We start from the raw sequence: 68,071 nt of genomic DNA, 5'->3' as shown, positions 1-68,071 counted from the left end.
TGGTTCCAGATACAATAGTAATCATTTGTATTTATTATACTATTTAATTATCACTATAACTTTGCAAAGGAAAACTTTACTCTGTCTAATTAAAGTTGTGAAAACTGGGCTTTATCTAGTAAACAATTGATAAAATGTCAACTAATAAATGATAAGACCAGAATTCAAATAAACAAAGAATGTTTGTACCTTGCTCGGGTGTGTGTTTAGGCTCAAAACAACACAAAACACAACTCCCTGTCATCCAGTCTGCTCTGACTCATGCCGATCCTCCAGGGCAGGGTAACGCTGCCTCTGTGGGTTTCTAACTCTGAAACTCCTTACGGGAGTAGAAAGTGTCCCCTGTCTCCTGCGGAGTGAGTGGTTTCGAACTGCTGACTTGGAAGTAAGCAAGGCAGCATGGAACCCACTACTCCGCCCGAGTGGACACCCCATGTTCATTTCTGGGAAGATAGCCCTGCTCACATCTCCCACAGAACACACCAGACCAGAAGGGAGGGGTGTCTACAGTGGGGTTTGCTGCTCAGTTTTCCCAAGGTGTGACCCTGCTCCAGGTTAGCTCAGGTGGACAGTCCCACCCACTGCTTCTCCTCAGCACCTGTCCAAAGAGCCTGGTCCAGAGAAACAATGCTGTTGTTGTTTTTTTTAGAGGATTATCTGAAAGGTGTCTCTTTTTCCCCCTTGGTCAGTGATAACCAACTTCTTTGATGAGAAGGACAATTCCGGAGGGGGGGATGGGAAATAACCTTTTACCACAATTTTCAAAAGAAATCACCCTTTTTTAAAAAAAATCGGGAACTGTAGCATCAACAACTTCACTTCAGCCTGCTCTTATTGTTTCTCCCGCCCATCAAGGGCTTCGTAGGTGGGGCTAACCTTTCAGAAATTACATAATGTGCATGCCCTGGTCTATCTGATGTAACACTGTACCTCTCACCAAGCTTGCGGTCAGGAAAAAAAAAACATTCTCTGAAGAGTTGCACTTTCTTCTTTCCTCACCTGACCCTGAAATCGACTGAACTGCAAAATGTGTTTTGCTCTCTTTCCATTCAGGTGTAGCAGCCGCGCCGTGGATGTGCTCAGCGTGTGCTAACCTTAAGGATGCAGCCTCAGGAAAATGTGCATTTGTATCCGCCTGTGTAGCCCACACCACGGCATTGAGCTTCCCCGCCCACCGGCCGTTCTTTTGTCTCTCATGCCATTTCCGCCCGTGGCAGCCACTGCTGACTCCCGTCACTGTGGATCCATTTTCTTGTTCCTGGGCTGCCTGTGCCTGGAAAGAATCGCTGCATTTGAACCACGGTGCTGGAGAAGAATATTCACAACCCCACAGACTGCGGATCCGTCTGGGAGAAAGCCTGGCCCGAATGCTCCTTAGAAGCCAGGATGGAGAAGCTTCATCTCACATCCTTTGGGCCTGTGGGTGGGAGAGACCAGTCCCTGGAGACGAGCACACTGCCAGCTCAAGTAGAAGGGCAGTGAGGAAGTCCCTTGGCGAGATGGATGGGCAGTGGCTGCAATGCTGGCTCAAGCCCAGCGGTCCTTGTGAGGCTGGCGTCTCCTTCCGCTGTACGGAGCCTCAGGGGTCGCTGTGAGCCGGCGTCCACCTGACAGCACTTCACAACAGGTTGCACAGAAATGGGAATCATATACTGTACACACCCGAGTATAAGTCGAGTTTTTCCAGCACATTTTCAATGCCGTTTTGGAGTAAAATGCGGTGCCGTGGTGGATATTCGGGTCGGCTTGTCCTCGAGTAAATATGGTAATATGACACATTCACTGAGGAAAATCTGCGTGAGGTTTATTCATTCCATGTTAGTTCACAGCGCGTGTCATCTTATGCACTTGATTATTAAAGTCCTCCTCTTCAGAGGTAATCCTTTGGTGAGCGTTCACGTGAGATACAATTACCTTTACTTTCTTGGCCCATTCAGAGAGGTCTATCCACATACCTCTTCCCCACACCTCCTTGTCACCAATTTTCCACATGGTCCTTCCAATTCCCTGACCATCCAGCCAAGCCATTACCCACAGCCCATGAATCAGATACAGTCTCACATCTGGCCATTTTTCCTCATATGCAAACGGAACGGCCTGGTGCACTGCTTGAAGTTCTGCCCATTGGGAAGATTTCCCTTCACCACTGTCCTTTAGGGAGATCCCAGAAAGGGGCTGTAGTGCTGCTGCTGTCCACTTATGAGTGGCACCTGCATATCGTGCAGAGCCATCTGTAAACCAAGCATGACTTTTTTGGACTTCACTTAAAGTATGGTAAGGAACTCCCCAGGAGGCCATAGGTGCCGACTGAGAGAAAGGAGGCAATGTGACAGGAGTGGAGACTGTGGGCATTTGGGCCACTTCTTCATGCAGCTTACTTGTTCCTTCAGGTCCTGCTTTGGCCTGATCTCATATATACCACTTCCATTTAACAATGAAGTGCCCAAGCAGAAAGCGAGAGTTTTGAGAGTGATGAGGGCAACAAATGCATAAGTGTGCTTCACACAGTTGATGTGTGTGTGCATTGTGATAAGAGATGTATAAGCCCCAATAAAATGATTTTTTAAAAAGAAGAAGAAATTAATGCCAACAACTGTACATGTCCACTTGATATAATGGATGTATGGATTATTATCATATATGTAAGAGACCCCAATAAAGTGATTTATTAGAAACAAAAAAATGGAGTGTTGCTATGCACGTCCAACTTTATGACTCTGTGGGTCAGACAATACCCACTCCATGATGGGTAGTTCAGGCCTCATGGTGATTTGGTGGCCCATGGTGAGGCGTTCAGTCTCCACTAAGGCCTAGTAACAAGCCAACAGCTATTTTTCAAAAGGGGGAGTAGTTGTATGCAGAGGATGGCAGGACTTTACTCCAAAATCCCAACGGTCTATGCTGTGATTCACCAATAGAGGTCTGCCAAAGACTCCACACTGCATCTCTATGTACAACTGACACCTCCAATACCATCGGGTCAGCTGGGTCATATGGTCCCAGTGGCAAAGCAGCTTGCACGGCAGCCTGAACCTGTTGAAGAGCCTTTTCTTGTTCTGGGGCCCACTCAAAAATGGAGGCTTTTCATGTCACTCATAAATAGGTCGAAGTAGAACAGCAAAGTGAGAGACATGTTGCCTCCAAAATCCAATGAGGCCCACTAGGTGCGGTGCTTCCTGTTTAGTTGTTGGGGGGCAGATGCAATAGCTTATCCTTCACTTTAGTAGGAACATCTCGACATGCCCCACACCACTGGACCCCTAGACATTTTACTGAGATGGGGGTGCCTGAATCAACATTGGGTTAATTTCCCAACCTCTTGTACACAGATATTGTAGCAATGAATCTAGAGTCTTTGATACATCCTCCTTAGTGGGTCCAATCAGCATAATGTCATCAATATAATGGACCAGTGTGACATTTTGTGGAATACACAGGTGGTCAAGGTCCCTTCGGACTAAATTATGGCACTGGGCAGAAGAGTTGATGTACCCCTGGGGGAGAGTTGTGAAAGTGTATTGTTGTCCCTGCCAGGTGAAGGCAAACTGCTTCTGGTGGACCTTCGAGACTGCTATTGAGAAGAAGGCATTAGCCAGATCAATAGCTGCATACCAAGAACCAGGAGAAGTATTAATTTGCTCAAGCAATGAAATCACATCTGGAACGGCAGCTGCAATTGGAGTCACCACCTAGTTAAGTTTACAATAATCCACTGTCATTCTCCAGGATCCATCCGTCTTCTTTACAGGCCAAATTGGTGAATTAAAATGGGGATATAGTAGGAATCACCACCCCTGCATCTTTCAAGTCTTTGATGGTGGCACTGATCTCTGCAATCCCTCCAGGAATGCGGTACTGCTTTTGGTTTACTATTTTCCTAGGTAATGGCAATTCTAATGGTGTCCACTTGGCCTTTCCTACCATGATAGCCCTTACTCCACATTTTAGGGATCCGATATGGGGGTTCTGCCAGTTAGTAAGTATGTCTATTCCAATGATGCACTCTGGAACTGGGGAAATAACCACAGGATGGGTCTGGGGGCCCACCGGACCCACAGTGAGGCATACTTGAGCTAACACTCCACTGATAACTTGACCTCCGTAAGCCACCACTCTGACTGGTGGGCCTTCGAAACACCTTGGGTCTCCTGGAATTAGTGTCTGTTCCATGTCAATGTCCAGTAATCCCTGAAAAGCTTGATTATTTCCTTTCCCCCAGTGAACAGTCACTCTTGTGAAAGGCCGCAGGTCCCTTTGGGGAAGGCTAGAAGAAAGACTAACAGTGTAGACCTTCGCTGATGTAGCAGGGTCCTCCTTCAAAGGGACCCGGCCTTCTCCTCATTCAAGGGGTTGTGGGTCTGTAAATTGGCTCAGGTCTGGGAATTGATTGAACGACCGTGACTGTCTATTCTGTTGTTCACCTGATCTACCATTCTTCTGCCTGTATAGCTCACGTAAATATTTAGTAGGGGGAGGGGGGAGAGGGAGGGGGAAAAGGAGGAGCTGATGCCAGGGTCTTAAGTGGAGAGCAAATGTTTTGAGAATGATGAGGGCAATGAATATACAAATGTGTTGTATACAATTGATGTATGTATGGATTGTGATAAGAGTTGTATGAGCCCCTAATAAAATGATTTAAATTTTTAAAAATAAAAACGATGGAAAACATATACAGAGTCACTGTACCAAAAACACACACACATATATATTTAGTAGGTTTCCCATGTATTTCACATGTAGGGACACCGTGGCTAAGTAGCCAATGCCATAATTCCATATGAGACAGGTTGCTTTGATTACTACGAAAACCTTGCTGCCTATTATAACCACGCCCACTCTGTCTCTGTTGATTCAGTGCTGACACCTGACCTCTACCATCACGGAGATCAATGAGCCCCATTGTGGGCAAATGTCGGAGTTTTCTTAGGGCAGTGCCCACTGTTAATCCTGGTGCACATAAAACAGAAATTACAGGAGTCTTCAAAGATGCTGGGGCCCACTTCACAAACTTGTTCCTTATGGTTGTGGGAAAGCTTATGTCCTCAGGACACCCCCTTTTTTGGGTCTATGGGAATATCCTGATAGAACCATTCAAGCATGCCAATTTCTCTAAAGTTTTGGATGCCTTCCTCTACAGTGTACCAAGGTAGGTCAGGTACTTCAAGTTGGTCTAATCTAGGCCATCTGGCAGTCCATGCTTCATTGAACCAACCAAATAAGGAATTAGATCCTCTCTTACCCTCTCTTGCTGAGACACTGAAAGAAGAGTCTGTGCTTAGGGGCCCCATATCCAGAAAATCAGACCGGTCTAATATTACATTTCATGCACCAGTATCCCACACCCTTAGTAACCATTCCCAAGGATCCGCAGGCTTCTGCTTGCATGTATTAGAAACTCCTGCAGATTTTTGTGGAGTATAACGCGCTTCTTCCTGGGTATTCATCTCAACCTCACCTTTAGGGCGTTCTGAGCCTTCCTTTCAGTGACAGGTCTAGAGGAAACAATGGGCAGTGATGGTGTTTCTGGATGCTCTCAGTAATATCTTGTAAGGCATCTCCCTCAGGCAATGCTACAGATGCAGCCCCACCTGGCATTTATTGAATAGTTTGGTTAATCTGCTCAGGTGTGGGTTGTTTTATTGATAGTGGGTTAATACCTTCAGCTGGGAGGGGTGGATCTATTGATGGGGGTGGGTCAATTGTTTCTAGGGGTTCAATATCCTCCTCTTCGGGATCGTCAGCCCATATGTTCCTGCTCCCATGGTTCAGGGTCCCAACTTTTACCAATCAATGCCCTCACTTTGGTATCAGACACTGCTCTGGATCTGCAATTCAGCATAAGGAGACTCTGGACCTGGTTCTCAGCAATGTCAGCTCTATTGCTCTCCTTTGCAACACAGAAGGGAGCTTTTAAAGCCCATAAGTCGGCACCTGAGGCGCGCTTCTGAGGCTCTGAGACCCTCTCCTTAATCAGTTTCCATTGTAAGGAGGGCCAGCCAACAAGCTTCCCTACACTTGTCATCCTGACAAAACTGCTGGAAAATATCAAATATACGATCACCCAGAGCCTCTCCTCCAACCAGCACCTCATCTCTCGGTGGTGATGCTGTAGATATTAGCCTTGCTATCTCACACAGTCCCCAGCTCAAGAGATGTAAATTCCAATGGTGTGGTGAAGCAGGTCTTGAAGGAACCTCAAGTTACAGTGACACAGTCCATGGGTTATGTGTCCCACAGGTAGTGTACCTTGCAAACTGAGGCACAGAACAAACTAAAGCAGTCGCCTAGTGGTCTGATGATCAAAGAGCAAGAGACAAGAAAGGCAAGGCTCGCCAAGCCATTTATCTCTCCGCCCTTCAATTAATCCCACATGTGTTGATCAGCCAGGTTGCAACAATAAACCTACCTATCACACATGAGATCATCAGCTTTCCTGTGTCTGAACATTCGTTTTTACTGGCTGCCGGTGCTTGTGAAGAAGATGCAATGCAGTTCGTGACTTGATAGGGCTCTTCTAGCCATAGTCCTCAGAGCGCCACCAAACGGCTGAGCAGGCTTGTGCGAGGTGAGGTGTCTGTGGCCCACCAAGGGCATTGGGCAGCTTGCTAATAATCTAAACAAGGTGCATGACACCCTAACCAAAACCAAACCAAGCTCACTGTCATCAGATTGATTCCGATTCCTCACAACGATTCCTCACAACTGCGGTACAGAGTACAACTGCCCCTGTGGGTTTCTGAGACTAAATCATTACAGAAAAAAGTTTCCTCATTCTCCTTCGGGGCAACTGGTGGTTTTGAACTGCTGTCCTCACAGATCCACACAGAGCCCAGATCCAGGGCTCTCACATCACCTGTGTAGGACAAGGTAGGACTGCCCCCTGTGACTTCCCGGGACTGGGACTCTGTGAGAGTAGAAAGTCTTGTCTTTCTACTACGGAGCAGCTGGTTGTTTCAAACTGCTGACCCTGCAGTTAGCAGCCCAACAGGTAGCCACTACATCAAGCAAGCCAGGCCCGGAGCCCAGGGCTAGAGAGAGGTGTGCTTGTGGGCATAGCAGAGAAGAAGCTGCCTTGGTCAAAGAACTGTATCCTGAAGATTTCCGATCCTGAATTATAACCCATTTCTTCTTATTTTTTTAAATCGCTTTATTAGGGGCTCATACAACTCATCACAATCCATACATGCATCAATTGTGTAAAGCACATCTGTACATTCATTCCCCTCATCATTCTCAAAACATTTCCTTTCTACTTAAGTCCCTGGCATCAGCTCCTCATTTTTTTTCCCTTCCCTCCCCCTTCCCCCCTCCCTCATGAACCCTTGATAATTTATAAATTATTATTTTGTCATTTCTTGCACTGTCCAACGTCTCCCTTCACCCACTTTTCTGTTGTCCGTCCCCCAGGGAGGAGGTCACATGTAGATCCTTGTAATCGGTTCCGCCTTTCCACCCACCCCCCTCCACCCTTTGGTATCACCACTCTCATCACTGGTCCTGAAGGGATCATCCGCCCTGGATTCCCTGTGTTTCCAATTCCTATCTGTACCAGTGTACATCCTCTGGTCTAGCCAGATTTGTAAGGTAGAATTGGGATCAAGATAGTGGAGTGGGGGTGGGGTGGGGGAGGAAGCAATTAGGAAATAGAGGAAAGTTGTATGTTTCATCATTGCTGCACTGCACCCTGACAGGCTCGTCTCTTCACTGTGACCCTTCCATAAGGGGATGTTCAGTTGCCTACAGATGGGTTTTGGGTCTTCATTCTGCACTCCCCCTCATTCACAGTGATATAATTTTTTGTTTTGATGATGCCTGATACCTGATCCTTTCGACACCTTGTGATCGCACAGGCTGGTGTGCTTCTCCCATGTGGACTTTGTTGCTTCTGAGCTAGATAGCCGCTTGTTTACCTTCAAGCCTTTAAGACCCCAGATGCTATATCTTTTGATAGCCGGGCACCATCAGCTTTCTTCATCACATTTGCTTCTGCACCCACTTTGTCTTCAGCGATTGTGTTGGGAAGGTGAGCATCATGGAATGCCAGTTTAATAGAACAAAGTGTTCTTGCATTGAGGGAGTACTTGAGTGGAGGCCCAATGTACATCTGCTACCTTAATACTAAGCCTATAAATATATGCACATAGTTTATTTCCACATCCTCATATATAAATATATTTACATATATACATGCCTTTATTTAGACCTCTATAAATGCCCTTTGCCTGCTAGCTCTTTCCTCTATTTCCTCTGACTTTCCTCTTGTCCCATTATCATGTTCAACCTTCCTTTGGGTTTCAGTAACTCCTCTTGGTTACATTACCCTTGATCAGGCCTTACCAGTCCTCCTACACCCTCCTCACCACCGATTTGGATCAAGAGAAGAACAATTTATTCTAATAACCTGGCATTCCATGATGCTCACCTTCCCGACATGATCACTGAAGACAAATGGGTGCATAGAAAATGTGGTGAAGAAAGCTGACAGTGGCTGGCTATCAAAAGATATAGCATCTGGGGTCTTGAAGACAAGTCCACATGGAAGAAGCACACCAGCCTGTGTGATCACGAGGTGTGGATGGGATCAGGTATCAGGCAGCAATGACCCAGAACAAAAAATACTATCAATGTGAATGAGTGGGGGTGTGGGGTGGAGACCAAAAGCCCATCTGTAGACAATTGGACATCCCTGCACAGAAGGGTCACCAGAAAGAGAGGAGTCAGTCAGGGTGCAGTATAGCACCGATGAAACATACAACTTTCCTCTAGTTCTCTAATGCTTCCCACCCCCATTATCATGACCCCAATTCTACCTTACAAATCCAGCTAGACCAGAGGATGTACACTGGTACAGATAGGAACTGGAAACACAGGGAATCCAGGAAGGATGACCCCTTCAGGATCAGTGGTGAGAGTGGCGATACCAGGAGGGTGGAGGAGGGTGGGGTAGAAAGGGGGAACAGATTACAAGGATCTACGTGTGACTTCCTCCCTGGGGGATGGACAACAGAAAATGGGTGAAGGGAGGCATCCATCAGTAAAAGACATGAAAAAAATAACAATAATTCAAAAGTTATCCAGGGTTCATCAGGGAGAGTGGGGGAGTGGGGGGTAAAAATGAGGAGCTGGCTTCTGGCGCTGACGACCGCTCGGCGATCATGCCTCTTGCAAAGGATCTCCTTCACCCCTCTCCCGAAGAGGAGAAGAGAAAACACAAGAAGAAGCGCCTGGTGCAGAGCCCCAATTCCTACTTCATGGATGTCAAATACCCAGGCTGCTATAAAATCACCACGGTCTTCAGCCATGCACAAACAGTAGTTTTGTGTGTTGGCTGCTCTACTGTCATCTGTCAGCCTACAGGAGGAAAAGCAAGGCTCACAGAAGGATGCTCCTTCAGACAGAAGCAGCACTAAAAGGCCCGGAGTCGAGATGAGTGGGAAGCCATTCTAATAAACCCATTTTGGATACAAAAAAAAAAAATGAGGAGCTGATACCAAGGGCTCAAGTAGAAAGAAAATATTTTGAAAGGGATGATGGCAACAAATGTGCTCGACAAAATGGATGGATGGATGGATGGATGGATGGATGGATGGATGGATGGAGATAAGAGCTGTACGAGCCCCAAATAAAGAAAAACCTTAAAAACCGCACTGGTGATAAAAAGGCCCAGAAAGTTTCAGCGAGGAGCAGGATTCCTTCACAACACGCAGGATCGTCTTTCCAGGGTATCGAGAGCTGCCCTACACGAGCTTCCCTGGGAAACCTTACCCCTGTCACCCGACAGCCCTGGCCTTTCCCTTCACACTTCCCTTTGTTCCCCAAACACGAAGAACATCTACAAAGACCATGAGCACCCCTGGAGGGGTGCCGAAACGGACCTTTGGACACAGCGCAGAGCAGAGCGGGCGGGGCTCTGGGAGGGGAAAGGGTTCGAGAGCTAGAAGCAACAGGCCTGCAGAAGGGCATGGGCTTAGATGGAGGATATGTCACGGGGAAAATAGCTATTGGTGTTGTTTCAATAAAGGGTTCTATGGTTTTTTAATAGGGAGAAAGTTAGGGCTTTCTACTCCCGTTAAGAGCTAACTGTCTGATGGGGGATGGGGAGCTGATAGCACTGATGACTCCACAACCCCACCCGCTGGGATTAAAACAACAGACTTGCATGTGAATGGATCTATGGGATCCTGTAAACTATGTCAGTAAGACTTTTTCTTTAAGGGTTAATAATCTTGGAAACCCACAGGGGCAGTTCTGTCCTGTCCTATAAGGTCGCTCTGAAGCAGAATCAACTTCACAGCAGTGAGCCTGGTTGCCGTTTCTTTTTAAATTATTTATAGCAATATACATATATTATTTTACTTACCCTCATAGAAAAAGTAATAGTCTACCAAATCTGTCACTTCCCCTTCCACTAATCAGAGCAGCAGGGAACTCCGTGTCTCATCACGGTGTCTTGCCCAGTGACCTTCCCCCATGTAATTATTTTATCGACTGTGGTTTTATTGGCTGAAATTAAGCAGCACTGTAAAAATCGACCTTGTAAACCTCGATTCTTTCTGCCATCATGATGCTGTGGAGGAAGATTTCATGACCCTGAAAGTATTCGCTCCAAGAACTTCTACAAGAGAAACTTACCTTTGGGAACCCACGTGGGCAGCTCTACCCCGCCCTATAGTGGCCCCATGAGTTGTAGTTGACTCGATGGCACGTGTGTGTGTATGTGTGTGTGTTAACCCGGAAGACAGAGACTCCTGCCTGAGGTCTCCTTTTGTTCCTGGCAGCTGGGAAGATCGAGCAGTCTTTCTCAAGCAAGAGTGTCTTGTGGTCGAAGCTATTTGAATGACCTGGGCAGATTCCACCAACTGCACCTATGTCCCACAGACATCCCAACCTGCCTCCCGAGTAGAACGTGTTTCCCTCTCCTCTCCTCCGAGGTCCATCACTCCGGCGGTGTGGAAAGCACATGGTAGAGGCATCTGACCTCCGCTAACTTCATGAGGGGGGCGACGTATCCCCACCAGCATCAGCACAAGGCTGCTTCCTTTGAAGAGGAAGCCAGACATCCCTCCCTCTCCAGCCTCCCAACCAATTCCGACACCGGCAATCCATCCCACGACACTCTGCGCCTCTGCTGGCTCTGTCGTTCCTCGCAAGGCCACACAGAACTCACAGGCAATGCTCACAATTATGGAGTTGACTAGGGGAGTTGTAATTCATGTTCAGGAAAGACTTGGGATACAGTTCTTTGGTTAGGACAGCTTCTCAGCCATGCCTACAGATAGGTCTCTCCCCGACCCTCAGCCTCTTGGGCTTCCCAGGCCTCAGCCCTCCTCTTATTAGAACTAGACATTGGATAAAGATATAGAAATCGCATGTTCTGGGGGGACACGGGAGGTGGGGAGATGGGGGAAAGGAGGGAAGTTCCAACAAACCAAGGGACAGGGGAAGAATAAGTAATCTAAAATCGATGGCGAGGAGGGCATAGGGTGCTTGGTGGGACTCCATCAAGGGCAATGCAGCCGAGAGGAATTACCAAAACCCGAATGGAGGTCGAACATGATAGTGGGACGGGAGGAAAGTAAAAGGAAATAGAAGAAAGAACTGAGAGGCAAAGGACGTTTATAAAGGGCTAAATGCAGGCATGTATTTATGTAAATACACTTACATACAACGACAGAGGAATAGAGCTATGTACTGATATTTAGTTATAAAGTATTACAGTAGCAGATGGACATTGTTCCTCTGCTCAAGTGCACCCTCAGAGCAAGAACACTTTGTTCTACTAGCTCAGCACTCTGCGACGCTCACCTTCCCCGGCAAGATCACTGAAGACAAATGGGTGCATAAGCAAATGTGGTGAAGAAAGCTGATGGTGCCCGACTATCAAAAGATATAGAATCTGGGGTCTTAAAGGCTTGAAGATAAACAAGCGGCCATCTAGCTGAGAAGCAACAAAGCCCACATGGAAGAAGCACACCAGCCTGTGTGATCACGAGGCGTCGATGGGATCAGATATCAGGCATCAAAGACAAAAACAAACAAAAAGCATATTATCAATGGGAATGAGGAAGAGGGCAGAGTGGAGACCCAAAGTCCATCACTAGTCAATTGGACACTCCAGTCAGAAGAGCCACAAGGAAAAGAAGAGCCCGTCAGGGTGCGGTATCACAACGATGAAACATACAACCTTCCTCTAGTTCTTTAATGCTCCCCCCCAACTATCATGACCCCAGTTCTGTCTTACAAATCTGGCTAGAAAAGAGGGTGAAATGAGACAGCAGTCAGTGTAAGACATGGGGAAAAAAAGAATAATTTATAAATTATCAAGGGGACATGGGGGAGGGAGGGAAATGAGGAGCTGATGCCAAGGGTCCAGTAGAAAGAAAATGTTTTGGAAAAGATGATGACAAGATATGTACACGTGTGTTTGACACAATGGATCTATGTATGGATTGTGATAAGAGCTATAAGAACCCCCAATAAAATAAATTTTTTAAAAAGATACAGAAATCTCTTTTTGTAGAAATCTGTACTTCTTTCTTTCTTTCTTTCTTTTTTTTTTTTTTTTTTGGCTTTACAAAGAGAACTTTATTCTGTCTTCCTTGAGGTACAGGACAAAGAAACGTAGACGTGGCTGTTTAAAAAAATAAGGTTCTCAACAGGTTGGCTGTAGAAAGTACTGATCTCTTTTCAACATCTGAGGTGCCTGCATTCCTCGGAGATCTCCGTGTCTAGGCATTCATGTTTTACTGAGTCAAGAATGTTTCCAGGGCAGGAATCTTGGCTTCAAAGGAAATGATTGTCTCCTAGGAGCCTGGTGGCGTAGTGGTTATGCCTTGGGTGAAATCTTCATGGCAGGCAGTTTGAAACCATCAGCAGCTCCACACGAGAAAGACTGGGCTTTCTACTCCCTTAAACAGTCTCAGAAACCCACGGGGGGTGGGGGGGTGGGCAGGGGGTTGCTAAGAGCAATGGCAGTGAATTTGGGTTCCTTGTTTGCTGATGGGAGTCAGCATCCTCTCTGCCTGCTGGCTTCGCTCTCCTTTGCTGTCTTGTAGAGGAGAGACGGGAAGCAGCAGGGGTGAAATCTGTACTTTTGAAACCTTCTTCTGAAGGCAATTCCCTTGAAAGAAGATTCTATGGTTGGATAACAATCAGATAAGGGAGAAAGTGGCCTTGACAATCAGGGCTTCCCATAAAGGGTGAAAAAGGTTTGCACATGAACTTACACAAAATCCAATAAGAGTAGCTGGAATTCTCTAGAGTCGGTCATCTATGTTGCCTGGTGCTGCTTTATCCCAAAATTTCCAAATTCACTCTCAGCCAGGTGACTCTGACTCATAGCGACCCTGCAGCACAGGGTCGAACTGCCTCTGGGTTTCTGAGACTTTAACTCTTTACAGGAATAGAAAGCCTCATCTTTCTCCAGTGGGGCAGCTGGTGGTTTCAAACTGCTGACCCTGCTGCTTAGCAGCCCAACTTGTAACCCATTATGCCTCCAGGGCTCCTTTAATCATGCCATTTAAGAACTTGGTGCTAACGAATAACCCAAGAATACTCCCAAGAACGATAAATCACGACCACTGTGTTAGGCAGGGTTGACTAGAGAAATAGATCCAGAGACACTCACGAATGTGTAAGAGAAAGTTTTCTATCAAGCAGTAATCATGCATCAAGAAAACATCCCAGCCCGGTTCAGATCAAGTTTATAAGTTCAATATTAGCCCATATGTCCGAACTAGTCCATAAATTCTTCTTCAGATCCACACAGCACACGCAATGATGCCGATTGCAGGAAGATCACAGGCGGTGGATGGCAAGTCCCAAGGTGGATCCCATGGCGGTGAAGCATCTCCAGGACTCTGGCTGCCATCAGCGTGGCTCCAGGTGGCTCGTTCACAGGAAGGTGAAGCAGAGAGCCAGTGTGTCCCTCCTCCAGGGAGGAGGGACCGTGACCTGATTGACAGGCTACACTCCACCCCTTCATTCCATGTATCAAGTTGACATGAAATTCCGTAACTACCACACCCACTGGAAGAAGATTTTAATTGTGAAGTTCCTAGCAACCCTGGGCTCCGGTCCAAGCCCAGCTCCAGGTGCCAGGACAATAGTAACAAAAGCCATAGGATGTTTTATTTTAAATGGAAACTTTTTTATTGTGATTCCAGGTGAAAGTTGACAGAGCAAATTGACTTTCCATTCTGCAATGTGTACCCATCTGGAGTCCTGGCGCTGATTGCAGTGACCACAATGTGGATGCTCTCTTTTCATCGGCTCTCTTTGTTTACGTGCCGGTCGTCCCCCCCCCCCACCCCTCCCTTCAGGCCTGCCCAGCCTCCTCCCTGCGGAAAGGCTGCCCTTTGATCTTAGAGGGCTCCTCTCAAGCTTGCACATCTTCCTGGTGTTACTGTTGGTCTTCTGAACTGGCCCATCCTTGAGGTGAAAGGTAAGTCACGACTGTGGCTTCAAGACTTTATTTTTAAAAAATTTTTAGCTTCAAGACTTTAATAACCACAAGGAGTTACAGTCTTGGGGGCTCCCCAGCCACTATCAGACCAGCAAGCCTGGGCTTTTACAAGGCTCTTCAGCTCTGCCAATAAGTACTCAGAGGCTCCCCCAGAAAGTCTTTTTGTTTTTATAGATCATTTTATTGGGGCTCTTATCACAATCCATACATCAATTGTATCGAGCATATTTGTACACATGTTGCCATCATTATTTTCTAAACATTGACTTTCTAGTTGAGCCCTTCGTATCAGCTCCCCTTTTCCCCCTTCCCTTCCCCCACCCTTGTGACCCCTTGGTAAATGACAAATTTATTATTTTCATATCTTACACCAATCGCTGTCTCCCTTCCCCCATAGCTTCTGTTGTTCTTCCCCCTGTGTGTGGGGGGGGGAGGTGTTATGTGTCAATCATTTTGATCAGTGCCATCTTCCACCTCTCCTTTCCCCACCTTCCCCCTACCCTCCTGGTATCACTACTCCTGTTTCTGGTCCTGAGGGTTTATCTGACCTGGATTTCGGGAGCTCTTATTGCAGTGAGTCTTGACCCAGAGGCAGCAGCGCTCTGGCTTTGGGGGTTAGCAAGCCTCGCTCCACTAACAGGGACCCAAAGGCATCACAGTCTGGCAGCAGGTCTCCTGCCAGAAGGTAGTGGTTTCTCACGCCACGGGCCAAGAAGTCCAGCACATCACCCCCTGAAGATCTCTTGGTTCTGCTGCCTCTGCTACCCCCGCCCCCCCCTTCTTCTGGTTCTCTTTCACAGGCCCTCCTGGTATAACTCTCTCTCTCTCTCTCTCTCTCTCTCTCTCTCTCTCTCTCTCTCTCTCTCTCTCTGTCTCCTAGGTCTAGGAGGCTGTGTTAGTCCGGGGTGACTAGAGAAACAAATTCATAGACACTCATATGTGTATAAGAAAGAGCTTTGTATACAAGGGCAAAGAAATATTGAGAAAACATCCCAGCCCAGTCCAGATCAAATCCATAAGTCTGATATGAGCCCATATGTCTGTAAATTCCTATTCAGACTCTCTCAACACAGGTAATAACACTGAATGCAGGAAGATCACAGGCCAGTGGGTGGAACGTCTGGTGGATCCAGTGGTGGTGGAAGCATCTCAGCGCTGGTGTGGGTCTCCACGTGGTTTTTCCAGCTTGAGGGCTCTGGCTCCATCAGCAAAGCTCCATGTGGCTGGTCAACAGGAATGTCTCACAGGGAGAGTGGGTCTGGCATCCAGTGAGCTGTTTATCTCCATCACACCTCCAAATGAGGTCATCAATCTGCGACTTGATTGACAGGCTAAACTCCACCCCTTCACTCCTAATAGTCTCAAGGTGACACCAGATGATGTCACTACCACAGAGGCGCTTGGCACATTGATCCCAGGTCCAAAAGACACTCTCTTGATACTCACCCATGACCACCTCTGGTACCACCTGTGGTACTTATATAATCTGTTGTCAATTTGAGAGGGCTTTGAGTGAAGGGGTGGAGTCTAGCCTGTCAATCATTGTACAGCCAATCAGGCCTATGTGTGGGCATGGGCTCCCCCTGAGGATCCTTGGAATTGCTGTATTTCCTCCTTGGAAGTGGGAGAGAATCTCTCTCTACTCGCTCCCTAAGAGGATGCTCTGCTGACAAGACACATGGTGCTACACCCTGGGAGCTGGAGAAGCTACATGGACCTACCCTGATGCAACCAGACCTCTGGAGCCAGAGAAGCCACATAGAGACCCCTGCCAGCGCTGAGATGCTTACAACACCACTGGATCCAGAAGTCTTCCCACCCACTGGCCTGTGATCCTCCTGCATTCAGCATCATTGCATGCGTTTGGTGAGTCTGAAGAGGACCATGCCCCTTATTTGCATAATTCTCCATCTATTCTAACCCCTTGGTGGACAAAGCAACACCTCATTTGCATAGCCCCATGCCGTCGTGCCGTGGGAGTTATCAAACCATATGAAAGTGCCGACCACACTCCAGGTGGAGGGCTGTGCTGCCCACGGGGGCAAATTCTCCTCCTCGGGTCTGGGGGCATCGGGAAAGAAACGCTTCTGAATCATAGCCTTAGAATAGCCGTTCTCAAGAAACAGCCTTATAATTCCTGGGATCCCTAGGCCATGTTCAGAATTCTACGAGGTCAAAGCTCGGCTCATAATGATAAGCCATCATCTGCTTCCAGAACTAGTGGAATACGAAGGGAGATCTTACAAGAGAGAGGGTGCCACCAGGCTGTGTGATCATGAGGTGTCGATGGGATCAGGCATCTAAGACCCAGAACAAACTCATACCCATGTCAATGTGGGGGGAGGGCATGGAGTGGAGAGCCAAAGCCCATCTGTAGACAATTGGACATCCCCTCGCAGAGGGGTCACAGGGAAGAGATGAGCCAGTAAGGGTGCAGTATAGCACCCATGAAACACACAACTTTCCTCTAGCTCTTCAGTGCTCCCTTCACCCCACTATCATGACCTCAATTTTACCTTACAAATGGGATTAGACCAGAGCATGCACACTGCTACAGATAAGAGCCCGAGACACAGGGAATCCAGGATAGATAAACCCCTCAGGGCCAATAATGAGAGTAGAGACACCAGGAGGATTAGTGGGGGGGAGGGAGAAAGGGGGAAGCGATCACAAGGATCAATCTATAACCCCCTCCCAGGGGACAAATACCAGAAAAGTGGGTAAGGGGCGATGGAGGACAATGTAAGATATGGAAATAATAATCTATAACTTATCAAGGGTTCGTGAGGGAGGGCGGGAGGGGAATGGAGGGGGAAGAAATGGGGAGCTGATATCAGGGGCTCAAGTGGGAAGAGAAAGCTTTGAAAATGATGATGGCGGCATATGTGCAAATGTGCTGACACACTGGAGGAATGAATGGATTGTGATAAGAGATGTAAGAGCCCCCGATAAAGGTATATGTAAAAAAGAAAGAAAAAGTTGGACAATCATTTAAACACCTAAATAAAATTTACGTAATATTAAAAAAGGAGAAGAAAGGGGTGCGGCCATGGAAACACCCACCTGTACCATGAAATTCAGAAGGCCGGGCCTGGAAGAGCCTCGGATCCATGCCCATTCTAAAGAAAGGTGACCTAACAGAAAGGGGTCTACCAAACCACATCACTGACACCACACACAAAGTGAATTTTTGCTGAAGATCATTTTTAAACGGTTGTTTTCATATATTGACAGGGACCACCGCTAAGTTCAAGCCACAGTCAGAAGAGTATGTGGAAGAAGGAAGATCATTGCTGAAGTCAGATGGATCTCAGCCAAAGGCAGAGAATTCCGGAAAGATGCCTCCCTGTGTTTTATGGACGATGCAAAACCAGCTGACTGTGGATCGTGGCAAACTGTGGGTGGTGTTGTGAACGATGAGAATCCTAGAATCCTTCACTGTGCTCACGTGGAGCCTGTCCGTGGAACGAGAGGCGGTTATTCAAAGGGAACAGGGGTACACTGCGTGGTTTAAGATCAGCCAGGGGGTGTGAGTCAGGACTGTATCCTTTCACCACACTGATGACATCTGCATGCTGAGTCAATAATCCGAGAAACCGGATCATGTGAAGATATCAACGTCAAGACCGGAGGAAGGCTCAGGAGCAAAACCTCACCGTGGAAAGCAAACAGGACTTGAAGCATTTACTGATGAAGCCGAAAGACTGGTCTTCAGGATCGATCCCACCTCAACAGAAAGACAAGTCCTCACCGTTGGATCAGCAAGCAACATGGTGACACACAGAGAAAAGATTGACGTTGCCATGGAATTAATCTTGCTTGGATCCACAGCCAATACCTCTGGAAGGGGCAATCAAGAAATCAAAGAGCGGGCAGGGCATGACACCACATCAGACTCATGAAGGTCGACAGACAGACAGACAGACCTGGGACTTTTTATAGGCTTTTCTTTTTGTTGTTGTTGCTGTTGTTGTTGTTGTTTCGTGTCTATCTAGATAAGATAGGCAGGATAAACAATCCCGAGGAGAAAACATGGTAGAAGTGGGAGTGGGGAAAGGGAAGGAGGGAGCCAACAATCCCAGGCACAAGGGAACAGCAGGTGACCTAACGGCGATGGCAAGGAGGGTGTAGGATGCTTCGTGGGGCTTGACCAAGTGCAATGCAGCCGAGAGGAATTACTGGAGCTGGATGAAGGTCAACATGAGAGTGGGGCAGGAGGACAGAAAAAGGAAAGAGAAGAAAGAACTAGGCAGCAAAGGATATTGATAGAGGTAAAAATCCAGGCACAGACATATGCAAACCAGGGCATTTTCAATTGTCTCACAGGCAGGCAAAATGTCGGCCATGAAAAAGGGAGGCTAAAGACGAACTGGTGCCTTTAAACGATGCTGTTGGCAAAGAGTATGGAAGAATGAGCACCCCTGTCCTGGAAGAAGGGGTCGGAATACTTCTGGGAAGTGAGCAAGGTGAGACTCGCGTATCTTGAATATGCTATCAGAAGAGACCAGTCTATGGAGAAGGAGCTCGCCTTTGGGAAAACCAAAAGTCAGTGAAATAGAGAAAAAACCTGGACACACACACACTGGCTAGAACAATGAGCTCAAACAGGACTGGGCAGTACATGGTTCCAGGAGACGCTGGGTCTCTGAGTCAGAACCAATCCAACACCACCTAGCAGCCTTTGCTCTTTCCACTCCTGTTTGTTTGGGGGAGTGGGGGGTGCAGTGTCGGTCTCCAAAGGCGATCCCCATGCGCTACTGCAACAGACCGAAGGCAGAAGCAGACACGGGAACCTGGCTGCTGCCTGTGAAGCGAGATGCCAAAGGTTTTGCAAGAATATAAAACTCTTCCCGCGATTTGTTTAAAAGAGATATTTTTCATAAAATACCTTACTTATCCTTTTGTCCCTGCTTGATCCTCTAAGAAGTTTATGCTTCAGTTCCCACACTTATTCATCTATGTTTGGATTTATTTTCAATGTATGGTGTGAGGCAGGGATTCTGTTTCATTCTGCTACATGTGCAAATCCAACGTTCCCAGTACCGTTTATTAAAGAGATTATTCTTTCCCCCACCAAATGGACTTAGCACTCTTGTCAAAAATCAGTTTACTATACCTGTATGGGTTTTACTTCTAGACTCTCAGTCCTACCCCATGGGTCTATGTGTCTATAATTATGCCGGGACTGGCAGTCATTGCTGTCGCTACGCAAACCAAAAGCCAAACCAAGCCTCCTGCCAGCGAGTAAGTTCTGACTCATAAGGACCCAATAGGACAGAGGAGAACAAGGCTGTCGGTCTTTCTGGAAGCAGACTGTCACAACTTTCCCCAACAGAATGTCCGGTGGGTTTGAGCCGTTCATCTTTCCGTTAGCAGTCAAGAGCGTTGGGCCACTGTCCCAGGAGGGCTCTCTCTGTAGACCCAGGAAGTGAAAGTGCTCCGACTTGTTCTTTGGTTTCAGCCTTGTTTCAGTCATTCAGGCTTTCTGCCCCCACAAACCATTGCCGGGGTTAGGTGTATATAACGCTGCCTTTTTTAATGTCTCATTTTTGTTATTTTCCCTTCTCTCTTCTTTGTCAGTCTAGCTCCAGGTTTCTCCTTACAAATATCTCTTCAAAGAACCAACCTCTGTTTTATTGCTTCTCTCCATTATTTTTCTGTGTTCCATCTTGCTTCTTCACACTCTGATCGCTTAGAGTTCATTTCTTCTGGGAGGCTTAGGCCTGGACGGCTCTTCTCTCTCTAGCTCCTGGCAGCTTAGGCTGTTCATCCGGGATCCGTCTTCCTTTCTCTCGTGTAGGTAGGGCCAACAGCGCTGGGCCTAGCTTCCAACAAGGGGTTATCTAACGTAATAACGAAAGCACAAACCACAAAAGACGAAGTAAATTTTGTACAAAAGACAAAATAAGTGGGAACTCATAGAAATGAAAAGACGAATGTTCGTCCAAAGACCTTTCCAAAAGAACAAGAAGACAAGCTACCAACTGGGAAACGATCTTTGGAAACCATTGATCTGACAAGAATTCGAAACCCAAAATAGACGTAAAACTTGAACAACAATGAATCCAATCACAAAACGGGCAAAGAAGTTGAAAAGACATTTCACCAGAGAGGACCTTCCAACGGCATCAAGCACATAGAAAGATGCTCAGTGTCATTAGCTGAGATAAATGTTTATTGTGCCAATGTGGCCGATAAACACATGTGGGATTAATTGAACGGAGGAGGGATAAATGGCTCAGTGAGCCTCACCTTTCTAGTTCTCGGGTCTCTTGCTCTCTGATGGTTGGACCGGGGTGCAGCTGCCTTAGCCAGTTCCCTGCTTCAGCTGGCAAGGCTCACTTCCTGCAAGACATCCCTGAGGCGAAGCCACATGGACCTACCCCGATGCAGCCCTGGGTGCTGGAGCACCATGTGGAGACCCCTGCCAGCGCTGAGATGCTTTCGCGCTCACTGACTTGGCTTTTCTCCTGCAGTAGGAGGAAAGTGTGTGTTTTGTGAGATGGAGGATAGAGGAAGCGTGTGTGTTTTGGAGGAGGTGTGTATGAGATGGAGGAGGACTTTGTGGGTTGGTGTTGGACATATGGGTTCATGGGTTAATGTTGGACTTGTGGGCTTGGGCAGCACTGGGTTGGCATGTTTTCTTGATGTGCACTTAACCTTTATCTAAAACTCTCTCTTATGCATATGAGTTTCTGTGGAGTTGTTTCTCTAATGTACCCAGACTCACACATTAGCTATCAGTGAGACGCAGATTAAAATAACAGTGAGGGACGTCCCCCTCGCATGAGGAGGGTTATGTTGAAGCAATAACAGGAAATTACAGACGCGGGTGAGGAGGCGGGGAAATAAAAACTCTGATCCATCAGTGATAGAAACGCCAAATGATGCAGCCTTGGTGGAAAACAGTGCGAAGTTTCCTCAAAAATACGAAACATAGAACCTACCACACATCACAGCAACGCCACTCCTACGAAGATTTGAAACCAAACTCAATGCCGTGGGATTGATTCCGACTCACACGGACAAGCAGACACTTGGGAAGAGGCTTGTGCACCGGCCCTGCTCACAAGAGCAGGGCGACAACCCACCCTTTGGCAGAGCACGGAGAAACACAATACAGTGCGTGCGTGCAACGGAACCCTGCCCGGCCTGCAGGAGAAGTGTAGTCTTGGTACACGACCCAGTCTAGCTGCTGCTTGAAGACATTTTGTTGGGTCTAGTAAGTCTTTCACCAAGGAACAACTCTTTGTGGACCCCACAAAATATTAGCATGACCACTTGTCGGGGTTCTCATGTTGTGGTGGCGTGTGTGTGCCTGCGATGCTGGACGCTATGTCACCAGTATGTCAAATGCCCGCGGGGTCACCCAAAGAGAACAGGTTTGGGCAGAACTTCCAGGGGAAGAAAAGACTAGGAAGAAGGAAGAGGGAGGAATTGGCCGCTGAAACCCCTCGGATAGCAGCGGGACATTGCCAGCTACCACAGAGCGCGGTCAAGGTTAGTGCCAGGAGACAAGTCTCTGGGGTCAGAGGGCACTCAAACTATGTCTCTGAGAAGAGTCGGCCAGAATAACGTGCATGGGAGTTAAGCCTTGGGGACCTTTGTTTGTTGATGGGGCAAGACTCAAGATGAGAAAGAAAGAAAAACAGCTGCAGAAATCTAATCATCAGAACATGGAATGTTCGAAGTCTGAATCTAGGAAAATTGGAAGTCCTTCAAAATGAAACGGAAAGCGCACAGACTGAGACCCTAAGTGTCAGTGAGCTGAAATGGCTGTTTTGTGTTGGCCATTTGGAATCAGAAAATCATATGATTTATTGTTCTGGGAATGGCACAACCAAGAGGAATGGTGTTGTGTTCATCGTCATAAAGGACATTTCAAGATCTATAGTTTTAAAGAAGTCATTTTATTAGGGGCTCATACAACTCTTATCATAATCCATACATGCATGAATTGTGTAAAGCACATCTGTACATTCTCTGCCCTCATCAATCTCAAAACGTTTGCTCTCCACTTAAGCCCCTGGCATCAGCTCCTCAATTTTCCCCCTCCCTCTTCACTCCTCCTTCTTCATGAACCCTTGATAATCTATAAATTATTATTTTGTCATATCTTACACTGTCCGACATCTTCCTTCACCCACTTTTCTGTTGTCCATCCCCCAGGGAGGAGGTTATATGTAGATCCCTGTAATCCGTTCAAGATCTATCTTAAAGTGCAATGTTGTCTGTGATTGGATTATTTTTCTGCATTCCAAGAATTCCAGCAAATCCAACTATTATTCAAATGAATGCACCAATCATGAAAGCTAGTGATAAAGGAATTAAAGAATTTTGCCAACATCTTCTGTCTGAAATTGATCAAACATGTAATCAAGATGCATCCACAATGATTAGTGATTGGAATGCAAATGTTAGAAGCAACAAGGAAGGAATAGTAGTTAGAAAATGTGACCTTGGTGATAGAAATGAAGCTGGAAATCACATGATAGACTTGCAAGACCAGCCAAACACAAGGATCTACATATAACTTCCTCCCGGGGGATGGACAACAGAAAAGTGGGTGAAGGGAGAAATGGGACAGTGTAAGATATGACAAAATAATAATCGATAAATTATCAAGGGTTCATGAGGGAGGGAGAGAGGAAGAGGGAGAGGGAGGGGGAAAATGAGGAGCTGATACCAAGGGCTCAAGTAGAAAGCAAATGTTTTGAGAATGATGATAACAACAAATGTACAAATGTGCTTGACACAAGGGATGGATGGATGGATTGTAATAAGAGTTATATGAGCCCCCAATAAAATGATTCTTTAAAAAATAATTTTGCAAGACCAACAATTTAGTCATAATAAATACCTCTTTTTCCCCCCAAGCAAGACACTCACTATACACACGGGCTTCTCCAAATAGAATACACAGAAATCAAATTGACTACATCTGTAGTGTGTTAGACAGGGTTCTCTAGAGAGACAAAACCAGATTGCTAATAATTTTATATCTATTTATATAGATAGATAACATAAGAATAAATAGTTAATTAAATTATAAAGCAGTACAAATGGTTCAGTGCAACTCACTCCCATGAGACAGTTGTGAGACACTGGCAGTCCTTCAAGTCTTGAGGGCAGCCGGGTAGTCCTCTGTGGAGCAATTCAGGCTATCCGGGCACAGGCAGCAAACAGCAAGGCAGGTCACCAACAGTCAGCCAGATGACAGGATCTGGCAGTTCCGAGCTCAAGAGATGTAAATTCCAATGGTGTGGAGAAGCAGGTCTTGAAGGAACCTCAAACAACAGCAACACAGTCCACGGGTTAGCTGTCCCACAGGTAGTGTAGCTTGCAAATTGAGGCACAGAACAAGCTCAGGCAGCCGCACACTGGTCTGAGGGATCAAAGAGCAAGAGACAAGAAAGGCGAGGCTCCCTGAGCCATTTATCTCTCTGCCCTTCAATTCATCCCACATGTGTTGATCAGCCAGGTTGCAACAATAAACTGACTACCTCACGTGGGTAAGAGAGGATGGAGACGCTCAAAATCAAGCCAGGGGCAGACTGGAACAGACCACCAATTGCTCACATGTAAGTCCAGGTTGAAATGGAAGAAAATTAAAACAAGTCCACAAGAGCCACAATACAGCTTTGAGCATATGCCACCTGGATGTTGAGAACACGCCAGGGCAGATCTGCTGCCTTGAGCACGAAGGACAGGGCTCCTGATGAGCTGTGGGAGGACATCAAGAAGGACATTCATGGAGAAAGCAAAAGGTAATGAGAAAGGAGACTGCTACTCTTTTTTAAAACAGTTTTATTGGTATTTAATCTACATATCACACAATCAATTTTAGAGCATTTTCTCTCCCCCCTCCCCCATGGTGAAATCGCTTTTAAAAGGAGTTGTGTGTCATCATCAGTTCTAGAGAGTGCTCCCCCCTCCCATGTACATTATTAGCTCCCTCAACCCCCTCGCCCTCCCCCCCATCTCCCACCCTCCACCCCTCCCTCTCCCAGAAACCCTTGCATCTGGTGCTTAACTCTGCCTCTACCCGTTCTGTCCTGTGCAAACTGGACAGCCCATCAGCAACCGCGAAAAGCAGCAACAATAAAGTGGTAAGGATAAAGTAATACAGAGATCAAATCACAAATCGTTGATAAGAAAGAAAAGACCACCGTGAATATTTCAAAGGCTAGGGAAGAAAGTTTTGTCATGGAACAAGCAAGAAATATTCACGCCCCGAGAAGAATCTTAATCTGACTAGGCTCCTCCAGAGCCTTCTACACATGGGCTGGCTGGTTACCATACGGGAGCCCTGGCTACATGTCAGGCTGCTAACCACAAATCGGCAGTTTGAAACTACCCGCTGCTCCCTGGGAGAAAGAGGGGGCTTTTTACTCCAGGAAAGAGTTACAGGCTCTGAAACCTAGAGGCAGGTCTCCCCTGTCCCATGGAGTCAATGAATCGGAATCAACTCAATAGCAGGGAGTTTTATAAACTTATAAACATCCCCACAAGCTTCCTTCCTATCTGATCTTGTAAGCTGCTGTTGCCAACCTCTTCCCATCTAGATAGTCCCCAGGGAACGTAATGTCCAAGGCAGACCTCGGAACTGGTTCATCTAAGCTGTTGTTCGACTTTAAGAAGACTTCAAGTGCTCTTTTTAGGTTAAAGTTTAACATTGTCTCAGGACAATACTTTCAGAGTTTTTCTCCCTTCGAAGGTTCCGGAAAGCCTGGAGTTCAGGAGAATTTGTCTCATGTGTCATTCTGTTCCGCAGTGTTCCTCACTGGATAACGATTCTTGGTCACCAGACAGTTCCTCTGGTCTCCTGACAAAGGCAACAAGAAGTTAGTTGTTTTTGAAAGTTGTTTTATTAAAAATAATAATAATAATTAATCAATACATAACTCTAGGAAAAAAATCCGTGGTATTTTTTTTTGCTTGGGTTTTTTTTTGGGGGGGTTATTTGGCTTCCCCCTCATATCTCCCAATAAAGCAGAAGGTGTGCCTTGGCTTCCATTTTCTAAGGAAATTGTACTAAGAGAGTAGCAGTATGGTGTATTAGTGGATTTGGGGTGGGAAAATAGAAATGCATGTGTGGCTATGCTTCGTAAGACCCTCCACTTCCACCCTCTGCCCTTCTCCACTCTGCCAGATCCTCCTCAAGGTTCACCCTCATAGCCCACGTCAGAGAGACCCAGCGACTCTGGCTTCTGCTTCCATTCAGGTACTGTGAGGACCTGCCAGGTGGTGAGAAGATAGAAGGAGAGTGAGACGGGGACTCTTCTTCCTCCAGCTTGCTGGGTCACAGGTCAATAGAAGTCCACTTCTCTAGCCAGCCCTTTCTTCCGGCTGCCTTTTGTGGGGGGGGCGGGGGCAGGGGTGGTATGCCCATGGCTGCCCACTCCCCTTTGCCCTTTCAGGACTGGGGTTTAGTAAGCCCACTCTTGCTCGCTGAAGGTGAGGAGGACTTGAAACACTGGCTGATGAAGATCAAGGGTTGCAGCCTTCGGGATGGACTGACAACTCAATGTCAAGAAGACCCAAATCCTGACAGCTGGACCAAGAGGTGACCTCATGATCAGTGGGGGAAAGGTTGACGTTGTCAAGGAGTTTGTCTTGCTTGGACCCCCAATCCATGCTCAGGGAAGCAGCCGTCAAAAGATGAAAAGATGCAGTGAGCATTGCATTGGGTTAATCGGCTCCACAAGACCCCATTAGAGGGTTGAGAAGCAAGGATGTCACTTTGAGGCTCAAGGTGCCCCTGACTCAAATGATGGTCTTTTCAGCCCCCTCCTGTGCATGTGGAAGCTGGACATTGAATAAGGAAGACCGAATCAGAATCGATGTGCTTGAATTATAGTGCTGGTGGGGAAAGTGCCATGGACAGCCAGAGGACAAGCAAGCCAGGAGAGACTAGTCCCTGGAGAAGGGCATCGTGCTTGGTAAGGGGGAAGGGCAGCAAAAACGAGGAAGACCCTCAGAGAGGAAAACTGACACAGAGGCTGCAACAACGGACAGGAGGGTGCCGAGCAGGGAGGGCTTCATTCTGTCGCGCTGGCACCAAACAGCAAGTGGCTGTCCCTCCCCCTTGCGAGCGCCTTAGGGTCTGAGTCATTGTTGCTAGACTCAGTATTTTACCGACTATCAGCAGTTAGATTCCTCTCCGTCCTTTGTGATCCGAGTGAGTTTTATGAAGGATGGAAGAAGTTTCAGGTTTTACACAGGCGCCCTCAGGGTACTGCACACCCACACGGACCACCCTGAGGCCAGAGAAACAGCAGCTGGAAAAGAGGGTGGTGGGCTCCCCAGTCTGACTTTTTAGGGCCCTCCTCTGGGAGGTGTGGTCGAGGGTACTGGTTGACCCCATTGGCTGAAGTAAGACCACCTGGCCTAGAGTGGGACTCACCCAGGTGTACTGGCTCCCTGGCTCAAGGGCCTGAATTTGCATAAGCCCTCTAACCTTTATTGGTTTCCAACTTCCTGTAAAAGGGGGGGAGGGGAGAGGGAGGCCTTGGCACGCGGAGGGACAACCCCTGCTTTCTGCCTCGAGCTACCGGACATGTCCTTCCTTGGTTTCCTTTTTAGCACAAAGTTCCTTCATGACCTAATGATTTCCCATCTTGAATTTTTGTTGATCCCATGGAGAAAGACGAGGTTTTCCAACCCTGCACAGAGTTACAGGCAGAGAAGCCTAGCTCCTGGGCCTGCCAAATTTGTTCTCTCCTTCCGGACCTGAGGCCATAGCCGCAAACATGCTGAACCAGATCCTCGGACAGACCAGGAAGCGCCAAGTTTGATGCCTCTCTTCATGATTACTGGAGCCGGAGGTACGGGCGCAGCACTGCCTGCCATGCGTCTGGCGTCGTTGCATCCAGTTGCCAGTGGGGACGGGAAGAACTAACTAGAACCAGGGAATAAACTGGGTCCCCATGAGCCATGTAAGTGCTTCGCAGTGAATATGGACGTCAGCAAACTGAAGGAAGGCCCTGACTTCTAAATGAAATATTTTCCCATAAAACTGCTTAGAAGGAAGGTCCTCCGGAAATTATGCGCACCGTTTTCCACTGATCCAGGACACCATTATTCCCTAAATGCACGAGATCATGTTGTGCCGTGTTGGGGTTTGCACGGAATAATAGTCATCTGAAGCTGGGAAGAAAAATAAACAAACAAAAAGAGTTACCGTCTGGGAAACTCACAGGGGCAGTTCTGCCCTGCCCTGTAAGGGTCACGGAGTCGACATGTCTCGATGGCGGGAAGTTTGTTGATTTTTTCTTTAGTTGAATGTTTGATTGATGCCCTGTGTTGTCATGAATGGGGGGCTGCTGATCAGAGCACGTCTGAAATGTGGTTATGAAATATCATCTTGATACATATGGTGTGGGACACCTGTCTTCTTGCCCCCTTGGAATCTGGACCACTTGCCAGACCCTTTGAGAGAGGCATACAATTTCGGGTGCCCGTGAATGTGGGATTTGCACAAACAGGGAGTCATCGAGAGAACGGCAACTTCCAAATACTATACAGGAACTCGGAACTCTCCTTACAAAGCCAATCTCCCAGTTAAACAAAGACACCCAAAAAAGCCAGAAGAAACAAAAGTTTCATGAAGCCACGCCTCTGGGTTGTATCATCGCCTCGCCTCATCCAATCATTTACTAGTGTAATACCAGTCACGTGTGACATTTGCCCAATTCGCCCATCTCCACATGATGCAGGTCTTCTTCCAGCGGCTGCACGCACAGTCAGTGTGTAGAAGCTGATTTGACATAGGCAACGCCATTTTAAGATGGTTGGAACTCCTCCTGACCGAACCCCTGCCTGTGTTCTCAAACACCTTAAGGGTCAGAGCCAGGGCCCCAGGACCCTTCACAACCTTGAATGTTTTGAGTGTTCCCAAAATGTATCCTTCAGTTTCTGTAAATGAACGCTTGTTTTGGCTTCTGGAATTGTTTGTACAGCTATGTGATACAACCCAGACCTGCCACTTGTCCTCCAGGATGTGGTTTTAAACACCTTTATCAGCAGACCCCCTGCAACTGGGAGGGGCTGCTGGGGTCTGAGAGATGTTCGGTCATCCTGCAGTTAATAAAGACTCAGAATTGGAACTTCCAGGGTTTACAGTGATCATGCAGCCTGTTAGCTTACAACAAACAGGAAAACAGGGCTGCCCAATAAACCCCAGAAGAGGAAACCACAGGTGGGCCATATATGTCCCTCGGGTCATGAAAGGGTGAAATTCTCCTTACTTCTCAGAGATCCATATGTTTCCTGAATGGACTGAGGGCGAGTGCACATCCCAATACAGAGAGGGGTGGTGTCTTTTTTTTGGCCTTTTCAGCCCCCCAGCACCCCCCCTTTCCCAGGATCCCTGTGTCCAGCCCAGGCGGCCAGGATCTGTGATTCCTTTGTTCGGATGAGATTTAATTCCCTAGGGCTCCCGCCCCAAACCTGGCCAGCAACTCCAGTAACCAGAGCTGTGTGAGAAGAAAAGGCCAGGCCATCGGGGCAGCTGCACCCCAAATAGAGGTGAGGTCTCAGGTGAGTCATACCAGTGAGGGACTACTTCCCCAGTGGTCCTCACCCCTGCCCCCATAATCGGCCTTGCCTCACCAAAGACCCAGGACACTGGTCTCCCAAGTCCAGACTGTCCTCTCCTGCCACCTTTGCCCACAAGGTTCTCCATGCCTCCCTCCCCCCACCCATCAGGGGTGCTGGAGCTGGGACACTTGCCCTTCACCCTTTGTCCTGGGCCTTCAGAGCTGTGAGATGCTCACAGGGTTCTGGGTGTGGCCCTCGAGTTCCCTACTTCCCCCTTCCAGCCTCAGATCCTCTCAGATTCCCAGAGATGGGCTGCAGCCAGAGAGGGTGGGGCTGTTCCCAGACCATCAGGAGTCCCCGGACTGCCTCTCAGTGACAGAGCTGGGACAGACAGCAGACCTCTCCCCTCCTTGTGCCATGTCCCAGCACCTGCTTCTTCCATTCATGATCTTCGGTAACCTTGGGGTGGAGAGGCAAGGGACATAGGTCTTAGCATCTGGGGAGCTTTTGCAGCAGGTCTCCTGGGCTCTGAGTGTAGAACGGGGCGTCAGAGCGGGGAGGAAAGCAGTTTATGGAGGAAGGGGAGTGGAGCCTCCGGAGAGGGAGGCGATCAGGGGTGTGGGGAAGAGAAGTATAGTGTTTAAATGGAAAGGGGTAGGAAAGTCATAGGCCCTAGGAAAGGAGTCAGTGAGATCACAGAGTGTGGATGTGTGTCTGGACCTCGCTCTGCTTTCTTCTTCTATCTCCCCAGCCATCAGCTCTGCCCCAGGAGACTTCCAGGACTCAGGTGAGACTGCCGGGAGAGTGGGAGAGAGAGGGGTAATGTGGGTGCTGGCAGTGGGGCTGAAAGGGAACGTAGGGGACAAGACGATAGAGGAGTGGGGAGTGGGGACCAGCGGTCACAGATAGTGTCTTCCTCCCTCTGCCCTTTCCGTCCTAGCTCTCAGTCCTCCCCAAGAAGAACCGGAAGATCTAGGTAAGAGCGGCCTGGTGAACTGTGGGTCTTAAAGGAAGTGGCTCCGTAATAAGGACTCGGGAGTCCTGGTAGTGCAATGGTTAATAGCTCCATCGATAACCAAATGGTTCAAATACCTATGGATCTGTCAGAGAAAGATGACAGCCCTGGGGTCCGATGAGCCAAACCCAGGGCACACACAGCAAAAACAAGGCCATGAGGGTGGTGGAAGTGACCAGGAACTAAGGAGCCCCTTCCCAGAAGGACCTCCTTGGCCTTTGGTTCGAACAGTAGGGTAAGGGCCTTGCCAAGCTTTGTCTGGATCCTTGGGGAGGTTAAGGATGGGCTATCACTCTCAGGGCTCCCCATTGCAGACTGTGGGCGCCCAGAGCCCTCTGCCCGCATCGTGGGGGGCTCAGATGCGCAGCCGGGCTCCTGGCCGTGGCAGGTGAGCCTGCATTACAGCGGGGGACACGTCTGCGGGGGCTCCCTCATCGCTCCCTCCTGGGTCCTCTCCGCGGCCCACTGTTTCGTGGAGTGAGTAACGCCCCTTGTTTGGCCCTCTCCCGGAAAAGCCAAGCCCGATCCTGGTCCTCCGCTGGACCCCATCTTCTCAAAGCCAAGTCGGAGTCCTGCTGTCTGGCCCGATCCACCCCACAAGGCAGAAGTGGTGCAGGGTGCTGAATGGGGTTGGGAATCACCCTCAGGCAAATCCCGCCACTCCATCTCTCCATCTCCCCAAACCTGAATGCTATCTTTCCCAGGCTCTCAGTGACCCCCCCTCTGAGTCAGAGTCACTTTTCAGCCTTTTATGAGCCCGCCCCAAAGGCCGTGACCCCATTTTCCCCTTTGGTTCTGAGCCTGACCCCATGAGGATCTAGCTCCTCCCAAGGGCCCCAGTAACGCCCCCGGCCTCGGCCTTGGTGCAGGAACGGGACCTTGGAGCCAGCGGCCAAGTGGACGGTGGTGCTGGGTGTGCACTCCCAGGACGGGCCCCTGGAAGGCGCGCACATCCGCGCAGTGGCCGCCATCCTGGTGCCTGAAAACTACAGCAGCGTGGACCGCGGCGACGACGTGGCCCTGCTGCGCCTGAGCGCGCCCGCCGTCCTGGGCCGCGCCGTGCGCCCTGTCTGCCTGCCGCGCGCCTCGCACCGCTGGCCCCACGGCACGCCTTGCTGGGCCACCGGCTGGGGGGACGTCCAGGAGGACGGTGAGTGGGTCGGTCAGGGATGGGGGGGGACCTCCGGGGCGTGTCCTGATGGGCGGGGCGGGCGGGGGCGGGCTGGGGACGGGGGTGGGGGGGGCGGCAGTGGCGTAGTGATTACGCATTGAGCTGCCAACCACGGGGTTGGGCAGTTCGAATCCACAAGACAAAGCTTTCTACTCCCATAAAGAGTTCCAGTCTTGGAAACCCACAGGACCGGTTCTCCCTCGCCCTAGAGCAGGGGTGTCAGACTCAATTAAAACGCGGGCCATTGGGTGCAACACGCAAGATTCAGTCGGGCCACAGCTCATTTACAAATTTTGTTAGATTTATATTTTGAAGTGAGGATTCAGGAATATGGGTAGGATAATTAAACCACTATATAATTGTTTTTATTTAAACATTTATTTTATTTAATGTGCATACAAAGCTAAAATGGTTCTTTTGTACCTGAAACTTGCCAGCGCTTTCCTCCTACTGGTTTTCACTAACCTCTTATTCTGTGACTGGAAAAAATAACAAAGTAACTAATAAAATGCACAAAATGTTGCGCAGCGGACAAACGTGATGCACAATGGTAATGGCTTCCCTCTGAAAATGTTCGCTAGCGCTGCCGCTAGGTGTGATTCATAAAGCACAGCCCAGAGCGCTCTTTCTAACCTTTTCGCTGTTGGGATCTGTTTACATGACGTTACATTACAGAGAGTGGCAGACACATCGCTTCCAAATGTCGCCGGAACTGAGTCAGCGCGTTTATGCACGTCCACGGGTCCCCAGGAAAGGCACTGGGCCACGTGTATACTCGCCTGCAGTAGTTAAAGGGTTAATGAGGGAACTGTGTGTACCGTATTGCCTCGATCTCCCCGAAGTTTTTCTATTTTCATTTGCTTTCAGAGCATCGTGGGCACCAGGGCCATTTGGGGCCGGAATAGATTAGATGGCAGGGAGGTTTTCTCAAGCCTAGCTGGCAGCCACCCCCCCACCCCATGCCTCCTTTGTGGCAGGTTCTTTGTTTCCTCGCTCAGCCTCAGTTTCCTCCTCTGGAAAAGGAGGACGGTCATGCTGTCCACTTCCATGCAAGTGGGGTTGGTCCCTTTGGGAGGGGGGCGGGCGTGGGGCGGAGTTAAATCCACATAAAGCTAACAGCATGGGGTCCGGCCTGGTCAGCGACCCTCCACGGGAGTGTTGCTATGCTTGCGCCAATTACGGAGGCCACCGTGTCCGTGCACCTCCTGGAGGGTCTGCCCGTTTCCGCGGACCCTCTGCCTTACCCAGCATGGCGTCCTTTTCCAGGGACTGGAGCGCTGGCGGCGTAGTGAGCTTCTCCTTGGGCCGCTAACCGCAAGATCGGCAGTTAGAAACCACCAGCCTCTCCGAGGGAGAAAGATGAGGCTTTCTAAAGTTCTACCCCTCTCGAGAAGGTCTCTTTGAGTCAGAATGGCCAAAGTGTGAAATCAGCCTCCCCATCCTCACTTCTAAGGAGAGTTCAGGTTAAGCTTCTTCCAAGAGACCTTTCCTCCTCCTCCTCCTCCTCCTCCTCCTCCTCCTCCTCCTCCTCCTCCTCCTCCTCCTCCTCCTCCTCCTCCTCCTCCTCCTCCTCCTTCTTCTGGAAGTCCATGGTATTTGCGAACTGCCTTGCAAACACTATAGCTCAAATGCTTCCGTTTTTCTGTGGTCTTCTTTATTCAGTGTCCAACTTTCACTGCAGATAATAAGGTGATTGAAGCCAAGGAGCCCTGGCGGTGCAGTGGTTAATAGCTCAGCTTCTCACATATAAGGTGATTGAAAAGATCTTGGCTAACAATCGTCATCATTTAAAAAAAGAAACTACCTGGCGTGGGTCAGGCCCGTGTTAACCCTCGGCGTGATACCTTTGCTCGATAACACCTGAAACAGTGAGGCAGATCCCCCCCCCCCCCCCGCGTGGAATACGTCATTTGACATCTCCGCTGCTGCTTCCATGACCTTTGACTGGGGACCCCACCCCAGCAAGATGACACCAGGGACAGCGTCCATCTTGTCTCCGTTTATCAGGATGTTATCTCTTGCTCTGTTATTGGTGTTGTTGTGAGGTGCTGTCCAGTCGGTTGTGGCCCATAGTGACCCTGTGCACACAGAACAGAACACTGCCCGCTCCTCCCATTGGGTCCTCCGCAGGAGCCCATTGCAGCAGCCCCTGTGTCCATCCATCTCCTGGAGGGTCTTCCTCTCTCTTTCTGCTCCTCCCCTTGACCAAGCAGGGGGTCCTTCTCCATGAACTACTAGCCTCTCCTGATCATATGTCCAAAGTCTATAAGACGAAGTCTTGCCATCCTTGCCTCTAAGGAGCCTCTGGCCGGACTTCTGCCAACACAGATGTGCTTGTCCTTGGGCAGCCCCAGGTACTTGCATATTTTCCTCCAGCACCACAGTTTAAACGCACCGAGTCTTCCTTATTCGGTGTCCAGCTTTCACGTGCGCATGAGGCCATGGAAAATGCCTGGCTCGGGTCCAGCGCACCCTGGTCTTCAACATGACATCCTTGCTTTTCTCTTGGTCCAAGTCTGGCTTCTTGCGGTTGAGTTGCAATCCATACTGACGGCCGCCTGGCATCGCAGCAATGACTGTGTTGGGGCTACGTTTACCTCGGGCAAGTCCCGCTACCCCACTAAAGCACAGTGCCGGGCCTGCGGCAGGTGTGCGGCAGATGCTCATTTCTAGCCTCCTTTCATTCAGTCCAGGAGGTTTCTGGGGAGATATTGTGCAGCGAGGCTGTCAGCTGCCCGTGCAGAAAGGCCCTGGAGGTAGGGCAGCAGGTCCCGGAGATCCAAGGAAGCCATATTAGATGAAGGGCCTGTCCACCCAGCTGGGAGAGAGGCAGGCAGCAGAGGCTGCTAAGACTGAACTGTGTTGACGTTAAGGTCAGACTGGGGGTCAGAGGAACCCCACACACACCAGGTTCAGGGATCATCCTACAATTCCCAAAGCCCCCTGGTGGATCCCCACATCCAGCCTCCCTCAGCCAATGCCTGAGCCTCAGGATTCTGAGTGGGCGGGGCAGGAGAGCGGCCCACCTTCCTAGGTCTAGAGACTTCATTTTCCTAAGAAGGGGCTCATTTCAGAAAGGGCTGAGGTCCAAGGTGGAAGCATTCCATGTACTCCGATTAAATCAGAGCTGACCTCTTGGATCATTCCTCGGATCGACAGGAGTGTCCAGAGAGAGGAGAAGGCGGGACATCATCAAGCCCCGAGGCTAGGCCACCTGAACTGGGACGGATTCAGCAGGAATGCCCCCCAAAGGCACAACTCATCCGTTTAAGGACTTGGGACCCGATCAGGCCAGGGGCAGTCGAGAGAAGGGTCAGAGAGGATGCCCAGGTGCCATGTTTGGCAACTTGGTCTGGGCCTATGACATCTTTATGGCAAAGATGCCCTCTCTGGACCAAGGAAACCCCACAGCAGGGTGCCAGCCCGGTGACTTCTGCTCCCAGGCGCATCTCTGGTTGGCTGAGGTCTTAATGTGCAGGACACAACCCCACAACCATCCATGGAGGGCCTCACTTGGGCTGGTTTGGCAGCCAGTGGGCTAAGGCGTCTAGGAAGCAGCTGGACGGGGACAAAGCTGTACCTGGGGGAACTGGTCTCTCGAGCCTGACCTCACAGGCTCTGCTCTCTGATTCTGCCCGCCCCAGATCCTCTGCCTCTGCCCTGGATGCTGCAGCAAGTGGAGTTAAGGCTGCTGGGAGAGGCTGCCTGTCAATGTCTCTACAACCGGCCAGGCCCCTTCAACCTCACCTTCCAGCTATTGCCTGGGATGCTGTGCGCTGGTTACCCAGAGGGCCGCAGAGACACCTGCCAGGTGAGGGGAGACGTGTGAACCTACCTGGTCCTGCCAATGGGAAGCAGTGTAAGGAGTAGATACGTGTGCCAAGGGATGGCACTGATGTGGGGATGGAGAATGGACAGAACCTAGCGCTCCCCAAGTGGACACCGTTATTTCTGGCAGTATCATGTGACAGCTCAGTGCCAGATTCAGCGAGGAATGACTGTAATAAGAGGTCTAAGACCAACCACCACCTTAACTGTGTGCCACTGGTTTTACCTCCATCTGCCCAACTGTCCTCCTCTGGAAGCTGGAAGTGATAATATTACCCATCTCACAGGTGAACTCCTAACAGTGCCTGGAACACCTCACTGTCTCACTGCCTTGAGTCGATGCCGACTCGCACAGCGACCTTATAGGTCAGGGGAGAACCGCCCCTGTGGGTTTCCGAGACCGTCACTCTGGACGGGAGTAGAAAGCTTCCTCTTTCTCCCGAGGAGCCCCTGGTGGCTTCAAACTGCTGACTTGTGGTTAGCAGTCCAATGGGTAACCACGACGCCACCAGCGCTGGACCGTAGTGAGAACTAAATATGTCCTAGCTCTGAATAATCATACTATTTCCTGTCCCAGCTCATAGCACGACACCTACTACTTAGTAGCTGCTCAGTAAATGATTGTGCAGACTGAAGTCAACCTTCCCAGAAGGGCTCACCACCTGAAAGCCCACAGATAGTATATGCGAACCATCTCCCCTAGAAACTGAGTCATCTGCGGGCACTCGAGCATGCGTGGTGGTCGTAAGGAGTCCAAGTAGAGGCCCCTCCCAATTCTGAGCCCCCAGGATTCAGGGATATAAATGCAAACTCACGGCCAACAAGTTGATTCTGACTCCTCGAGATCCGCTAGGACAGAGTAGAACTGCCCCTGTGGGTTTCAGACAGTGTCACAATTTCTGGGAGTAGAAAGCCTTGTCTTTCTCCCAAGGAGTGGCTGGTGGTTTTGAACTGCTGACCTTGCTGCTAGCAATCCAACGCATCACCACTACACCTCCAGGGTTCCTTTTCCGGGACAAAATCCCCTACTTTCTTGAACTCTTGTGAGGGTGTCCATCTTCCATGATCTGCACCACCTCACTCAGAAGACTCCTCTCATTGTGGAGCATTCGTAAGGTGGCTAGTGAGGAAGTGCTAGTGAGGAATGAGAACAGCGGGGCTTTCGACTCCCGTAAAGAGTCCCAGTTTCAGGTGTTCATCAGGGCAGTTCTACCCTGTCCTCCAGGGTGGCTGAGTCGGCATCGACTCGATGGCAGTGAGTTTGTTCTTTTTGTAATGAATTCCAATAGCTATGCATGGACCTATTGGACAGCACAGCTCCAGGTAGTCCAGAACCTTCTTTGTGAGCCTCCTCCTGAGCCAGGGTCAAAGAGATGCCGTAGGGACAGTGCCCCGGCATGAAATGGCTCGGGACCATTGTTGGAGCGACTCTGCCTTCTACTTCTGCGTCCTTGCTTCCAAATGGTCCCTTCTGGCTGCTTCCTAGCTTGCCAGTTCTAACAGCCTCTTTCTCTGGAAAGCCATCGCGGCTAACTCACTCATCAAGTAGATTGGGCTGAGGCGGAACCAAGAAGCGGGTTTGGTTGGACCTGTTTCTTGAAGCAGCAGCATTTGGTTCTGAATGTGGCCTGACTCCTTTGTGTGCCCTTTACGCTAGGAGCTCAGTGCCGTTGGCTTTGGCTAGCTCATGGGTCTTCCTGCTTTACAAATCTTTCTGGGTAGAGATGTAGGCAGTACACAGGAGGCCTAGCCAAAGATGGCTACCAGGTGGGCTGCCCAAGTCACAGGGCTGACCCATGGGCCCTGGGGCGGCAGAGGGGAGGTGCTGTGTGTGAAGCCAACAAAGATGGAAGAGCCCTTGGCAAGGAGGCCAGGGATGACCTGGTGGGTCTCTGGGCAGCTGACCCCTTCCATCCCCCGACACTTCCTCATGTATTTGTAGGGTGACTCGGGGGGCCCTCTGGTCTGTGAAGCAGGTGGTCGCTGGTTCCAGGTGGGAATCACCAGCTTTGGCTTTGGCTGTGGACGGCGGAACCGGCCAGGAGTCTTCACTGCCGTGGCTCCCTATGAGACCTGGATCCAGGAACAGGTGATGGGCTCCAAGCCTGGGCCTGCCTTTCCTGCCCACCCCCAGGGGCCCCAGCCAGAGCCCCCGGAGCCCATGGAAGAGAACTGCACCATTGCCCTGCCAGGTGAGGGAGCAGGACCCTTGGATGGGCGCTGCAGATGCAAGATTTGAGGTGGAGAGGAGTTTGCAGGATGGTGAGCTTGGCGGCAGGGGACCTCTGACCCCGCCTTCCCCCCTCAACAGTGTGCGGGAAGGCCCCGCGGCCAGGGGCATGGCCCTGGGAGACCCAGGTGATGGTGCCAGGTTTCAGACCCTGCCATGGGGCGCTGGTTTCGGAGAGCTGGGTCTTGGCGCCTGCCAGCTGCTTTCCAGAGTGAGTGAGAACTGTCCTGGGGAGGGACTGAGACTTCAAATCCTAGCCCCAGCCCTTCCCCTTAAGTGTGGACCCTCCACCGGGAAGAGAGGAGGAGGGGGGCAAGACAAGCAAACTCACTGCCACCGCTCAAAGTAACCCTTGAAGGCACATAGAACTGCCTTTTGTTCCCAAGACTAAATCTTTCCAACAGACAGACAAGAGTGTCAGGTGGATTTGAACCTCTAACCTTGAGGGTTAGCAACTCAATGCTAAGCCGCAGGGCTGCTTGTGGAGGGGCCCAGGATGGTGCAAATTCAATCTCGCATGCGGGGTCCCCGTGAGAGGTGTACAAGCCAGGGTGGTCGGGAGGGGGGGTGTGGACTCCTGGAGATTTGGAGTCTAAATCCGGGATGGCGGGGGGTGTGCCTTGGCCCCCCCGTAGCCCAGCCATCTCCGACCTCGACGCCTGGCGCGTGCTGCTGCCCTCGGGCCCGCGCCCGGAGCGGGTGACGCGCTTCGAGCCGCACGAGAACGCCTCGTGGGACGGCGCCTCGGACCTGGCGCTGCTGCAGCTGCGCGCGCCCGTGAACCTGAGCGTGGCCCCGCGGCCCGTGTGCCTACCCCACCCGGTTCACTATTTCCTGCCCGGGAGCCGCTGCCGCCTGGCTCGCTGGGGTCGCGGGGGTGAGCAGGGGCCCCGCGCGGGGTGGCCCGGGCCGGGGGCGCGGGAGGAGAGCCTGTGCTGAGGCTGCGTCCCCCCGCGCCCCCGGCCCGCAGAGCCCGCCCCGGGCCCCAGCGCGCTGCTGGAGGCGGAGCTGATGAGCGGCTGGTGGTGCCATTGCCTCCACGGCGGCCAGGGGGCATCAGTGCCGCCGCCCGGATCGGCGCCGCACGCGCTCTGCCCCGCCTACCAGGAGGAGGAGGAGGCCGGACGCTGTTGGGTGCGCGGCGGGGGCGGGGCCTGGAGGGGCGGGGCCTGGGAGGCGGAACGCCCCGGAGGCGGAGTCCGCGGGGTGGGCGGGGCTGTCCCTGGGTGGGCGGGGCTGTCCCTGGAAGGCTAGTTGGCCCTGCTGGAGCCGGGCTGGAGCAGTGGCCTTCCTGCCCCTATCCTTGTCCCTGAGTTTAAGGAATCCTGAAGGTGAAGTCTAAACTCTTATTGGAAACAGTGAGGATGGAGCCTGGTTTGTAGGAGGGGGTAGTTGTTCACACACACACACACACACACACACACACCTGCAAACACCCACATTCTTGCTGCAGAATGCGTCCCACTGGAGCCTTGTGTGTCGGGAGGAAGGTACCTGGTTCCTGGCTGGGATCGGAGACTCCTCCAGTGGCTGCCTACGTCCCCGAGCCTTCTCCCCGCTGCAGCACCACGGCCCGTGGATCAGTCATGTGACTCGGGGGGCTTACCTGGAGGACCAGCTGGCGTGGGACTGGGGCTCCGAAGGAGACGAGACAGAGACCCAGACTTGTCCCCCTCACACAGAGTATGGTGGTGAGGAAGGGGACTCTGGGGCCTGAGAAGCACCTCAAACCGCTTCAGTAGGATGTGTTAGTCCGGGTAGACTAGAGAAACAAATTCATTGACTCTTATATGTGTATAAGAATAGAGCTTTATATACAAGAGCAATTGAACATTGAGGAAACATCCCAGCCCAGTCTAGATCAAGTCCATCAGTCTGATATAAGCCCATATGTCCAAGATCAATCTATAAAGTCCTCTTCAGATTCACGAAACACATGTAATGATGCCGAATGCAGGAAGATCACAGGCCAGTGGGTTGGAAGTTTTGTGGATCCAGTGGTGGTGTAAGCATCTTAGCGCTGGCAAGGATCTCCACGTGGCTTCTCCAGCTCAGGGCACTAGCGTAGTCCCATGTGGCTTGTTAGCTGCTATGTCTCCCAGGGAGTGAGCAGAGACAGAGTGTGTCTCTTACCTCCAAGGAGGAATACAGGAATTCCCAGAATCCTCAGGAGAAGGCCATGCCCACACAGAGGCCTCATTGGCTATATCCCGATTGACAGGCAGACTCTACCCCTTCACTCTGAATCCTCATATTAACACCAGATTACTTAACTACCACATAGGAAGCTGGGGGGTGGAGGGGTTCCTAAGGGTGCCCAGGTCTGGGAGAGGGGCCGTGGGGCCCTCACTAAACTGTCCGCTTCCTCCCCCTAGCCTGTGGCCTGCTACCAAAGACCTCTCAGACGACGGGGGTCCTGTGGCCCTGGCTGGCAGAGGTCCACGTGGCTGATGGCCGAGTGTGCTCGGGGATCCTTGTAGCCCGGAGCTGGGTCCTGGCGGCCACGCACTGTGTCCTCAGGTGAGCCTTGCCCAGAGGCTGGGCAAGAAGGAGGCAGAGGGGTCATGGTGGCAGAGTGGTCGTGAGCTGGGCAGGAGAAAGATGCAGCTCTCTGCTCCCACCAACAGCTGCATACAGCCACAGGACCCTCAGAGCAGGGGCCGTTCTGCCCTGTCCTACGGGTCACTGTGAGCTGGGGTCAGCTTCCACGATGGCAGTGGGTTCGGTTTGGGGAGGCAGGAGATTGGAGGGGGCATTAGGAGAGAGTGAAGTCGCTGTGGGGTGTTTTCAACCAGAGGAGAGAGTAAGGCATTGGTGCAGTGACTCCCAGACTCCTGCCACCTTTTCCCCTGGTCTGGGAAGGACTTGGCCGGCACTGTGGGGGAGCAGGCAGTGACCTGGCCTTGGCTTTCTTCTGACAGACAAGGCTCTACAACAGTGCCCTCTATCCAAGTGTACCTGGGCCGAGCAGGGGCCAGCCCCCTCCCACAGGGCCACCAGCTGTCCCGCTCGGTCATCAGCATCCGCCTGCCCCGGCACCTGGGACTCCGGCCCCCTCTGGCCCTGTTGGAGCTGAGCTCCCGCGTGGAGCCCTCCCCATCAGCTCTGCCCATCTGCCTCCAGCCAGGGGGCATTCCTCTGGGGGCCAGTTGCTGGGTGCTGGGCTGGAAGGACCCCCGGGATCGAGGTAAGTGGGGGCGCCCAGGGAGCAGAGTCCTCCCTGGGTCCTGGGGAGGTGCGGAGTGCCTGGAAGCCAACACCTGTAGCTCTCATCATTTCTCTTTCCAGTCCCTGTAGCTGCTGCTGTATCCATCCTGACACCACGACTCTGTCACTGCCTCTACCCGGGCTCTCTGCCTCCCGGGACCCTCTGTGTCCTCTATGCTGAGGGACAGGAGGACAGCTGTGAGGTACAGGGTCCTGAGCATCCCAGTCCAGGGAGAAGACAGACAGTGCTGGGCAGTCAGCCTCTAAAGTGAGACCAGGAGGGAATTTTTGAGTCCTGGGCCCAGTAGAGTCCCAGTATCAGAGACCCACAGGGCAGTTCTACTCTGTCCTACACGGTGGCTGGGAGTGGGCATTGACTCGATGGCAGGAGCTTGGCTTGCGTTTGGGACCCGGGTGGCATCATGGGCTATAAGCTGCTCAGTGCTTCTCAGAACAATGCGGCTCTCTACCCTCGCCAGGATCTGCAGGCTCAGAAACCCACAGGGCAGTCCTACTCTGTCCTCCCAGGTCACTATGAGTCAGAATGGACTTGGTGGCCATGGGTTTTGGGGCTTGGGGACCCTGAACTAGGAAGAAGCAGAGCTTTGTGCCTGGGCTTTAGAGATATAGATTAGATAGATAGATAGATGATAGATAGATAGATAGATAGATAGATAGATAGATAGATAGATAGATAGATAGATAGATAGATAGATAGATAGATAATCCTTTCCATATATGTATATGGAAAAGACCAGACCAGCAGGGTCCTTCTTGGCTGGACCCTATAAGGAGATACAGAGGGTCAGGACCAAGTGTCACAGATCTCTGGGGCCTGGGCTCTGACTGCAGGTGACCTCAGCACCCCCGCTCCTGTGCCAGACTGAAGAAGGCTCCTGGGTCCTCCTGGGTATGGCGGTTCGAGGGAGCCGGGAGTTGTTCGCTGCCGTTGCCCCTGAAGAGACCTGGATCGCCCAGACAGTGGCGGAGGCCCACTTCCTGCCCCCAAGTGGCTCCCCCAACTGGCCCTTCGAGGGCAGTGACCTTTGTCCTCCAGACATGGCTGGAGCCTCAGGCTCCCCTCGGGCTGCTCTGCTTTTGCTGCTACTGACCCTTCTGGTCCAGAGCTGATTGGCCCAGTCCCCTGGGGTTACCTCCCCTTCTGGCCCATCTCCTTGCCCCCAGCTCAGTCACTGGAATGTCGCCTGACCTGGAGGGTGCTCCACCCACTGAGGCTGCTTCAGATAATTGGACTTTGGTGGCCAGGTATTCCGTCCCAGGAATCCTTGGGGGTGGTAGCAAGAAGAGGGACAATAAAGGTGTAAACACTGACATGTGCCCTGTGGCATCTCTGAGGGCATGCTCAAAAAGCCAGGCAGCCTGTGCTACGGGGAAGCCCACAGAGCCAATGGCCGGCCCCACCCTCGTGGGCCTCCCTGAGTCAGGCCTTGGGCTGCCAGGAAATATGTCCCTGATAACGTGGCAGCAGTCCCCTCATTCCTGCCCCAGGCAGGGGCGGTGGGGCAGCCAGCTGGTGTGTGTCACCTCCTCAGAGGATCCAGCGTCAAAGCCCAGCTTGGCTCCTAAGGTCGTTTCCCTGCCCGCCCCCACCGCCCCAGCAGCAAGGCTAGGGGTTCCGGGAGTCTGGGAATCCAGAATCCAGTGCCATATCCTGTGTCACCAGGAAGCCCCTCCCCCCATACCTATACACCAAGCCCTCAGGAGTACACTCTTGTGCCCTGCGTACATGTGAAAAAGACCTTTCTCTCAAGGGTCCCCTGCCTGGGGCCTCCAGGGTCCCCTCTGGTGTCTCTAAGAGTGCACAGCCTGCTCCTTGAGGCACTACTTACTTACCTGTGCTCACACACCACACACATATCACACATACACACGTGCACATGTCACAAACCACATGCACATACCACACACATACACACACCACACATACACATCACACATGTATATACACACATACCACACACATACACACATATCACACATATATACACAATACAACACATACACATGTATACATGCACATCACACATGCTGCACATGTGTGCGCGCACACACTACACACATGACACACGTATATCCACTACACATCACACACACATATACACATACATACTACACCGATCATACACACACATACCACACGTACACACATATCACACATATATACACACATACCACACATACACATGTCGCACACATACATACATGCCACACATGTGCACATACACACATGTCACACACATCACACATATACACATGCATAGCACACATGTTACACACATACATATGTGTATCACATGCATGCATGCCACACATGCATACTACATATACACACATGTCACACACCTATATAACATATCACACTTGTACCGCACATATCCACACATCACATATACATATCACATACATACACCACATTATGCACATACATACACATACCCACATACCACACACATATACACACTCAACACACACCCTAAATTCATCCAATATCGTCTGCCACCTCTGGTCCAATTGGGCCTGATCTTGAGACCACCAGTGCTTCCGGAACAGACACTGGCTAGGGGCCTGTGCGAGGGCACGGGGAAGTGGTGGCCCACAGAAAAGGCCAACCCCATTTGTCATCTTTTCTCAAGATGCTTCCTTGAGGGGCTCCCAGGGGTGTCAGCCAGGGTTCCCACCCCCCTCCTGTGAGTTCACCCACAGAGCCCCTCCCATCCTGCTCAGTTTTTAATTTGTCATGATTCTAGAACTGTGTGTGATGGCATGTCTGTCACTCCCACGTGACAGGGCCGGGCAGGGCAGGTGTCTGTCTGGATCGATCCCTGGGCAGGAAGTACACTGTAGGCACTCCCACAATGCTTGTGGCGAGATTGGCACTCAGACACGCTCACCTGGACGCAGCTGCGGCGGCAGGTGTTACCGAAAAGGCCAGGGATGGCCTTGGCCGGGCCCAAGCTGCTGTTGCAGGCTCCCACTCGAATATGGGTTTAGGGAAGGTCGCGGGGAGCCGCGTGGGACCTTGTTCATGAAGGCTGGGCCAGGTCCTGCGGGGCATAACTGGTCTGCGACCCCGGGGGCGGGGGGGGGGGGCGGACCGAGGGACAGATGGCGACGGAAGCCCACACCATCGGGGTCCCCGCCTGGCCAGAGGGCGAACACTTGGTGGGGGTGGGGGTCCTTGCCACCCAGCGCCGCCCCACCCGCCGGACACACCCCCCGCAGGTGAGTGGAGCAGGAAGCTGAGCGGGGAGGGCGGTACCAGGGGCGGGGCGGGCAGGTAGGTGCCTTCCCTCCGGAGCCGCCACTTCTGCGATCAGCTTCCCGAGATCGGCTAGACTCTGCCCGCCCAACTGGCCGAGGAGACCCGAGGCGTCCCCCTGGGTGCTGGGTGCCTTCGAAGATAGCCTTGGCCATCCCGCGACCCTGCCCGCCGGGATTCCGGGAGCCCTTCGCCGTGGGCCCGGCGCCAGGATCCCACCTTCAAAACCGCTCTGCTCTCAGCTCGGCTCGGCTGCCGGCGGGTGGGGCGTCCTCCAGGGGCCCTTGTGCTGGGCCATGGCCCAGAGGGCAGATCTGGGGCCCGGGCAGCTGAAGGCGCTGGCCATTCTGCTCTTGCTGCGATTATTCCGACCCGCGATGGGTGAGTGACTGTCCGCCAGCGTGGGGGGAGGGAGGGAGGCACACCTTCTCGCGGGGACCCTGGACTCTTATCCCTCCGAGGCCCTGACGTCGGCCTCCCCCTTTCTTCGACCTCGCCCTGGTCTCCTCGGGGAGGAAGAGCAGCTGCTGGAGGGTCGGGGGAACTTGGGCGGCCCTGCTTGCCCCTCCCTTGGTTTCTCCCCAGCCCCGCCAGGCTGGCAGGGGTGGGGGAGAGGCGGCAGAAAGGGGTCCAGATTCTAGTTGCCCTGGTTTGTTGAAGGAACATCTGATCCCCTGCTATTGTCTTAAACAAAAACAGAACACCCCACAGCTGCGGTGACTCACAGTGACCCTTTAGGACAGCACCGAGCTGCTCTCTAGGGAAGCAGAGTGCCCCCTCTCTCCCGCCCCGCCCCTCCCATCTTTTTTGGCTGGCAGCTGAGTTTTAAGCTGCCTTTTGTGGCCAGGTAGGGAGACAGACGTGGCACCCCCAAAGACACACCTCACAGCTGGCCGGGGTCTGAGAACCAGTTAAGGATGAGTCACGGAGGAGTCCAGAGTCCAAGGGTCCCTTTTCCTCCAAGGGACGCACCCTGGCTCCCTGGCGACACAGGCCGTCCCCCTGACTTTGCCCGAGCTATGCCCCTTTGGCCAAGTCTCTTCACCCAGGCTTCAGTTCCTCGCCCCTAAAATGGGTTATGTCTGCCTCCGGGGGCTGCAGTGAGGCGCTCGCTCTCCCTAGTCTTTCCGTTAGGAGAGGAAAGTCCAGGTGGCACAGTGGTTAAGTGCTCCACCGCCAACTGAAAGGTTGGTGGTTCGAATCCATCCGTCACTCTTCCAAAGAAAGACGGCCCGATCTGCTTCCATGTGGGCTACAGGCTTTGGGGGGGGTCTCCTTTGGTAAGGTTGCTGTGAGTCGGAATCCGTTCCGTTCCTGTTGGGTTGGGTTGGCTCTTGTTGAGGGTGAAGAGGCAGCTGGCTAGGCGGTTTTTCTCTGCTCCTTAGAAGGTGACTTTGTGAAGGGTTGGGTGGCGGCACTTTACACATGGCTTCGCAAGGTGTGGCCTCGTCCCGGAACCTGCCCCAGAAAGGTCACCTCCCAGGAGCCTGGTTCATCTGGGTCAGAGCATGTGCTCTGAACGCTTTGGTGACTCCGTCTGGGCACCCAGCCCATGCTGGGAGCTGGGCACCTGGAGATTGAGGAGGAACTCACCCCAGGAAGTCTGCAGGCTGCTGTGCTTGAAACCGAGGCAGAAGCGCTGACGCGCTCTTGTCAGTCGGCTGGCATTTGAAGAGAGTTTTTCTAAAGCAGAGATCTGCATGGACAAAGCCCCCAGCGTCGAATGAGTGTGTGGCCCGGTGTGTGTGACAGGAAGTGTCTAGAGGAGTGGCCACAGTAGACGGCAGTGACATGAAGGGTCTGGAAGGAAAGGCTCCCGGGGGGGGGGGGCAGTGGGGAGCAGGGACTCACGGAGGTGTGACCTGGCTCCCTGTCTGTAGGTTCAGAACATCTTCAAGTGTGTGAGGAGTGGATTGGCTGGAGGGGAAGCAGGATGGACCATGTCACGGGCTGGGGACCACGGGCTTCTGTTGCCCGACTTTCCAAGCTCCATTCTGTCAGCAGGGGCGGGGCGAAAAAGCCTGACCCCGTTTTCCCTTTCTCCTCCGGCAGCCACCTGTGGTGTGGCCCCCCAAGCACGCATCACAGGTGGAAGCAGCTCGGCCCCTGGTCAGTGGCCCTGGCAGATCAGCATCACCTACAACGGCGTCCACGTGTGTGGTGGCTCCCTTCTTTCCGAGCAGTGGGTGCTGTCTGCTGCTCACTGCTTTCCCAGGTACCAGGTGCGGGGAGAGGGAAAGGGGCTCAGAGGTGGGCGGTGGGGGTCAGGTGTCAATCCAGGCCAGAGGTTGGGGTCCAGGGGTCGGGGCTCAGGTATCTGAAAGGAGCAGCCAGGACTCTGGAGGTTGAGAGGTCAGAGGTCACCGAACCAAAGTAGGACCCAGTGATGGGCTCTAAAAGGCCATCTGCCTGGGTTCAGAACCTGGGCTTGAGGGGGACCCCCGGTGCCAGCCTCTGCCCATGTGCCCGCAGAGAGCACAGCAAGGATGACTATGAGGTGAGGCTGGGTGCCCACCAGCTGGACTCCTTCAGCCCTGAGGCTGTGGTCAGAGCCGTGGCCCAGGTCATCACTCACTCCAGCTACCAGCAGGAGGGCTCCGAGGGTGACATCGCCCTCCTCCGCCTTAAAGCGCCCGTCACCTTCTCCCGCGCCATCCGCCCCATCTGCCTTCCGGCCGGCAACGCCTCCTTCCCCAATGGCCTCCATTGTACGGTCACCGGCTGGGGCCACGTGGCTCCCTCAGGTGAGCTGGGGGCACCGGCTGCCTAGAGGCACAAGGAGGGCGGGTGAAGGGGCCTGCCTCAGGAGCGGGCCCTGGATAAGCACCTGTTGCCCCGATAGTGAGCCTGACAGCGCCCAGACCTCTGCAGCAGCTGGAGGTGCCGCTCATCAGCCGGGAGACATGTAACTGTCTATACAACATCAACTCCAGGCCCGAGGAGCCCCACTTCATCCAGAAGGACATGGTGTGTGCAGGCTATGTGCAGGGGGGCAAGGACGCCTGCCAGGTAAATGGGACGGCGGGGTCAGGGGGTGAGGAGACAGGTGCATCTCAGGAGACCAAAGCTGGAGGTCCCCAGAGTCCTGCTTCTGACAGCTGCCGTCTGGCTTCTCTCCTCAGGGTGACTCCGGGGGACCGCTCTCCTGCCCTGTGGGGGGTCTCTGGTACCTAGCAGGCATTGTGAGCTGGGGTGATGCCTGTGGGGCCGCCAATAGGCCTGGCGTGTACACTCTGACCTCTAGCTACACCTACTGGATCCAATCCTACGTGTCCGACCTGCGCTCACACGTGCTACCCCAGACCGAGGAATCCCTGCCCGATGACCACCTCTGCCGGAACCACGGGCAGGCCCACAACTCTGCCCCGGGGCCAAGTGGGCTTCGGGGGCCCGCTCTCCTGCTGCTGCTGCTGGGCCTGGCCCTGAGCCTCCTCTGCCCGTGGCCAGAGCACTGACCTCACTGCCGCCAAAGCTGCTGGGAGCAAGGCCCGCCCCCCAGACTGACGTTATCCAATGACAGATAACCGATCCCAGAGATGGATCTGACCTTCCCTTTGGGCCTTGGGACCAACTTGTACCCCAATCTTGGTTTTTCTTGCCTGTGGAAGCCCAGCCCCTACATCTAGCTGCCCGCCTGTTGGTCGGACTCCTATGGAGCCCCCTGGGATCCTGGGCTGTATGGGCTCAGGCCCCCCACCTTGCTTCTGGAAGACTGGCCGCTGGAGGCCTGGCTGTGGGCCACCACTGGTTGTGTATGACGTGGTCCATCCCTCCGCCAGCTTCCTGCCTTCCTTTAGGGACTAGGCTGCCTTCTGGGCAGCATGTCCGCCAGGACCGGGGAGGCCCCATCTTGCCTGTGGACTGCTGTGCCCCACCCCCACCCTTAAGCCCTAACTCCTGGACTCCGGTGGAATGAGCCCCCTCGGACCTGAGCTGGGCCTTGGACCTGGGGGGGAGGGAGAGGAGAGCAAGGAGTAAAGTGTCTGAAGCACAACGAGCTCTGTGTGTGTGTGTGTCTGTGTCAGTGTGTGTGCGCACGCATGTACAAAGACCAGCCTGTGTGTGGCCTCTCCCTCTACCTCTGGATGCCAGAGCCACTAAAGAAGTTACTTTATTTGAACAAGAAAACAAACAGGTCTGTACATCCATTTACAAACTGGAGGCGAGAGGGGTGAGCAAGGGGGCTGAGTGCAAGCGCTGGGCCCAGGCCATCACTTCTTGGAGAGTTTAACTTGCTTGTGTTTGGGGGGCGCCCACTTGAGGCAGATTGAGTCCACTGTGGGGAGAAGAGGGGCAGAGACGGGTTGGACCTCCCGGTCAGGCCACCGCCACCACGCACTTGTGCGCGTGCGCGCACACACACACACCTGACTGCATAGCTCTGGCCCCAGGCCAGGTTTCACCTCCTCCAGGTGAGAACAAAAGGGCAGTGAGTCTGAGGGCCACAGCCACCACGCACTTGTGTGCCCGCGCGTGCACACACACACACACACACACACACACACACCTGACTGCACAGCACACACACACACACACACACCTGACTGCACAGCTCTGGCCCCAGGCCAGGTTTCACCTCCTCCAGGTGAGAACAAAAGGGCAGTGAGTCTGAGGGGGAGGGGCTGGGGAAGCTCAGGAATGAGTGACCTGCCTCAGGCCTCTGTCCCTAGAGCTGGTCTGACTGGTTTGGAGTCATGTGACAGCAAAGTCAGGAGACTTTGACTCCCAGAGGGTTTGATACACACACACACACACACATACCCTGGGCAGAAACACCCCACCCCCCCAACCTGTGATGGGCGGTTTCTTATACTGGGCACTCTTGAGGTGTTCCTCCACCAGCTTCGGTGTGACGCAGATGACGTGCTGGCCCTTCCAGTACTTGACCATGTTGAGGGACTGCAGGGTGCTGATGATGTCGTTCTGGGTGATGCTGGTCATCTGGCTACAGGATGGGGAGAGCAGGGCTGAGCGCGCCCCCCAGGAGGGGTGGCAGGCTGGGCGACCACAAGAGGGTGAGGGGCTGGGGTCTGCTCCTTCACAGGGTCAGGGCCCTCACCTGAGGTCCTTGATGGACAGCGTGCCCCGGAAGTCTCGCAGGATCTCCAGCAGCACCCAGGACCAGTAGCTGCGGTAGCTGAGCTTGCCCAGGTCAGAGAGCGGCTTCTCGGGGGAGCCCACCGTGCTCTCCAGCTTAGACAGCTCATAGCCTGGCGGTGCGCAGACAGCAGCTGCTGAGGGCCACCGCTGTGTGCTCACACACACAAACACACCCCCCGACAGGCTGGGGGCCACTCACTGAAGGCGATGAGGAACTTCCCGTAGCCGCGGCGCTGGTAAGGAGGCAGGGTCAGGATGCAGGCCACGTTGTTGCCATCCGGGGACTCCTTCTCCTGCAGGGGACGGGAGGGGGCGGGTCAGGACCTTTGTAGAGGCTCAGCTCCTGCCCCTCCAGCTCCCCCCACCCACCATGTCCACCTTGGAGAAGTAGCCGACAATGTGGGCCCCCTGCCGGTCCACCTCGGTCAGGATGTAAAAAACGAAAGGCTCCACGTCGAAGTACAGCGTCTTGTGGTCCAGGAACAGCTTGGCCAGCAGACACAGGTTCTGGCAGTAAATCTACAGGACAGGGAGGCGGGAGACGGGCTAGGAGAGCAGAAAGGATTCCCCTACCCAGCCCACCAGGGTGGCAGGGGCCAGGAGCCTTGAAGGAGAGCCACCTGTGCTGGGCAGGAGGACAGAAAGCCTGCGAGCCTTTCTCACTTGGGGCACGGTGGTGGCCCAGCAGGCTCGGTGTGGTTACCAGGTTCCACGTGCTGAATTCTGGAAAGTTGCTCTATGTGTGTCACCTGCTTGGGCTTCCCTGTCGCAGCCTCTCAGTTCAGACCAAGAAAGAGGCTGTAGAGACGGGGGTGCCTTGCCCGAGGTTCTGGGCCAAAGGCAGGAATTCAAGCCGGCAGAGGGGCCTGCGAACAGCTGTGTCCCCCACACCTGGTGCCAGGCTGAGGCATGAAACGGGCTTCGGTCACCTCCTGACTCCGGGGAACCCCAAGCCCTTTCAGACCATGTCTCCTTACTGCAGGCCCGAGACCAGGGGCACCAGGACCTGGAGGGTGCCCTCTTAGCACAGATGACCTGGTTATGACCCCCTCTCACACCCACTCCCTCATCAGACCCAACCAGACAAGGTTCAGCAGAACCTGACAACTCTGGGAAGGGAACTTTTAGCAGGAGGCCTCCCAGCTGGTGGGTTGAACAGGACCAGGACCCGAGTCTCCAGCTGGAGCCTGTTCTGCCCTCTCCCCTATGAGTGCATGTGTGGGTACGGGGCGGCAGCAGGTGAAGGCCAGCTCAGTGGGGATTCCCCGTGCTTCAGGCTGACAGGTCACTAGTCACAAGGGCTCAAGTTTACTAAGTTCCTGCTGATGCTGGCACCGAGCTCCGCTCTGGCCATCTGCTGTCCTGCTGGTTCCACCAACAACCCTCCGAGGTAAACACTGTCCTGACTCCTGCTTGTGGAGGAGGAAACAGGAACGGACCTGTGCGGGCACCTAGGGCCTGGTGGGGCAATGGGAAGCTGGTAGCCACTCTTCCTCTTGCACCACACAGCACTTCCCACAGAGAGGGGGCTCTCGGTGAGATGGGCCAGGAAAAGGCCGTACTCTTAAAGACAGCAGGCCAGCCCCAGATGGTCTGCTTCACTGAACCCCCCACCCTCCCCAGCCAAGGAAGGAAAGCCCCTCAGCGAGCAGCCTCCAGGAATAAAATAAAATTAAAATGAACACACCACACTCAGTGCCAACCCAGAGCAAGCCTAGCGGACAGGGCAGCAGCGCCCCACAGGTGTCTGACACTGTGACCTGTGAACGCTGTCGGGGAACAGAAAGCCTCCTCCTCCTCCCTCGGAGCAGCTGGTGGATCCCAACTGCTGACCCTGTGCTTCGTAAGGAGACAATCTCCCGGGGGGCTGCAGAGCGACCCCATCAGGGCCCCATCAGAAGTCCCGCCCCCAGGCGGCCACCACAGGGCTGTGGGTGGTTCTGGACTAACCATAGGTGAGGGCCAAAGGGTAAGGCCAACCCCTGCCCATTGGCAAGGTGCCCAGCGCCCCTCCCCCCCTGCTTCCCCACAGCCCTGGGCGCCGGGCAAGCTCACCTTGTGGTCTTTGCCGTCCACCTCGTACACAGAGATGTTGCTCTTGCGATAGATCTCCTTCCCTGGGGGCTGCCGCCACTGACACTGGCCCTGGGGTACAGGGTGGAGGGGGGTGTTTAGCCAGAGCCTTGAGATTGCCAGGCTTTCCGAGCAGCAGCCCAGCCTTCCCTCCTCCCCACCCTGTAGCCTGAGTCTCAGTTTCCCCATCCTCTACACCTCACCTGCCTGAGGTGATCCTCCCAATAACCTTCAGAGCCGAAAGCGGTTCACCCACCAAGCAGGGAGGCCTCGCAAGGCGCAGTCTCCCACAGAGCAGGATGGGCTGCCGAGCCAGCCAGCCCAACTCGAGCGGACTCCCAGCACGGCTACCAGTGGGCACTTCCGACCACGCCTCAGGTGCCAGGCTTGGGAAGCCCTGACCCTGGCACTCAAGAGACCTGCTCCTGCCCCTCAGTCTCCTCCTCCTGGGCCCCCGCCCCCACCCTGGCTCAGGGGCTGTGTGTTCCTGAGGAGCCCTGGCACAGCGCACGGAAGCTGAATTTGGCAACCAGGTGACAAAGAACAGAAAACTGGAGAAGAGGGCAGGGCAGGAATTCCTGACCCCACCCCCACCCCCATTCCTTAGATGAGGAAAAGGGTCTGGAGAGGGACAGGGACTTAGGCAAGGCCTGAAATCCAGGACCCATGGCCCACAGGCCAATTCTGCCCTGCATTGAGCCTCTCGGAGCCGTCTGCCCCTCGGCCTCCTGCCCTGCCCAGCCCTGAGGGCCCCGTCCAGCCTCACCAAGTGGAAGCGGTAGCTCTTCTCGAACTTCATGTACTTGAGGCAGTACTCGCAGAGCCAGAGCTTGGGCTGTTTCCCATAGTCCTCAGGGAAGGGGGAGAAGTACCAGGCGTCGATTTCATAGTTCCCGATGTGGATCTTGTCCACGTACTTCACCTTGGTTATCTGTCGGATGGGTGGAAGTGGGGCGCAGGACGGGCTCAGCGGGAGCACGAGGGCAGAGGTCCCCGGGGCGCAGGCCCCTGCCCCTGCTCACCGCCTCATGCTCCTTCTCCAGGGCCGCTGTGGTCGGGTCCATCTCTGCGTAGGTCTGGGGCGCGGAGAGAGAAGTGGACAGAGGTGAATCCCCACCCCAGGACCCTCAGCGGCCTCCACTGCCAACCAGAGCTCATCCTGTGGGTGATTAAGAACCAACATTCAAGCACCTTAGTCAGTTGCCGGGCTGCGAACTGCAAGGCTGGCAGTTGGAACCCACCAGCCCCCCAGCAGGAGGAAGACGGGGATTTCGAGTCCGGTCAGAGCTGCCGACATGGAGACTCGAGGGCCAGGTTGAGTTGGCATGGCTTCAACAGCAGTGGATTTGCCGAGGGCTCGCCAAGCACACGTCCCAATGCCCCACTCGTGCCCAAGTCGGGTATTATAGTGATGAGCAGGCGACTGGGAAGGGCCTCCGCTGAGTAATGGGACGCAGCTGGGCTCGGTGTCAGCTACAGATGAAAGCAGGAGCCTTCACCGACTGCCCCTCGCAGGGCCTGGCCTGGATCAGGCCCACTAGCTACCTGCCCAGAGGTCTTTCCACTGACACAAGAGACTCCAGGTGTCCAGAAAGAATTCTCCTCTCTCCTCCAGGAGCCCCACCCTCCTCAGGCGCCCGGGCGCAGTAACCGGGCTTGGCCTGACGTGCGGTTAGTGGACATGCTGCCCTGTCCACCTCCCTGGCACCTTTGGACTTGGTCTCTGCTTCCCTGTCCCGTGTCCCCACAGCTGCTGCCACCATACTGGGCTGGGACAACGGACAAGGCCACCTCAGAGCCCTGCCTCCCATGAACCCTCCCATTCTTCCTGTGGCCCTGGTGTCTGTGCCCTGAATGCCCTGCCCACCCTGCCTCCAACTGCCACCAAAGTGCTTACTCGGCGGGGCACAGAGCATCAGGCCGGAGGGTCTGGGATGAGGCAGGGTTTGCTCTCTGTCACTGTTTTATCCAGAACGGACACCTTCCTTCCCAAGCTGGGAGTGCAGGGGCCAATGACGTCCAAGACCAAACGAGCTGCTTCTGACTCAGTCACCCTGGGGCGGGGCGGGACTACTCCTGTGCACTTCTACTAGACGAAAGAGACCTCCACTCTCTGGGGGTTTCAAACTGCACCTATCAGCCCGCAGCACCCCCAAGCTCCTGGTTGGCGACCTAATGCCTTCTAAAACTCCTCACCAGGGCCTCCTCCGCCTCTCCAACCAGACACAACTTCCCCGGGGACAGGGAGCCTGAGGCCGAAAACTGGGATGGAGGATACCTTGCTCCCATCCCACAGCTGCACAGCAGAGGGGCGGAAGGAGCAGCCATTTTCCCAGGACCCCCCCCTTGGAAGCATCATGCCAGCCTGGCCTCATGTAACCCCTGGGGCAATCCTGAGATCCAGCATCCTTGTTCCCTCTGACGGAGAAGGCAGCAGGCAGGCAGAAGTCAGGGTGCCGCTTTGGGGACAATCGGCTGCCATTCAATCCAAGTGCCAAGCACTCTCTAGGCAGGATTTCATTTTGTCCTTGCAGTGAGGCTGAGCCAAGAATTTTCATCACCCACATTGGGCAGAAGAGGAAATGGGGATGCCGAAAGGTGAGGTCACAGGACTCGTCACCAGCAGAGTTGGGCCTAGGCCACTAGTCTGTCCAAACTCGAACGTGACCACTGCCGAGTGAGGGAAGATCCACCCCCCGCTTGCTTCCTTAAAACGTGCTGCACACAGCACTCGCCTGCAGATGCATCCAAGAATTCCAACATTCCAACACCAAACTCGCTGCCAGCGAGTCCCCGACTCATAGCAACCCGATAGGGCAGGGCAGAACTGCTCTGCGGGTTTCCGAGGCTGTTACTTCTTTAGGAGAGTACAAAGCCTCATCTTTCTCCCCAGAAGAGGCTGGTGATTTCGAACTGTTGACCTTGCGGGGAAGAGCCCGGTGCATTAACCAGGTGCCATCAGGGGTCCTTCACACAAAAATACCTCTTCTGCAACGTGCTCGGAAGGAGACTAGTGTTGCTATTTAGAATAAATGGGATGAAACATCGGTCCGCATCGTTCAAGGCCAGTGGAGAGGTGGGTCTCTGAGACCTGATGCTCCTGGCTGAGCAACTACCAAGTCCACGGATCTGTGCTGTCCAGCTGGGGCACTCACATTTAAATGAGGGTGCCGTGCAACGTCACTCCCAGTCATGTGAAGGTGCTCACCAGTGGGGCATGTGGCCAGTGGGTTCCTGACCAGCTAACACATACACAGAAGTCCGACAGTAAAAGGGACCCCCTGGACACAGAGGACATCCTCGTTGACAGCGTGTATGTGTGTTTTCACAGAAAAGCAAAGCTTCTCCAAACACTGCTTACCTTTAAAAGGTGCGCTGTTCTTCCCTAACCTGTCTCCCCGCTCTATGTAGAACTGAAGCTGCTTCGTGCCATCGGCCCTCGGGCTGTGTTTCAGAGTGTGAGAACACGGGGCGGCAAAGCACACGGCCAGTGCGCAGAGGACCGAACGGCTACGCTGGTTGAGTCTCCTGTCTGAAGGCCTGCAGAGCCGGAGAAGCCCTGTTCTGGTTTGAAGACCCTGCTATGCAAATCAGGAGCCCGGTGGCGTAGTGGATACAATGGGCTGCTGCCTGAAAGGTCAGCAGTTCAAAAGCACCAAAAGTGCTGCTTGGGAGAAAGACGAGACTTTCTGCTCCCACAAGGAGCGAGTCTTGGAAACCCACAGAAGCAGTCCTACCCTGTCCTATAGGGTCACTATGGGATTATGCAGAACAAGAGAGGGAGGGAGTAACCTGCTGAGGTAAAAAGAACCCAGGTTTTGGAGGCAAGAGTCCTGGGTTTCTAGAACGTGCCAGCAATGGTTCAGGGCTGGGCTCTGAAGTTGGACAGCCAGAGTGGGATCTAATTCCCAACTGGGGAACCTGAACTAAACTGGGCTTCCCTTGTAAACCGGGACAGCCATCATAATGCTGTACGTACCTCACAGGGCTGCAGTGAGACTTCAGCAGCCTCACGTACGCAAGACACGTACCAACTACTTGGCTCACAGACCAATAAATATGCGGCTGCGTCAATCCATTTCCACCTCATCAACCAACGGTGTGACCTTGGGCCTATTACTGAACCTTTCTAAGCTTGCTTCCTCACGAACCAAAAGAGGTGCTTATCCCTGTGGCATTGACTTGTTGTGGCGGAGGGAGGAGCTTCAGGTACAGATGATGCACGATGGGCAGTAATTGCCAGTGCCTGATGAGCAGTCATGTTGGACTTCCGGTCTGCTTGCCTCAGGGGGCAAAGTCAATGGGAGATAAGAGGCAGGAAGCCCGAGTTTCAGTCTCACGGTGGCACTGCCTTGCAGTGAGACTACCCACGGCCAAGCCGTTGCCCTAAGCCTGTTTTCTCATCGGTGAGGAGTCCAGGCAGGAAGTAGCCCTGACAGACTAGGAGAGTGCAGAAATGAGAGCTACTGAAGTCCGGCCCCGGGCGCCCCAGGGACCCCGACCTTTTGCACGTGGTTGATCTCATCATGCTTGCGCTTCTGGTTGCGGGTGATCTTGCGTTCAGGCTGCTCGGCCAGCTCACTGAGGTACTTCTCGGAGTTCTTCTGCACGGCGTCCTTCACTGTCTTGGTCAGTGCCAGCCGGTTCTTGTCGACCCATTCATCCAGTCGCCGGTTAACTGTGGGGAGAGGCCGTGAGCTCAGCCTTGCCCACTGTCTCCTCCCCCCAAGCCCTACGTGCCCCAACACTCACAGCCCACATAGTGCACATAGAATTCCTCTCGGCCTTCCTGGTCATTGACTCGAGACTGGATCACTTCTGCGGAATCTGCAAGGAGAAAGGATCAGGCCAGCGGGAAGGAAAGGCAGGGCTGAGACGAAAGGGAGCCCGTACAGATAGGCAGTTTCCAGGGCCGTGCATGGCCTGCCTTCCCATCCACACCGGTCTAGACAAAGGCCCTGCAGCCCCAGGAGGGGCTGTGAACACTGAGCTGAGCTTAAGGCGGACTCTCATTTCCTTGCTTTTTTACTACACCAGGGGACTTCTAAGAGTTTCCAGAAATGTCCCGTAACTTTTTCACTCCACATCCTGCTGAGCTGTTTGAAGACCCTTCATCTAGACATGGTTACTGTTGTTCAAAGGTCAGGAAGGCTGGCTAGTCCATTCGGCCTCCTCCATGTCCCAGATCTGGTTATTTCACTTTCTGGGCCTGTTTCACCGTCAGTAAGAGAGATGAAGTCGTGGCCATTTCCGAGGGTGACTTAATGCCTGTAGAGTTTCGCTGGGCACCTGCCAGCAGGCAGACCATCAGGGGAATAAAGGACCCACGCCTGTCTGCCCTCCACTGGTTGCTGGGTGCAGAGAATGCAGCAGTGAATCAGAACAGGTCCTAGTCCCAACCTGGTAGAACAGTGGTTCTCAACCTGTGGGTCTCGACCCCTTTGGGGGATCAAACGACCCTTTCACAGGGGTCTCAGAAAACACATAGTTCCTATGGTCTTAGGAACCGAGACACTGCTTCTTTGTCCATCTCCAGGCGGGTCCGCCCACATGCAGATACGCCCACATAAGTGTACCTGGCATGATGACAACATCACGCCAACCCCATCACATACACGCCAAACAAACACAGGTGTGACAGGGTTGGTGCCATAATGTACTTACGCAGACCAGTCACACATGTGCAGAGAACATCTAATATGTAGACAGCAGCTGCTGTGTTGAAAGCAGCAGTCTCAGAGGTAAAGCGGAACTTCATGAGTTTTAATTACTGGGTAAATGTAAACTCGTACTGTAAAATCATCAACTATAGCACACACAAAAATATCTGCACCATGGGAACTTAATCTGGGTGCTAATCGATCTTTTTATATTCGGCTGTGGTTATATTCAGTTTGTAACAATGAAAATACATCCTATCAGATATTTACGTGACGATTCATCACAGTAGCAAAATGACAGTGATGAAGAAACAACAAAAACAATGTTATGGTTGGTGGGGGGGGGGGGGTCACCGCCACATGAGGAACTATATGAAAGGGTGGCTGCATTAGGAAGGTTGTCCTAGAAGCTCCCCATGTGCTAGGGAAAGACACAATTAAGGAAGAATGCCTCCTGTACCATGCTAAAGTACGAAGAATATGTGGTGAGGCATGCCGATGTGGCCGAGTCACTTTGCCTGAGGGGATTCGGGAATGGCACCACAGAAGATGTGATATTAAAAATGAGTGTCGTTGGTCGGGTGACCAGGAGAATGGGAAAGGGGACATTCCAAGCAGAGGATACAGCGGGTCTGGCCGTGGCCTTTGTTGTTGTTTTGTTTCGTTCTGGGGGTTATCTTGGGGGGTAGACGGGTAGGGAAGGCTAGAAACCCCAGGGCAGGTCACATACATTAACCCTAAGGTGTTCGGGGGTTTTTTAAAAGGAACCCAATGGAAAGAGGCGGCGCTTGGGGCTTGTAGAAGGTGGGTTATGGAGAAGACGCGGTGACCAGAGGCCGAGGAAGCAGCCGGGTCGCCAACAACTGGGCACGAGGGCGGAAGACGAGGAACCTGGCGATCCCGAGGGGCAGGGTCCCCGGAAACTTGGCGCGCTCCGTCCGCAAGTGGCACGGCCCAAGACTCCCAGCCCCCAGCGCTGGACCCCGCCCCCGAGCCCCGCCCCGGGCTCTTTAAACCCGGGCCCCCGCCCTCACGCCAGGTGCTGTCCGGCCGCCGGCACAGGTAGGTTTCTCCGATCTCCACAGTGACTTCCGGCTCGCCGCGCGCGGGGGTCGGGGGAGAGACTCGGCCCGGGGACGGGGCGGCCCCCTCCACCGCCACACTGTCCCCGGGCCCGGGGTCGCCCTCCCCTACCACCCCGGCAGTCGCCGCCACAACCGCCGCGGCTGCACCGGGTGCCGCCATGGCTGGAGAGGAAGTGACGTCAGAAGGCGGCGCCGGCGCGGCCTTTTGGTTCCGGGTCAGCCGGGGCGGGGCTGCGGGCTCTGTGAGGTGGCGGGAGCCCATTGGCTGCGGCGCTCGTTGCCGTCGCAGTGGGAGGGGCCTGTTCGGTGTTTGTTGTCCGTACGAAAACATGGCTGCGCCCTCGAGCGAACGCGAAGCCGTGCGTCCCGTGCGCCTTCAATCTTCTGAGGACCTCCGTGCCTGAAGGCGCCAAGGTGTGCCAACGCTCAGGACCGCCGCTCCCGCTCCTCTTTGGGCTGGGGCCTCCTGAGCCTGGAATCAACGCCCCCTCCCTCCCTCCTTCCCGCGGTGCCCACCTCCCCCAGCCCGACTGGTCACCCTTGTTTTGAAGAATCCAGATTCTTGCTTTGCAAGGACGGAAAGCACAGTTGGGGTGGGGGAGGAGGCGGGAAGGGCAGAGGATGCCCTGCAGGAACCGGTAAGTCACCCTCCAAATAAAGCCTTTCTAAAGCAAGGCTCGCTCAAACTCAAAACTGACTGCGATCCAGCCCGTCCCAGCTCAACTCTATGTGACAGGGTAAAACTGCCCCTGGGAGCTTCCTGGGCTGTAACTCTTTACAAAGAAAGGGGCGAGGGGCGGGGCCCCAAACCAGAGGGCTCCTGAACAAAAACAGGCCAGAAGGCTTGAAACCAGAATCCTGAACTCTCACCCTGTGAGAGTTCTGTGCTGAGTGGCTCTGGGCAGGTGGTGGCCACATGTGTGCGGGAACAGGGCCCGTCAGGGTACACGAGCGTCTGCTGGGGTGTCTCTGACTCGGGGAAACCCACTCCGTGGGGTTTTCAACATTGGTTGTTCAGAATTCCATTGCCAGGCGGTTCTTCCGAGGGCCTCAGGGTAGACTCCATGAATGTAATTGTTCACACCACCCAGGCAGGGTAGGTGCTCCATCAACTTTACCTTTTGCAGTTCTTAGCCAGCTTGGATGTAGGACTCCATTACTGGGCTGAGAAATCACTGAGGTAGGGGGGTGGCGTGCCCAAAGCCTGGTGATATGACTGGAGCCTATTGATCCAGAAATGGCAGCTTAGGAGATAACCAAAACAGGCAAGGATGAAAATTCCAAAGTGATTGTCCTTACCCCGCCCAATCTCCAGGTTTGTTCTTCCAGTAATTCAAAGTCCAGCACATAAATGAATCCAGAGTGTTTCTGGCAGGGCATGCCCGTGCTGCCCATTTCTCCAGTGAAAGGCGAGCCAGTGTGGATCGAGTTAAAACCGCCCACCCTGGACTGAACTAGGCTTTACACATCCCAGATCAGGGTCACTGCTTCCACCTCATTCTCCAGTCCACCAGTGAGGCTCCTGCTGGGTAACCTGACTGTCCCTCCTACGACTCCATGGGCGCTTGCCCCACAGCCCCCGGGATGCTTTTTCTTTGCCTCTTTCCTCCGTTCCCCTTTCCTGTGCTTTCAAAAACACTTGTGGAACGTCTTTGGCGAACTGCCTGTGCTGAGAGCCCTTCTGCCTTGAAATGCCGGAGAGGTAAGTTTCAACCAGGCCACTTACATGCTCACTTACCCAGTACCCCTCCCCAAGACAAGCCGTCCCTTGGTGCTGATGAGCTTGGCACTCTCCCCTCCAAATCTGAAGCAGGAACTTACTGGCCCTGAACTTTTGCACAAGCTCCTTCCCCCTGCTTGGATTCCCTCCCGCCAGACTCCCACATGCTCTGGGTCTTCCTTGAGAGCATGCTCTGGAACCGCTCATGGGAACAGCGATCATTTGTTAATAGGGAATCCCACCAGAGACCCCCTTTGTAGCTTAAGGCCTGTTCATGGGCCTTCGCTGCTTCCACAATCAAGACCAAGCTTCTCAGCTGCAGTCAACACCCACCACGCTCTGACTGCTGCCCATTTCCCCAACCCCTGCACTGCAGATGCAAGTTCTGTCGGTTGCCAGGGAACTACAGGGCTTCCCACCACCTGCCTTTGGTCCTAAAGTGATAGTTCCTCGCCCCATCGCCTCTACAGCATAACACCCTGAAGGGTAGGAAATAGGACGGGCCCAGAGCCAGCTTCAGGAAGGCAGCTGACAGCACAGAGACACAAATGCAAAGAGAGACCAAAGAAAGACTCCCCCTGACCCAACCAGACAAGCCCCCCGGCCTGCTTTCTTCTTGGCAAGATGGGCAAGCAGGTCCCACCTGAACTCCTGGAAATTTCTGTTTTAAATGTCCCTCCACCAAGTGTCACCCTGAGCCTGTCCGCTCACTTGGGCCCTTTCGTCCAGCTCCTAAGCCCCCCTCCTTGGGCCCCCAGTCCTTATTGGGACCTGCCAGGAAACCTCACCTGTCCCCTTCCTTGGCAGGGGCAGGCACAGCTGGAGGGCAGTATTTTTAACTTTGCTCCAGCTCCAGAGTCAGGTGGCTAAGGAGGCTGCCCAGTCTGTGACCTTCATGAGAACTGAGACATGGAGCTGGGCCAGCCTGGGTCCCAGAAGCACAGTCGCTCCAAGAAAGGCCCTAGATGTGGGGGCCATGCCCACCTGCATCGGCTCAACTGAGCCAGAGGCCTCCACGGCCTGTTCACTCCAGAACATGCCCTCAAGAAAGCTGACTGGGGCTAAGACAAACGCTCCCCTGCCTACCTCACACGTGGGGCCCAAAAGGGCATTCAAAAGGTGAACTTTAATAACAAACAGCAGGTCGAGGGGTAGCCCCAGACGAGGATGGTGGAGCTGGTGCTGGAGGCCTCGGGGTCCCTGTCCCCCGTTCTAAGGCCTGAAGGCAGGGAAGCAGAGAGCCCTACTGAGGGTGGGGTGCCCAGCTCCCCTGTAGTCCTTCTGACTGAGGACCTGTGTGACCCAAGATGCAGCAGCGAGTGGAGCAGGTTGGGGCTCTGCCTGAGCTGGGAGGTCCTGGCGACGGAGTGTTGGCCCCGGCTGGGCGGGCAAGCGAGCAGGCTCAAGCCCCGGGGCTCAGATACGGAAGCTCTCCTCACGGCCATCAATGTGGCGGAGTCGCAGGTAGACGTCCGTGCCGATGCCCTGCAGGGACTGCAGGCTCAGGGAACCGCCGAGGTACTCCGCGTAGGCCCGAGACGTGGGCAGCCCGAAGCCAAAGCTGAGGGTGAGCAGGGGGCAAGACGGGCAGCGTCAGAGGCCTGGGTCCCCTGGAACCCCACCCCCGCCCTTCCATCCAGGCCCAGCGGTGCCTCACCCATGCATAGGTCCTGACTGGCCGCCACTGAGCATATCCAGGTGGCCAAAAAGGGGGCTGATCCGGGGGTCCTGGGTGCTGGCTTCGGCCGTGGTGAAGTGGTAGTCCATGACCCGCTCCAGGTCCTTGTGAGCGATGCCCCCGCCCCGGTCTGAGATCCTAGCAGGAGGCCAGTCATGGGGGCTTGTGGGGCCTGCCTGTCTGGCCATCCCACCCAGCCCTGGCTGTGCCGCACATGGCCTTTCTTTTATCCAGCCCCACGGGTGCCTTGGAGACTGCATTGACCTGCTCCAGAACTGGTCTTGTCCTACTGACTGCCCACCCACTCTTGACTCTCAACTCCAGGCCCCTTGAACCCTGGATTTCTTGATGTTCAGTTCCTGAGAATCTCTGAACCAGAGTCCTCTCAGCTGACCCAGTACCCAGCCGGAGGGGTCCTGCTGGTCATGCAGTACATCCGCCTTAGTGCCTCCTTCTTTTCGCCACCCCACCCCCCCCACACACAGACACCCCTTACTCCCACTTAGGACGAACCTGATGACAAGATCGATATCGTTATTGGCAATGGTGATGACCACATCGGGGACGTTGTAGGGGGTGTCTAGGTGACTCTCCATTGTAGCCCTGCACAGGAAGGGTAGACCCGGCAGATGGTGGCACCCTAGAACCTGCCGCCGCCCCCCCCCCCCCCCCCGCCAAACAGCCAGGCAGCCCACCTCATGGCATTCTTGAGCAGCTCGGGCAGGATGTAGTCCAGTGGCATGGGGATGAAGGGGAAACGGGCAGCCACGTGCCCGTTGATTCGGACACGGGGGGCATTGCCATATTTGTGTTCACACAGGCGTCTGAGGATTAGAGTAGGGGTTCAGGTGGGCTCCCAGATAATTGGTTCTCTACTATGTTATAACTTCGCCCACCCCCCCAACGCTTAGCAGTTTTAGGAGGCAGCAGTCAGCCGATGGGGACGGGTACCCTGCATGCATGGTGGGCCAATGCCAGGGGTGTCGTGATCAGGACCATCCCCACAACAAGAACTGTCTGCCCTAAAGGTCGAGGTCAAAAGCCCTGCCCTAGACTGTGCCCAGGGCAAGGGCTCCTTCCCCCAAGACATCTGCCCCCTGGCTCTTCTCACCTTACCTGGCAAAGTCTACCCACTTTTCAATTATCTTCTTTGGTGAAAGGCGAGTGCAGATGATGCCGACAAAGTCAGGCTGCCAAGAAGGTGAGGGGTTAGGACACTACCACTGCCCCTTCCCTCCTAGTCCACCAGAAACCAAAACCAAACCAGACTCCCGGCCCTCGAGTCAAGGTTGACTCACAGCGACCCTTAGAGGGCAGGCTAGAACTGCCCTTTGAGGCTGGAGAATGCAACTCTCCAGGTGTGTAGAAAGCCCCGCCTTTCTCCCCTGGAGCAGCTGGTAGTTTTGAACTGCTGACTTTGCGGATCCCAGCCAAATGCATCACCATTACGCCACCAGAACTGCTCCTTGTCCACCAAGTACTGGCACATTCAGAACTGCTGAAGCAGCCCAAGTGCCACCTGCAGGCCTGCATCCAAGTCCCCAGCCCAAACGGCCCCCCCTTGCCACTCCCAGCTGAGTCTCAAGTTCCAATCCTCCCACCTTGTCCTCATGCAGTGCCAAGTGATGCGTAGCCAACATTCGGATCCCAAGCCGTGACGTCAGGGTCTTGTCCAAGAAAAAGCGGATAAGCTTCTCATCCTGGGAAAGAGCAGTGTCCTCAGCATCCCTGCAGCCCTCCCCAGCTCTCCCCACCAGCCCCGGGCCTGCGCAGGCTGCCTCTGACCTCGATGTGCTTTCGGCTTTCCCGCAGGCCCTCGGCTAGGAGGGTCACCACATCCTTGTGGTCATCCAGCAACTGTCGCACCAGCTGGCAGTACCGGGCCTCTTCAGTCTGGTCCTTGATCTGCAGGCCAGAGTGGTGAGCTGCAGCCCTCTGCCCTGCCCGCATCGCCCGCCCCTCACCCTGCCCGGGCCTGCCCCTCACCGGAGGGAAGTCTGTCAACTTCTGGAAGGCGCGGATGTACAGCTCGTGCTGCGAAGAGGAAGCACAGAAGTCACTGGGCTGCAGGGAGCAGCACGCAGTGCCTACCCGTGGGAGTCACCACATACATACACCACTCACTGAATTAGAGCCCCCAGCACGGCCTTCCAAGCCTCCAACTGATGCACGGGCTGCCCTCTGAAAGCTACATCTTTGCCCTGAAGTCTTTGAGCAGGCAACACTCTGCCTCTCTGCACCCCCAACTCAAAAACCTGCCATGGAGTCCGCCCCTGTAGGTTTCCAATACTGTAATTCTTTACAGAAGGAGACAACCTCGTCTTACTCCTGCAGAGCAGCTGGCGGTTTTGAACTGCTGACCTTGCAGTTAGCAGCTCAAGTAACCCCCCCCCCTACACCACCAGGCGTCTGCCCCCCAGGCTCCACGGCTGTCCCACAGGGACCCAAGACCTTCCCACTGGGGCGACACCCCCCCCTTGTGTCCTCCGTACCACGTGCAGGACGGTGGGGTTGCAGCCGATGATGAAAGGCAGGCTGCGGAAGCCCTTGATGCGGTGAGCGATCCTCACGGGGAGCTCCTGCTGCAGATACCGGGCACTTTTCTAGAAGGCAAAGGGGAGAGAAGCGGGAGGGGGGCCTGAGTGGCTGGGGCGAGCTCCAGGACCCAAGGGAAAAAACGGGGGCAGGCACCTTACCAGAAGGTGGCTGCCATCCTGCGAGCGGCCCGAATAGAGCATCATGGTGGGCGTCAGGCGCACCGAGGGCTGCAGGGGCAGAGGAGTCTCGCTTGAGACCTCCCAACACCTCGCTCCCCCAACCCCACCCCCGCCGCCGCCGCCCCGACCAGGGCCTGGGCCCCTCCTCCAGCGGCGCACCTTCTCTGCTGCCACGTCGATGGCCGACTGGTTGTAAAAGGAGGTGACCGTCTTGGAGCGTTCGCGGGCCATCTCCACGTGGTGAGTGTCGGTGGCGGAGGTGGAGGTGGAGCGGGTCCGGAGCGCGAGTGGGGACCCCAGGAGGGGCCGGAGTGGAGACGCGCCCCGGGCGCCGCTCCCCAGCACAGATGCCAGCAGCATTGTTCTCATCCTCTGTCGGACCTGAGGACCGTGCAGCTGGAGGTCACCCCCAAAACCGGGTAAGGAAGGGCTCGCCTCTGGCTTCAGGGGTGAGGTCTGCAGCAGTGTGCCGACCAGCTCAGCCCCCGGGGAGCGGCTCCCATCTACAAACGCGGAGGAAGCGGGCGCTGTAAGGAGCGGCGCCCCGGGCCCTCGGCACCACCTGCCCACGTGGGCACCGGCTCCTCCTGGGCGATCGCTGCCCACGCTTCCAGGCACATCCCCTAGCACACGGGCGGGCCAGGACCAGCTGGCCTCCCGGGGCGGCCATGCCCCAACCTGCGGCTCCTTCAGGCCGCGGTCTGCAGGGAGGGGCGGGTCCTTTCCAGCCCCCAAACCTCGCCCCACCCCTTGGGTGCCGGCACCCTCCTTCAGGGGCGGGGCTGACCCTGCCGGCGCCTTCAGCCCCGGGGCGGGCGCCCTGGCCTACCCGCTGAAACACAGCCCTAGGCGCCCGGGGGCGCAGGGCAGCGAGGCCCCTGCCGGCGGCTCTTCCCCGCGTGCCCGCGCTGGCGATGCCCGAGGACCACCCGGGGACCGCCATCGGGGAGATGCCCACCCCCCCGACCGCGCGCTCCCGCACGCGGCGCCAGGGTCCCGGCAGCGGCCGCGCCCTGCGGTACCTCGATGGCCGCGCCTAGGGAAGCTGCCCCTCTTACCGCGGGGCCGGGGCCGGGGCCGGGGTCCGAGCGGAACCGCCCGAACGGTTGACCAGCGGGCGAGCGGAGCCGCCTGCGCCCTCCGCCGCCGTGACGTCACGCGGGCTGTAAACCCGAGGCCTCCCGGGAGCTGTAGTTTGGAGCTAGGTTCGCCCGACCCCAGCACCAGCCCATCTGGACGCCGCCGCGGGCCCCCGGCTCCCGGCTCGGTCCCGATCTGTGCGCTGAGCCCCCGGGGAGCCAACGAGGGGAGAGGGCAAGAAAACCTGGAGATTGCAAAACACGTCCCCTGCCCTCTTCCTTCCAAGCGCATTTATGGGGCAGGAAACTTCCTAGTTCGCTGCCATCCGGGAGAGAGATGCCCGCTCACAGTGATGCCACAGAGCACGGCAGGATAAAGCCGCGCCTTTCTCCCGCGGGAAGGCTGGTGCTCTCGAACTGCGGACCTTTCAGGTGGCAGCCCAGTACTTTTAATTCTGTATCGGTAAAATGTTACATGAACCTCATGGTTGTCGTGTGGGTCACGTGTATTTGTCAAGCGCCTGCGACCCTGTAAAACCCGGGATTCACACCATAAACGTGACATTGTTAACGTCATTCATTCAGCCGGCAGCGAATACTGATGGGGACTTTTTTTTTTGGGTGGTGGGGCTACCACTCAGGTGAAAGCACATTCGGGGATTTTCGATCAGGAGCACCTCTTCTCAGCCACGCTTCAGGCAGGCAGGTCTGTCTCCGGCCCTCAGCTGGGGCAACAGTTACAAAGTTCTTCTGGGAGAAAGTACCCAGTCCCTAAGCCTCAGCTCTGCTTCCGGGACTGGCCACCCTATCCCCTCTGAGTGCCTGGAGGGGCCGGCCCTACAGTATCAGCTAGCCCCTCCTGCCCGAAGGCGCTCAGTTTTCTCAATCTGTAGGCAGTGAAGTGCACTGCGCTGTCCCCTAATTCTGCTGCCACCATTTCTCTGCCACTGTGTTTCCATCTTCCTTTTAACTCCCAATTTTGAGGGTTAATTAGGGGGGTCAGGATCAGGAAGCATTAAGGATACAATCCTTTTGTCGCAATGCCTCTTCCCAGCCGGGCCAGCAGGCATGATTCCCTTTCGCAGTCTCTCGGCCTCTGCCCTGCTTGGGCAAGCCTTAGAGCTCCCTGAGGGTTGACAAATGCCCAAGGGATACCCCATTCTGCAAGCCAGCTTCCTGCCTGGGGGCCTCCGCCCTGCTCCTCTGCTCCTAGCTCTCCTTCAGACTCTGCAATGTGACCTGAGCTCACGGTCGTCGCTGCCTCTTCTTTCGGCAGGGGGGGGTGTCTTTCTTGATGGTCACGTGGTCCCCTCCCCTCGTGCCAAGTACGGGGCTCACTCATATATGTGCCCAGCAAAACCGACCAATCCTCTGTATTAGTGAGTGTGTCACACGCCCTCTGTGGGAGAAAGTCGGGACTTTCTACTCCCTTAAGAGTTACAGCCCGGGAAACCCACCAGGGACAGGGCTACCCTGTCCTACTGGGTCCCACTCGGTGGCAGGGAGTTCGTGTGCCTGGTGGGAGTTACAGGACTGACTAGAAGAGGCAGATAAGTCATTTTGTTAGGTAACAGAATAGAGGGGACGTCCCTCCCCAGGCCGGAAGGCCCCCATAGAGGAGGTTGGAAGAGAATCAGATGAACCTTAGCCCCCCCCCTAAAGACTTTAACTGGGCATGCTCCAATTCAGGCCCCCTACTCTACCCACCCTCAGCCAGGTAGGCATTACACCTGGGCAGCCCAACGTAGGCCCAGGTGAGCTTGATTCAGCCAGTGGGGTCAACCCTTTAACCAGGACTCCCCAGCTGGAGGTTTAAATACTTTAGCCAGCCCCTTGGGCCCCTCTGCCTTCTGCCCTTGACCCTGCTCCTGTGCCCCCTGGGCTGTGCCACAGTCTCTGTGGCCTCAGGTCACCACGTGTGGATGAGCAGTCCCAGGAGGTTGCCCCTGGTCAGTGGTGAGCCCCAGGTCCTATTATGCTCGGACTGGCACGCTTCCCCGCAATAGAGAAACTCTGAACCCTGAAACGTCTTCCGTCCTTTATAAAAATCCACCTGGATCACAAACCAGGCTTCGGCGTGAATTCTCTCGTGCCAAGCCAAGAGCCGAGGTATTTCCCACCTGAGAAATCTAACAATTTCACAGGGCCACCCTGCCTTTCAGCCTTGCATCTTCCCCGGGCATTGGGGCACACGAGTCAGAATAGCCTGCTGCCCGCCCCCAACCACAGATAGATAGCCAGATGTCTTAGACCTCCGCTATGCATTGTGTACATATTGGGGAACATTTACATTTCTTCCAAAGGGAAACAGATGACTTCTTGAGACTTCCACAGGGGTGGATCCACTCCCCGGTGGCCAGCCCAGCTGAGGAACCAGGGGCCGGTCAGCACAGACCCTAAAAAAGGAAGGGGTTTCCTGAGCCTCTGGGTTTCCTCTTCCCCTCCCACCCTTTCCTCGCCCTGTTCTATAACATCCTGGGGAGACTGGGAAGTGGATGCAGGAGGCCTCTCTCCCCTCGGGCCCAGCCTTTGAAGATAGGAGAGGTGGTCCTGGCAGGCGAGGCCGCATGCGCAGACGCCGAGGGCTGAGCGCCCGCGGGGTGCTCACGTGGCCTTGGGGCGAGCTGTCTGGAGCTCACCCCGCCTGACCCCGAGTGGAAGCGGTCTTCACCCGCTGCTGCCACCCAGCGACGAAGGCTGGACTTGCACTCCTCACCGCTGCAGCCTCCCCGCCAGCCAACTGGCAGGGACCCTGTAGGATAGGGTGGAACTGAACTGTCCCTGTAGGCTCCCGAGAATGTACGCTTTATGGGAATAGAGTCTCCTCTTTCTCCGGCAGAGCGGCTGGTGGTTTCGAATTGCTGACCTTGTGGTTAGCAGCCCAATATGTAACCCCTATGTAAGGGGTAAGGCATTGGGCTCCTTCTGGGTTGGCATGGTGGGTTATCTATTGAGCCACTAAGGGCAAGGTTGACAGTTCAAAGCCACTGGTTGCTCCTCAGGAGACCGAGGAGGCTGTCTAATTAGTCTTAGGGGAGGGAGGGGGGAAAGAGCTGATAACCACAGCTCAAATAGGAAGTCAACATTTACAAAAGAATGATGGCAACATATGTATACATATGCTCGATACAAACGATGTATGGATTGTGATAAGAGCTGTAAGAGCCGCCAAAAAATGATCTTTTGATTTTAAAAAAGAATTGCAGCCAAATGGGGAGCTGAT

The 68,071-nt window shown here is 53.8% G+C and overlaps 5 protein-coding genes across 8 annotated transcripts; 3 read left to right on the top strand and 2 right to left on the bottom strand.

Annotated features, from left to right (window-relative positions):
- The first annotated feature begins 9,141 nt into the window (after nt 1-9,141).
- Nucleotides 9,142-9,477, top strand: LOC142423240 (small ribosomal subunit protein eS27-like). Its single transcript, XM_075528466.1, has one exon. It carries the CDS (start codon nt 9,156-9,158, stop codon nt 9,408-9,410), a length of 255 nt encoding a protein of 84 aa, XP_075384581.1. The 5' UTR covers nt 9,142-9,155; the 3' UTR covers nt 9,411-9,477.
- A 19,945-nt stretch (nt 9,478-29,422) lies between these two features.
- PRSS36 (serine protease 36) lies at nt 29,423-41,762 on the top strand. 3 transcript variants are annotated; one of them, XM_075528464.1, is made up of 15 exons: nt 29,423-29,459; nt 29,757-29,792; nt 29,946-29,981; nt 30,335-30,497; nt 30,890-31,170; nt 34,836-35,002; nt 36,962-37,211; nt 37,331-37,460; nt 37,885-38,126; nt 38,220-38,368; nt 38,703-38,940; nt 39,625-39,769; nt 40,171-40,436; nt 40,538-40,659; nt 41,309-41,762. In XM_075528464.1, exons 1-15 carry the CDS (start codon nt 29,423-29,425, stop codon nt 41,585-41,587), a joined length of 2,541 nt encoding a protein of 846 aa, XP_075384579.1. In that variant the 3' UTR covers nt 41,588-41,762. The 3 variants fall into 3 exon arrangements, with proteins under 3 accessions (XP_075384579.1, XP_075384578.1, XP_075384580.1); XM_075528463.1 differs by having other exon boundaries at nt 38,220-38,383; XM_075528465.1 differs by lacking the exon at nt 40,538-40,659 and having other exon boundaries at nt 38,220-38,383; nt 40,171-40,261.
- A 2,073-nt stretch (nt 41,763-43,835) lies between these two features.
- Nucleotides 43,836-47,308, top strand: PRSS8 (serine protease 8). The gene is made up of 6 exons (XM_075528133.1): nt 43,836-44,117; nt 45,122-45,176; nt 45,724-45,951; nt 46,209-46,480; nt 46,579-46,745; nt 46,859-47,308. Exons 1-6 carry the CDS (start codon nt 44,033-44,035, stop codon nt 47,189-47,191), a joined length of 1,140 nt encoding a protein of 379 aa, XP_075384248.1. The 5' UTR covers nt 43,836-44,032; the 3' UTR covers nt 47,192-47,308.
- Nucleotides 47,309-47,812: 504 nt separating this feature from the next.
- KAT8 (lysine acetyltransferase 8) lies at nt 47,813-57,846 on the bottom strand. The gene is made up of 11 exons (XM_075564815.1): nt 57,604-57,846; nt 55,662-55,736; nt 55,412-55,587; nt 51,932-51,985; nt 51,676-51,840; nt 50,892-50,981; nt 49,215-49,355; nt 49,036-49,129; nt 48,796-48,946; nt 48,527-48,681; nt 47,813-48,012 (listed from the first exon to the last, which is right to left on the bottom strand). Exons 1-11 carry the CDS (start codon nt 57,812-57,814, stop codon nt 47,948-47,950), a joined length of 1,377 nt encoding a protein of 458 aa, XP_075420930.1. The 5' UTR covers nt 57,815-57,846; the 3' UTR covers nt 47,813-47,947.
- Nucleotides 57,847-60,481: 2,635 nt separating this feature from the next.
- Nucleotides 60,482-64,983, bottom strand: BCKDK (branched chain keto acid dehydrogenase kinase). 2 transcript variants are annotated; one of them, XM_075564813.1, is made up of 12 exons: nt 64,828-64,983; nt 63,929-64,272; nt 63,749-63,817; nt 63,545-63,655; nt 63,039-63,086; nt 62,838-62,957; nt 62,654-62,752; nt 62,169-62,242; nt 61,748-61,876; nt 61,566-61,655; nt 61,032-61,190; nt 60,482-60,935 (listed from the first exon to the last, which is right to left on the bottom strand). In XM_075564813.1, the coding sequence occupies exons 2-12, from the start codon at nt 64,136-64,138 to the stop codon at nt 60,791-60,793; spliced, it is 1,254 nt and encodes a 417-aa protein (XP_075420928.1). In that variant the 5' UTR covers nt 64,139-64,272; nt 64,828-64,983; the 3' UTR covers nt 60,482-60,790. The 2 variants fall into 2 exon arrangements, with proteins under 2 accessions (XP_075420928.1, XP_075420929.1); XM_075564814.1 differs by having other exon boundaries at nt 63,929-64,150; nt 64,828-64,967.
- Nucleotides 64,984-68,071: the final 3,088 nt, after the last annotated feature.

The sequence above is a fragment of the Tenrec ecaudatus genome, chromosome 12 (assembly GCF_050624435.1).
Source record: "Tenrec ecaudatus isolate mTenEca1 chromosome 12, mTenEca1.hap1, whole genome shotgun sequence".
In the NCBI taxonomy this organism is placed as follows: Eukaryota; Metazoa; Chordata; class Mammalia; order Afrosoricida; family Tenrecidae; genus Tenrec; species Tenrec ecaudatus.
This window is presented reverse-complemented; position numbering and strand designations above follow the sequence as displayed.

Excerpts from the sequence above, each read along its gene's own strand:
- PRSS8 (XM_075528133.1), top strand. The coding sequence starts at position 44,033 with ATGGCCCAGAGGGCAGATCTGGGGCCCGGGCAGCTGAAGGCGCTGGCC. Across the intron at positions 44,118-45,121 it reads ATTATTCCGACCCGCGATGG|AAGGTGACTTTGTGAAGGGT; the intron begins GTGAGTGACTGT and ends TCTGCTCCTTAG. Across the intron at positions 45,177-45,723 it reads TACACATGGCTTCGCAAGGT|CTCCATTCTGTCAGCAGGGG; the intron begins GTGGCCTCGTCC and ends CGACTTTCCAAG.
- LOC142423240 (XM_075528466.1), top strand. The coding sequence starts at position 9,156 with ATGCCTCTTGCAAAGGATCTCCTTCACCCCTCTCCCGAAGAGGAGAAG.
- KAT8 (XM_075564815.1), bottom strand. The coding sequence starts at position 57,814 with ATGGCGGCACCCGGTGCAGCCGCGGCGGTTGTGGCGGCGACTGCCGGG. Across the intron at positions 50,982-51,675 it reads AGAGCTACCGCTTCCACTTG|GGCCAGTGTCAGTGGCGGCA; the intron begins GTGAGGCTGGAC and ends CCTGTACCCCAG. Across the intron at positions 48,947-49,035 it reads GAAGTTCCTCATCGCCTTCA|GCTATGAGCTGTCTAAGCTG; the intron begins GTGAGTGGCCCC and ends GCGCACCGCCAG.
- BCKDK (XM_075564813.1), bottom strand. The coding sequence starts at position 64,138 with ATGAGAACAATGCTGCTGGCATCTGTGCTGGGGAGCGGCGCCCGGGGC. Across the intron at positions 62,243-62,653 it reads TGGCACTGCATGAGGACAAG|CCTGACTTTGTCGGCATCAT; the intron begins GTGGGAGGATTG and ends CCTTCTTGGCAG. Across the intron at positions 61,191-61,565 it reads GATATCGATCTTGTCATCAG|GATCTCAGACCGGGGCGGGG; the intron begins GTTCGTCCTAAG and ends GCCTCCTGCTAG.
- PRSS36 (XM_075528463.1), top strand. The coding sequence starts at position 29,423 with ATGTCCCAGCACCTGCTTCTTCCATTCATGATCTTCG. Across the intron at positions 29,982-30,334 it reads AGAAGAACCGGAAGATCTAG|ACTGTGGGCGCCCAGAGCCC; the intron begins GTAAGAGCGGCC and ends TCCCCATTGCAG. Across the intron at positions 38,127-38,219 it reads GGCTCGCTGGGGTCGCGGGG|AGCCCGCCCCGGGCCCCAGC; the intron begins GTGAGCAGGGGC and ends CCCGGCCCGCAG.